Below are 72,089 nucleotides of genomic sequence, written 5' to 3' on the forward strand. Positions count from 1 at the left end.
CCATCAACTGCAAGATGCTATCCTATCAATATGGGCCAACATTTCTAAAGAATGCTATCAGCACCTTGTTGAATCAATGCCATGTAGAATTAAGGCAGTTCTGAAGGCAACAGGGGGTCCAACACCGTATTAGTATGGTGTTCCTAATAATTCTTTATGTGAGTGTATATTGATCTCAGATTGCCTTTGACTGCTCTCTGTTTCATGATTTGGTACCGTGTTTCCTGTCTAGTTCTGACTTTGGCTTGGTTATTCTGACTAACCTCTGTCTTCTGATTTGGTACTGTATCGTCCACCCTGTTCTGACCACGTTTCTGTGTTTCGTCTCATGTGTTTTACAATCCAGAGGATAGTACGTTAAATCGCTGAGTGAAAAAAGCATGAAATCTGTGTCAGGGAATCTGTACACATTTCAACTTTTTTTTGTTTTGCAAAAATAGCAATACAAGTGTACAACATATGTTTTAAAATTTTACTATCCAGAGGGTAGAGTTTTAAATTTCTGAGTGAAAACACATGAAATCCCAGTCTAAAAATCAAAGCTTCTCCAAACAGTTCCAGTTTTTTTTTTTCTTCTCCAGACAGTTCAAGTGTTGTTGGTTGTGGGGGGAATATTTTCATATTAGGTTGATAACTTGTGTTTTACACTAGAGAAAGCTTTTTTTCAGAATCTACATATTTAAAAGCACATAAGACATCCGAGCCAAATTTGTTAGTGGTGCCGATACTGCATTATTACCAAATGGAATTGTCCGTATAAACCTACAAAAAATTGCCAGTCTGCTTAATTATCATCAAGATTACTTTATTAAACAATGCATAAAGATACTTAAAAAGGTTTAAAAACAACAGTGAACGTAAGATGGCGACATCACTGGAGAGGACCACATGGGCAATATCATATATCAGTAAGTTATCAAGATACCAGAAAAAAAGTGCAAGTGCAAATACTGGCTATAGTAACATAAAAAAAAACAAAAAAAAAAAACTGTGAGGTTACCCATAGTGTATCTATCTATTTTTTCATGTATTTTCATAACTCACTGATATATGATATTTAGGGATGAGCGAACTCGAACTGTATAGTTCGGGTTCGTACCGAATTTTGGGGTGTCCGTGACACGGACCCGAACCCGGACATTTTCGTAAAAGTCCGGGTTCGGGTTCGGTGTTCGTCGCTTTCTTCGCGCTTTTGTGACGCTTTCTTGGCGCTTTTTGAAAGGCTGCAAAGCAGCCAATCAACAAGCGTCATACTACTTGCCCCAAGAGGCCATCACAGCCATGCCTACTATTGGCATGGCTGTGATTGGCCAGAGCACCATGTGACCCAGCCTCTATTTAAGCTGGAGTCACATAGCGCCGCCCGTCACTCTGCTCTGATTAGCGTAGGGAGAGGTTGCGGCTGCGACAGTAGGGCGAGATTAGGCAGATTAACTCCTCCAAAGGACTTGATTAACTGATCGATCTGCAGATGTGGATCATTGAGCTGCTGATCCTCAATTGCTCACTGTTTTTAGGCTGCACAGACCGTTTGTCAGTCTCATTTTTCTGGGGTGATCGGCGGCCATTTTGTGTCTTGTGGTGCGCCAGCACAAGCTGCGACCAAGTGCATTTAACCCTCAATGGTGTGGTTGTTTTTTGGCTAAAGCCTACATCAGGGTGAAGCTGTCACACCAAGTGCATTTAACCAGCAATAGTCTGTTCATTTTTTGGCCATATACAAAATCAGGGGCAAGCTGCGCCTGTCACCAAGTGCATTTAACCCTCAATGGTGTGGTTGTTTTTTGGCTAAAGCCTACATCAGGGTGAAGCTGTCACACCAAGTGCATTTAACCAGCAATAGTCTGTTCATTTTTTGGCCATATACAAAATCAGGGGCAAGCTGCGCCTGTCACCAAGTGCATTTAACCCTCAATGGTGTGGTTGTTTTTTGGCTAAAGCCTACATCAGGGTGAAGCTGTCACACCAAGTGCATTTAACCAGCAATAGTCTGTTCATTTTTTGGCCATATACAAAATCAGGGGCAAGCTGCGCCTGTCACCAAGTGCATTTAACCCTCAATGGTGTGGTTGTTTTTTGGCTAAAGCCTACATCAGGGTGAAGCTGTCACACCAAGTGCATTTAACCAGCAATAGTCTGTTCATTTTTTGGCCATATCCCAGTCTAATTCTGTCACTAAATCCATACCGGTCACCCAGCGCCTAAATACTAGGCCTCAAATTTATATCCAGCTAAATCTGTCCCTAGTGCTGTAGCTGGGCGAGTTATTTAGTGTCCGTTCAAGCACATTTCTTGTTCTGGGTTGAAATACAATTCCCAATTTAGCAATTTCATAATTTAGTGGTTCCTGCTATATCAGAGCTATTTGAAATCTATCCCAAAAAGGGTATATAATATTGAAGGTGCACATTGGGTCATTCAGAATAACTTCACACACACCCGCTACTGTGTATTTCCAAGTCTAATTCTGTCACTAAACCCATACCTGTCACCCAGCGCCTAAATACTAGGCCTCAAATTTAAATCCCTCTAAATCTCTCGTTACCCACCGCTGTACTGTTGTTGCTGGGCAAGATATTTAGTGTCCGTCAAAGCACATTTTTTGTTCTGGGTTGAAGTACAATTCCCAATTTAGCAATTTCATAATTTAGTGGTTTCTGCTATATCAGAGCTATTTGAAATCTATCCCTAAAAGGGTATATAATATTGAAGGTGCACATAGGGTCATTCAGAATAACTTCACACACACGCTTCTGTGCATTTCCAAGTCTAATTCTGTCACTAAATCCATACCGGTGACCCAGCGCCTAAATACTAGGCCTCAAATTTAAATCCCTCTAAATCTCTCGTTACCCACCACTGTACTGTTGTTGCTGGGCAAGATATTTAGTGTCCGTCAAAGCACATTTTTTGTTCTGGGTTGAAGTACAATTCCCAATTTAGCAATTTCATAATTTAGTGGTTTCTGCTATATCAGAGCTATTTGAAATCTATCCCTAAAAGGGTATATAATATTGAAGGTGCACATAGGGTCATTCAGAATAACTTCACACACACGCTTCTGTGCATTTCCAAGTCTAATTCTGTCACTAAATCCATACCGGTGACCCAGCGCCTAAATACTAGGCCTCAAATTTAAATCCCTCTAAATCTCTCGTTACCCACCGCTGTACTGTTGTTGCTGGGCAAGATATTTAGTGTCCGTCAAAGCACATTTTTTGTTCTGGGTTGAAGTACAATTCCCAATTTAGCAATTTCATAATTTAGTGGTTTCTGCTATATCAGAGCTATTTGAAATCTATCCCTAAAAGGGTATATAATATTGAAGGTGCACATAGGGTCATTCAGAATAACTTCACACACACGCTTCTGTGCATTTCCAAGTCTAATTCTGTCACTAAATCCATACCGGTGACCCAGCGCCTAAATACTAGGCCTCAAATTTAAATCCCTCTAAATCTCTCGTTACCCACCGCTGTACTGTTGTTGCTGGGCAAGATATTTAGTGTCCGTCAAAGCACATTTTTTGTTCTGGGTTGAAGTACAATTCCCAATTTAGCAATTTCATAATTTAGTGGTTCCTGCTATATCAGAGCTATTTGAAATCTATCCCAAAAAGGGTATATAATATTGAAGGTGCACATTGGGTCATTCAGAATAACTTCACACACACCCGCTACTGTGTATTTCCAAGTCTAATTCTGTCACTAAACCCATACCTGTCACCCAGCGCCTAAATACTAGGCCTCAAATTTAAATCCCTCTAAATCTCTCGTTACCCACCGCTGTACTGTTGTTGCTGGGCAAGATATTTAGTGTCCGTCAAAGCACATTTTTTGTTCTGGGTTGAAGTACAATTCCCAATTTAGCAATTTCATAATTTAGTGGTTTCTGCTATATCAGAGCTATTTGAAATCTATCCCTAAAAGGGTATATAATATTGAAGGTGCACATAGGGTCATTCAGAATAACTTCAGAAACACGCTTCTGTGCATTTCCAAGTCTAATTCTGTCACTAAATCCATACCGGTGACCCAGCGCCTAAATACTAGGCCTCAAATTTAAATCCCTCTAAATCTCTCGTTACCCACCGCTGTACTGTTGTTGCTGGGCAAGATATTTAGTGTCCGTCAAAGCACATTTTTTGTTCTGGGTTGAAGTACAATTCCCAATTTAGCAATTTCATAATTTAGTGGTTCCTGCTATATCAGAGCTATTTGAAATCTATCCCAAAAAGGGTATATAATATTGAAGGTGCACATTGGGTCATTCAGAATAACTTCACACACACCCGCTACTGTGTATTTCCAAGTCTAATTCTGTCACTAAACCCATACCTGTCACCCAGCGCCTAAATACTAGGCCTCAAATTTAAATCCCTCTAAATCTCTCGTTACCCACCGCTGTACTGTTGTTGCTGGGCAAGATATTTAGTGTCCGTCAAAGCACATTTTTTGTTCTGGGTTGAAGTACAATTCCCAATTTAGCAATTTCATAATTTAGTGGTTTCTGCTATATCAGAGCTATTTGAAATCTATCCCTAAAAGGGTATATAATATTGAAGGTGCACATAGGGTCATTCAGAATAACTTCACACACACGCTTCTGTGCATTTCCAAGTCTAATTCTGTCACTAAATCCATACCGGTGACCCAGCGCCTAAATACTAGGCCTCAAATTTAAATCCCTCTAAATCTCTCGTTACCCACCACTGTACTGTTGTTGCTGGGCAAGATATTTAGTGTCCGTCAAAGCACATTTTTTGTTCTGGGTTGAAGTACAATTCCCAATTTAGCAATTTCATAATTTAGTGGTTTCTGCTATATCAGAGCTATTTGAAATCTATCCCTAAAAGGGTATATAATATTGAAGGTGCACATAGGGTCATTCAGAATAACTTCACACACACGCTTCTGTGCATTTCCAAGTCTAATTCTGTCACTAAATCCATACCGGTGACCCAGCGCCTAAATACTAGGCCTCAAATTTAAATCCCTCTAAATCTCTCGTTACCCACCGCTGTACTGTTGTTGCTGGGCAAGATATTTAGTGTCCGTCAAAGCACATTTTTTGTTCTGGGTTGAAGTACAATTCCCAATTTAGCAATTTCATAATTTAGTGGTTCCTGCTATATCAGAGCTATTTGAAATCTATCCCAAAAAGGGTATATAATATTGAAGGTGCACATTGGGTCATTCAGAATAACTTCACACACACCCGCTACTGTGTATTTCCAAGTCTAATTCTGTCACTAAACCCATACCTGTCACCCAGCGCCTAAATACTAGGCCTCAAATTTAAATCCCTCTAAATCTCTCGTTACCCACCGCTGTACTGTTGTTGCTGGGCAAGATATTTAGTGTCCGTCAAAGCACATTTTTTGTTCTGGGTTGAAGTACAATTCCCAATTTAGCAATTTCATAATTTAGTGGTTCCTGCTATATCAGAGCTATTTGAAATCTATCCCAAAAAGGGTATATAATATTGAAGGTGCACATTGGGTCATTCAGAATAACTTCACACACACCCGCTACTGTGTATTTCCAAGTCTAATTCTGTCACTAAACCCATACCTGTCACCCAGCGCCTAAATACTAGGCCTCAAATTTAAATCCCTCTAAATCTCTCGTTACCGCTGTACTGTTGTAGCTGGGAAAGTTATTTAGTGCCCGTCAAAGCACATTTTTTGTTCTGGGTTGAAGTACAATTCCCAATTTAGCAATTTCATAATTTAGTGGTTCCTGCTATATCAGAGCTATTTGAAATCTATCCCAAAAAGGGTATATAATATTCAAGGTGCACATTGGGTCATTCAGAATAACTTCACACACACGCTTCTGTGCATTTCCAAGTCTAATTCTGTCACTAAATCCATACCGGTCACCCAGCGCCTAAATACTAGGCCTCAAATTTATATCCCGCTGAATTTGAATACAATACATTGGGCCAAATAATATATTTGTTGTTGTGGTGAACCATAACAATGAGAAAAACATCTAGTAAGGGACGCGGACGTGGACATGGTCGTGGTGGTGTTAGTGGACCCTCTGGTGCTGGGAGAGGACGTGGCCGTTCTGCCACATCCACACGTCCTAGTGTACCAACTACCTCAGGTCCCAGTAGCCGCCAGAATTTACAGCGATATATGGTGGGGCCCAATGCCGTTCTAAGGATGGTAAGGCCTGAGCAGGTACAGGCATTAGTCAATTGGGTGGCCGACAGTGGATCCAGCACGTTCACATTATCTCCCACCCAGTCTTCTGCAGAAAGCGCACAGATGGCGCCTGAAAACCAACCCCATCAGTCTGTCACATCACCCCCATGCATACCAGGGAAACTGTCTCAGCCTCAAGTTATGCAGCAGTCTCTTATGCTGTTTGAAGACTCCGCTGGCAGGGTTTCCCAAGGGCATCCACCTAGCCCTTCCCCAGCGGTGAAAGACATAGAATGCACTGACGCACAACCACTTATGTTTCCTGATGATGAGGACATGGGAATACCACCTCAGCATGTCTCTGATGATGACGAAACACAGGTGCCAACTGCTGCGTCTTTCTGCAGTGTGCAGACTGAACAGGAGGTCAGGGATCAAGACTGGGTGGAAGACGATGCAGGGGACGATGAGGTCCTAGACCCCACATGGAATGAAGGTCGTGCCACTGACTTTCACAGTTCGGAGGAAGAGGCAGTGGTGAGACCGAGCCAACAGCGTAGCAAAAGAGGGAGCAGTGGGCAAAAGCAGAACACCCGCCGCCAAGAGACTCCGCCTGCTACTGACCGCCGCCATCTGGGACCGAGCACCCCAAAGGCAGCTTCAAGGAGTTCCCTGGCATGGCACTTCTTCAAACAATGTGCTGACGACAAGACCCGAGTGGTTTGCACGCTGTGCCATCAGAGCCTGAAGCGAGGCATTAACGTTCTGAACCTGAGCACAACCTGCATGACCAGGCACCTGCATGCAAAGCATGAACTGCAGTGGAGTAAACACCTTAAAACCAAGGAAGTCACTCAGGCTCCCCCTGCTACCTCTTCTGCTGCTGCCGCCTCGGCCTATTCTGCTGCTGCCGCCTCGGCCTCTTCCTCCGCCTCTGGAGGAACGTTGGCACCTGCCGCCCAGCAAACAGGGGATGTACCACCAACACCACCACCACCACCTCCGTCACCAAGCGTCTCAACCATGTCACACGCCAGCGTTCAGCTCTCCATCTCACAAACATTTGATAGAAAGCGTAAATTCCCACCTAGCCACCCTCGATCCCTGGCCCTGAATGCCAGCATTTCTAAACTACTGGCCTATGAAATGCTGTCATTTAGGCTGGTGGACACAGACAGCTTCAAACAGCTCATGTCGCTTGCTGTCCCACAGTATGTTGTTCCCAGCCGGCACTACTTCTCCAAGAGAGCCGTGCCTTCCCTGCACAACCAAGTATCCGATAAAATCAAGTGTGCACTGCGCAACGCCATCTGTAGCAAGGTCCACCTAACCACAGATACGTGGACCAGTAAGCACGGCCAGGGACGCTATATCTCCCTAACTGCACACTGGGTAAATGTAGTGGCAGCTGGGCCCCAGGCGGAGAGCTGTTTGGCGCACGTCCTGCCGCCGCCAAGGATCGCAGGGCAACATTCTTTGCCTCCTGTTGCCACCTCCTCCTTCTCGGCTTCCTCCTCCTCTTCTTCCACCTGCTCATCCAGTCAGCCACACACCTTCACCACCAACTTCAGCACAGCCCGGGGTAAACGTCAGCAGGCCATTCTGAAACTCATATGTTTGGGGGACAGGCCCCACACCGCACAGGAGTTGTGGCGGGGTATTGAACAACAGACCGACGAGTGGTTGCTGCCGGTGAGCCTCAAGCCCGGCCTGGTGGTGTGTGATAATGGGCGAAATCTCGTTGCAGCTCTGGGACTAGCCAATTTGACGCACATCCCTTGCTTGGCGCATGTGCTGAATTTGGTGGTGCAGAAGTTCATTCACAACTACCCCGACATGTCAGAGCTGCTGCATAAAGTGCGGGCCGTCTGTTCGCGCTTCCGGCGTTCACATCCTGCCGCTGCTCGCCTGTCTGCGCTACAGCGTAACTTCGGCCTTCCCGCTCACCGCCTCATATGCGACGTGCCCACCAGGTGGAACTCCACCTTGCACATGCTGGACAGACTGTGCGAGCAGCAGCAGGCCATAGTGGAGTTTCAGCTGCAGCACGCACGGGTCAGTCGCACTACAGAACAGCACCACTTCACCACCAATGACTGGGCCTCCATGCGAGACCTGTGTGCCCTGTTGCGCTGTTTCGAGTACTCCACCAACATGGCCAGTGGCGATGACACCGTTATCAGCGTTACAATACCACTTCTATGTCTCCTTGAGAAAACACTTAGGGCGATGATGGAACAGGAGGTGGCCCAGGAGGAGGAGGAGGAGGATGAGGAAGAGGGGTCATTTTTAGCACTTTCAGGCCAGTCTCTTCGAAGTGACTCAGAGGGAGGTTTTTTGCAACAGCAGAGGCCAGGTACAAATGTGGCCAGCCAGGGCCCACTACTGGAGGACGAGGAGGACGAGGATGAGGAGGAGGTGGAGGAGGATGAGGATGAAGCATGGTCACAGCGGGGTGGCACCCAACGCAGCTCGGGTCCATCACTGGTGCGTGGCTGGGGGGAAAGGCAGGACGATGACGATACGCCTCCCACAGAGGACAGCTTGTCCTTACCCCTGGGCAGCCTGGCACACATGAGCGACTACATGCTGCAGTGCCTGCGCAACGACAGCAGAGTTGCCCACATTTTAACCTGTGCGGACTACTGGGTTGCCACCCTGCTGGATCCACGCTACAAAGACAATGTGCCCACCTTACTTCCTGCACTGGAGCGTGATAGGAAGATGCGCGAGTACAAGCGCACGTTGGTAGACGCGCTACTGAGAGCATTCCCAAATGTCACAGGGGAACAAGTGGAAGCCCAAGGCCAAGGCAGAGGAGGAGCAAGAGGTCGCCAAGGCAGCTTTGTCACGGCCAGCTCCTCTGAGGGCAGGGTTAGCATGGCAGAGATGTGGAAAACTTTTGTCAACACGCCACAGCTAACTGCACCACCACCTGATACGCAACGTGTTAGCAGGAGGCAACATTTCACTAACATGGTGGAACAGTACGTGTGCACACCCCTCCACGTACTGACTGATGGTTCGGCCCCATTCAACTTCTGGGTCTCTAAATTGTCCACGTGGCCAGAGCTAGCCTTTTATGCCTTGGAGGTGCTGGCCTGCCCGGCAGCCAGCGTTTTGTCTGAACGTGTATTCAGCACGGCAGGGGGCGTCATTACAGACAAACGCAGCCGCCTGTCTACAGCCAATGTGGACAAGCTGACGTTCATAAAAATGAACCAGGCATGGATCCCACAGGACCTGTCCGTCCCTTGTCCAGATTAGACATTAACTACCTCCCCATAACCATATATTATTGGACTCCAGGGCACTTCCTCATTCAATCCTATTTTTATTTTCATTTTACCATTATATTGCGATGCTACCCAAAGTTGAATGAACCTCTCCTCTGCCTGTGTGCTAGGCCTAAATATATGCCAATGGACTGTTGCAGTGGTGGCTGACGTGAAGCCTCATTCTCTGCTATGACATGCAGACTAATTCTCTGCTGACATGAAGACAGATTCTCTGTTACGGGACCTCCCTCCTCTGCCTGGGTGCTGGGCCTAAATATATGCCAATGGACTGTTGCAGTGGTGGCTGACGTGAAGCCTCATTCTCTGCTATGACATGCAGACTGATTCTCTGCTGACATGAAGCCAGATTCTCTGTTACGGGACCTCTCTCCTCTGCCTGTGTGCTAGGCCTAAATATATGCCAATGGACTGTTGCAGTGGTGGCTGACGTGAAGCCTCATTCTCTGCTATGACATGCAGACTAATTCTCTGCTGACATGAAGACAGATTCTCTGTTACGGGACCTCTCTCCTCTGCCTGGGTGCCGGGGCCTAAATATCTGAGAATGGACTGTTCCAGTGGTGGGTGACGGGAAGCCAGATTCTCTGCTATGGAACCTCTCTCCAATTGATTTTGGTTAATTTTTATTTATTTAATTTTTATTTTAATTAATTTCCCTATCCACATTTGTTTGCAGGGGATTTACCTACATGTTGCTGCCTTTTGCAGCCCTCTAGCCCTTTCCTGGGCTGTTTTACAGCCGTTTTAGTGCCGAAAAGTTCGGGTCCCCATTGACTTCAATGGGGTTCGGGTTCGGGACGAAGTTCGGATCGGGTTCGGATCCCGAACCCGAACATTTCCGGGATGTTCGGCCGAACTTCTCGAACCCGAACATCCAGGTGTTCGCTCAACTCTAATGATATTGCTAAAGATAAGCACATTTTTAAAAAATTCTATTCGGCTGGTTCGCCGAATTTTTTGAAAAAAAATTGGTTCTATCCAAATTTATTTGTGTCGAATAACATTAAAAAACAGCTATTTCCTGGCTGCATAGAGCCTTTATAGTGGTGTAGAATACTGTGCCTTGCAGTAACACACATAGGGAGTCTGCTGTGTTAGTAAAATAATACTGTGAGTCAGTATGACATGCAGATGACAGGCGTCACTGTTAGAATCACTGCACACTTCACTTATTTGGATAGTCACGGGGCCAAAAACTGACCAAATAACTCGTCAGCTGATTCCACATAGATGTCTACAGAACCAGGGCCGTCTTTAATATTGATTGGACCCTGGGCAAAAAAATTACTTGGGCCCCCTGGATCCCGCCTTCCCACACCCTTGCATGCAATTACGGACTCCGCCACAACACGCACAAAAAAAAAAAAAAAATCAACACACCTGATAGAGTACAGTGAATGACTGTAAATACTTCCAGTTCTGAAGACTCCGGCGGCTCAGGATCAGTGCTCTGGGCAGATGGGCTCAGGCTGGAAGTGGGCACCATTCTGCAGGAAGGAGACCGGGGCTCTGCTCACCCTAGTGTTACAGTGCACCCCAGCACCCCACAGTATGCCATATAGCACCCTATAGTATATAGCACCCCACAGTATGCAGTAAAGCACCCTATAGTATACAGCAACCCACAGTATGCAGTATAGCACCCTATAGTATACAGCACCCCACAGTATGCAGTATAGCACCCCACACTATACAGTATACAGCACCCCACAGTGTATAGTAGAGCAGTATAGCACCACACAGTATACAGCACCTCACAATATACAGTAGAGCAGTATAGCACCCCACAATATACAGCACCTCACAGTATTCAATACCTCAAACTATACACTATACAGCACCCCACACTATACCGCACCCCACAATATACAGCACCCAACAGTATACAGTACAGCAGTATAGCACTCCACAATATACAGCACCCCACGATATACAGCACCTCACAGTATACAGCACCCTAAACTATACAGAATACCACACCTCACAGTATACAGCACCCCACAGTATACAGTAGAGCAGTATAGAACCCCACAGTATACAGCACCCCACAGTATACAGTAGAGCAGTATAGCACCCCAAAGTATACAGCATCCCACAGTATACAGTATAAAGTACCCCACAATATACAGCACCCCACAGTATACAACACCCCACAGTATAGCACCCCACAGTATACAGCACCCCTCAGTATACAGCACCCTATAGTATACAGTAGAGCAGTATAGCACCCCACAGTATACAGTACCCCACAGTATACAGTAGCTTACAGTATATTAGCATAACAGCCCATGTCACCTTTTCCTGATGAAATCTTCACACAAAAAAGCACCACAGTTAAGGCAAACTTCTCCGGCAGCAACACTCCTGGTAGAAAGAAAGGACCTTTGATGACCTCATAGCCATGTGACCAGTAATATTGCTAGGTTACTGGTCACATGGTGATGATGTCATCTAAGGTCCTTTCTCCTAAGAGAATTACGGCTCTTACAGTTCGCTGCCTGGAGTGCTGGCAGGCAGGCATGGCAGCACCCCCCTGTGTAGCTGACAGCCTGACACCCGGGGAAGTGGCTAGCAGGGCTCAAGAGGCAGCTGCCTTGGACCCCCCAGGAGCAATTGGGCCCAGGGCAGCTGCCCCTTATGCCCCTTGTTAAAGACGGCCCTGTACAGAACCTGTTCTATTAAATGCTTATACAAGTAGAGCTCCCCCCCAACAGAGTGGAGAGGGTGTCAGCAGTCAGTTTGTGTTGACATCACTAATTATTTTGCCCTTCCTCTGATCCATCAGAACAATAACCCCCCAAAAAATGGATCTTTTCTGTTGACCATCCACCTTCACTCGGTCAGCATTTGGTCAGTAATGCATCAGTATTGCTAATGCCCAAAAAAACAGGAGTGGATCCAAAACAGAGATGACACATGAATGGAATATTTGCATGTCTTCTGTGTTTTGTACACACTCCTGCTTTTGGCTACCAAACCACAAGCAAATTCTGATAGGACCATGCAGGCCTTACAGCTGCCACATAGGCAGGATCCGTTGTGCATCTAATTTTTCCTACCTTCTGACAGATCAGAAGAAGGGTCAAATAAATAATGATGTCAGCCAGGCTGAAAGGCAAAATAGTGGCCCAGTCAAGTTTAGAGGGTGGGAACAGCATGAGAAGTCCACAGAGTGGCCCTATGAGGAGTGACCTGGTGAAAGAATGGAGGGGTGGGTGGCAATAACAGTACCTGCTGACGATGGTGGTATCCACGCCTGATTCATCTTGACACAGGTCAGTCTCTCCACATTTTGGGTAACTTTTTAGATCTTCATGGGGTAACTATGGCTCTCGCGCACTAAAAACCTGTTTTGATGCCACACTACTGGCCGGGCAGGACAGCTTTTCCAGGGCAAACTTTTCCAGTTCCGGACACAAATCCAGTTTGGCTGAGTGCCAAGTAGTCCAGCGGATCTTCAATGTGGGGTGGCAGGGTGCTGTCCAAGTATGCCACCACCTGCTGGTTCAGGTCCTACTCCAGGTCTAGCTGCTTCTGCTGCTGGTGGTGAGAAGTTTGTTCACTATGCAGGTGAAGAAAGCTAACCATCAGCGACTCGAGACTCAAGTTGCTGCTGATGGAGCTGGTACTGCTCTTGCCACCCCACACCTTCCCAGCAGCCATGGCAGTGGAACGCGAGTGCAGAAGGCCCCCCCGGTCAGACCTGAGAGAGAAAGGACGATGGCGCAGATAGGCAGCGGCCAACTGACTACAAAAGGATGTCTCTATAGTAGTTCAGTTTGTACTGCCTCTCAGCGGGTGTAGAAAAAAAGGCCCCCGTTTTGGATGGGTAGCGAAGGTCCAACAAGGTGGAGAGCCAGAAGTCATCCCTCTGCTGAATGGTGACTCGGAGGGACTCCCTGCCTCCATCGCCACTGTATACTGCCACGGTGTGTCTGGGTACTCCTCTTTCTCAATGACCTGTAGCTCCTCTGGCTGCTCATGCTCCTCCTGTCACCTGTGTAGGAAAACCACCCATTTGGATACAAATTGCTTGTGCTCCAATGTCCTCCTCCTCCTCCTCCAGTTCAGCCCCCGCAGGGCTCATGTGGTCGTGAGATCTAGGCGCCAAGTCTCCAGTTCCTTGACGAGTCAGGTTTACCAGCATCTCTTCCAGGACATGAAGCAGTGGAATGACGTTGTTCATACCGTAGTCCTGGCAACTGACAAATCGTGGCCTCCTTAAAGGGCCTCAGCAAATGGCAGGTGTCACGCATGGTTGACTTTGAATTTACACAGGGGAGTACTCTTGTATGCTTGGATCATCAAGAAATTGTTTATGGCATTTCTCTGTTTGTACAGTCGGTCCAACATATGCTAGGGTGGAATTCCAACCGGTGGAAATGTTGCATATCAGCCTATGTTGGGGGATGCTGTGCTGCTGCTGCTGCAGCTCAAGGAGGGTGTGCTTTGCGGTGTATGAGTGGCTGAAGTGCATGCAAAGTTTCTTGGCCATTTTTAGGATGTCTTGCAGATGGGTGGAAGACTTTAGGAACCGCTTGACAACAAGACTGAAAACGTGTGCCATGCAGGGCGCATGGCACAACCCTCTTTGACACATCGCCAACACAATGTTCTTCTTGTTGTCGGTCACCATGGTTCCCATTTTGAGTTGTCGTGGAGAAAGCCATGATTTGATTTCTTGATGAAGGACACAAAGAAGTTCCTCCCCTGTATGACTCCATTTGCCCAGGCAAAAGAGGTGCAGAACAGCGTGACACCACAGTGCCCTGCACATGTGGTAATCTTGGAGAGGCACTGTGAATTGTCCCTGCATTGGAGGCTGAGGACACGGTGGAGGATGAGGAGGCAGAGGTGGACATTGTTGCAGGACCAACGGCATGAGAACCAGTGGTCCGTAAAGAACATGTATTGTCCCTGACTGTAGTTACAGTTCCACGCGTTGTACTCTTTGGCAGACCCCGACAGGCTCAAGGACTGGCCCACCTTCTGTTCTACATGTGTGTGCAGGGCTGGTACTGCCTTTTTGGCAAAGAAATGACGGCTTGGGACTCTCCACTTCAGATCGGCACAAGACATCAGTTCTCTAAAAGATGCAGAGTCCAATACTTGGAAAGGAAGGGACGGCAGCACCAGAAACTTGGACAGGAGCATGTTCAGCTTCTGCGCCTTTGAATGAGTGCACGCATAATGTTGTCTCGTGGCAATAACTTTGGCGATCGATTTTTGACAGAATTACTGACGAGGAGTAGAAGGGCGAGGAGCAGGAACATCAGGACCAGCAGATGATGGGAAGGATAGACAGCTTCCTTCATCTGAGGTGGTGGAGCCTTGACTACCTGAAATTGGCTGCATGACACCACATTGGACCCACGGTTCTCCCAGGCCACTTTATGGTGAAGCTGCATATGTTGACGCAGGGCCATGGAGCCAAGATTGACACCCTTGCCACACTTCACCTTCTGATCACAGATTCTGCATATGGCCATGTTCACCTCCTCCAGCGGCTTAACAAAAAACTGCCACACTGACGAGTAGGTGATTTTACACCCTATATCTTGGCTTTCCAGTAGATGCTGACTCTTCTAGTAGTTGGTCCTCACTATATAGTGGAGCTGAGCCACAGCATACAATACTTCTCTGGCTGAGGGAACAGAAAAGGACAGAGGCAGGTTGAGGACAGGTGAGGGCACAGGGCTTGCTCCCGGGCCATGCCAACTAAAGGTTGTGTCTGATGAACCCAGTGAAGTCGAAGATGGAGTCAACCATTCAAGAACCGCTGGGTTGCTGGTCAAGATATGACCGCTAGCTGACACTGGAAGCTCAGGCCTCTCGAAGTGACCCCTGCTGCCATGGCCCCTCACTCTGCTGCAACCTCTGCCTGTGCCAGAAACATTCAGGCCTCTGCCGCTCCCCTGTGCAGAGCCTGGCACTTCTCTGCCTGACATACTGTTAGATCAAATAAATAAAAAGGAAATTAAAACATCCCAAAAAAAGGCTGTAATTTTCTCAATTCACCACACAACGGCTAATAGGCCCCCCTCCCATTAATACAAACAAAAAAAGGGCTTTAGAACATATAACTGCACTGCTGAACGGCAAATATATTTTTGTTTTGCCACTAATACACAACAAAAGGGGCTTTGGAACAAATAACTGCGGGGGCGAGTTTGCGCCGGACACTGATGGAAGTGTGAAGCACAGCTCCGCTTCAAGCTAAACCCTCACAGCGTACTTAAGCTTCAAAAGAAGGATCCAGAATGGTTAAGATCGGTGGCCCTAAAGTTGCTGACCCATCTGGTCTATCTAAAAACAATATTAAAGCGGGAGAGATGGAGAAATTCATCAAGAAAGCGGCGACCGCTTACATTGCCAGAGATTCCAAGATGGCACCCTGAATGCCCAAAGCTACCGGACATAAATCTTGCTCTTCTGAAGCTTCAGGTAAAGGTAGGGATGATTCCCCTGAACCTGAGGGCCTCTAAATATCAAGATCCTTTCTAAAAGAGACCCTGGCAGAAGCACTATACCCCCTGAGCCAAGATCTAACCTCGATTAAAGAGGACGTTTGCCATGTGGGGAGAAGAGTGGAGGCCCTAAAAGAAGCACAAGCTGCTGTCATTCGACATCAGAGCGCGGTCTATACAAGTCTAATCAAGTGTCAAGCCCACCTAAACGCTATATATTTAGCGATTGAAGATCAAGAGAATCGGGGAAGACGCAACAACTTGCGATTTAGAAATCTTTAGGGAATCTCTGAAGAAATCGCTGCAGACGATATTCCTGACACAGTTGTCCAAATATGCCTGTCTCTCCTTGGCCCTGACTCAGCATATGAAGTGCTCCTGGAAAGGGCCCACAGAGCTCTCAGAGCCAAACCTCAACAAGGTGAACCACCTAGAGATGTAATATGCAAGTTCCTGCAGTATCCTGTAAAAGAAGCCATCTTAAATCATGCTAGTGTCACCCCAACTATCTCATGGAAAGACCGCCATATATCTGTTTTTCAAGACCTCGCACAGTCAACATTGAAAAAAAAAGAGCTTTAAAGCCCCTCACTGATTGGCTTCGTGCCCACAAGATAATTTAAGATGGAACTTTCCATTTGTCCTTTCCTTTTTAATATGAGGGCTGACGTGTTAATATCTCTTCTTTCTGTGATCTGGACAAGGCCTATCATGACAAGCTCAAGATTTCATCACTTCAGATTGAAAATTGGGACCCTGTTCTGGACTTAGCCATTCTTCCTGATCTTCCCCTGGTTACAACATGGGAGACCCCCAAGATCCTGAAGTCGCAGAGATCCAAAAGAGCCAACTCCTCTTCCACACCAAGAAGAATCTCTCTGGAAGACAAAGACTAGAGGAATTTTCCAGCTGGTCTTCAATCCCTACAAGTAACTTTGTGTTCTCACATAAGTATCGCTCTTGTTCTCAACTGTCCCTTATATTGAGATTTCAGGATGTCACTACATGTACAGTATATCAGCCATACGGGCCAGCTGGTTGCCTCCCCCACCCCCCCTGACTCCTGCCAGGGGGGTGGTCATCCAGGTTTGCTCCGTTATCCTTCACCCTTTATCTCCATGAGGGTGCTACAAGATGTTCAAATTCCCCCTTGTGATTTATCAGAGCTCTCATGCTCTGACGTTCTCAGTTTGTCATCCTTATGAGAGGCTATTATGTTAGTTATTTTTTTATTGTTTTTGTTCTTTTCCTTTTTTTCATTACCAGGACCGACCATGTTAACATGCCCAGTACCTGCTTGGGATGGGACCCCCTGCTGGATCCCGCTGCTCCGCCCTGGAGGTTTAAGTACATCAATGCCTTACACCTGCACGGAACTATACATAACCGTGAAACTGAGGGTGTATTTCTCCGTTTTCTAAGGGAGAGATGGCTAATATCATAGTAACATCCTTTAACCGCTCGCTGGCAGGCTGGAGATCTGATTTTTTTAACCCCTAACAGGTATATTAGACGCTGTTTTGATAACAGCGTCTAATATACCTGCTACCTGGTCCTCTGGTGGTCCCTTTTGTTAGGATCGACCACTAGAGGACTCAGGTAGCTCAGTACAGTCGCACCAAACACCACACTACACTACACCCCCCCCCGTCACTTATTAACCCCTTATAAACCCCTGATCACCCATGATCACCCCATATAAACTCCCTGATCACCCCCCTGTCATTGATCACCCCCCTGTCATTGATCACCCCCCTGTCAGGCTCCGTTCAGACGTCCGTATGATTTTTACGGATCCACGGATACATGGATCGGATCCGCAAAACACATGCGGACTCTGAATGGAGCCTTACAGGGGGGTGATCAATGACAGGCGGGTGATCACCCATATACACTCCCTGATCACCCCCTGTCATTGATCACCCCCCTGTAAGGCTCCATTCAGACGTCCGCATGTGTTTTGCGGATCCGATCCATGTATCCATGGATCCGTAAAAATCATACGGACGTCTGAATGGAGCCTTACAGGGGGGGTGATCAATGACAGGGGGGCGATCACCCTGATCACCCCCTGTCATTGATCACCCCCCTGTAAGGCTCCATTCAGACATCCGCATGTGTTTTTGCCTACAATGGCATGAACCATTGTAGGCCTGAACTAAATATTTATTTGCCTAAAATGGCTGTATTTCAAATGGCTGTATTATAAATCCATGAATCAAACCCCTGTATGTAGAGGGGGTATCTCACAGGGCCTGAACCAGTGTAGGCCTGAGGTAAATATATCTTTGCACAAAATGGCTGTATTTCAAATAGCTGTATTTCAAATCCCTAAATCAAACCCCTGTATGCAGAGGGAGTATCTCACAGGGCTTGAACCAGTGTAGGCCTAAATTCAATATTTCTTTGCACAAAATGGCTGTATTTCAAATGCCTGAATCAAACCCCTGTATGTAGAGTGGGTATCTCACACGGTCTGAACCAGTGTAGGCCTGAAGTAAAAATTTCTTTGCACAAAAAAGCTGTATTTCAAATGGCTGTATTTTAAATTTCTGAATCAAACACCTGTATCTAAAGGGAGTATCTCACAGGGCCTGAATCAGTGTAGGCCTGAACTAAATATTTCTTTGCACAAAATGGCTGTATTTCAAATGGCTGTATTTTAAATGCCTGATTCCAACCCCTGTATGTAGAGGGGGTATCTCACACGGTCTAATTTAGTGTACGCCTGAAGTAAATATTTCGTTGCACAAAATGGCTGTATTTCAAATGGCTGTATTTCAAATGGCTGCATTTCAAATCCTTGTATGTAGAGTGGGTATCTCACAAGGTCTGAACCAGTCTAGGCCTGAACTAAATATTTCTTGGCCCAAAATGGCTGTAATTCAAATCCCTTAATCAAACCCCTGTATGTAGAGAGTGTATCTCACAGGGCCTGAACCAGTGTAGGCTTATATTCAATATTGGTGCACCAAATGGCGGTATTTAAAATCTCTGAATGGAACAGAAATGTATTAAGGGTGTATCTCACAATGACATCTGCATCAAAGGCTGCTAACTAAATTTTTTGTGCCCAAACGAGTGTTTGTTTAACAACTGAATTTGACAGCAGTAAATGATCCTGTAATTTCACACGTGCTGATGCTGCAAGGCCGGAAAATGGTGGTTTATGTCAAAAGTGTTTTTTTCAAACCCCAGAAAAATGATGGGTGTATTTCTTGCTTAAATTACACATTGACTAATCCAGATGTTGTAGATTTCCCAAAAAGTGTTTTTTTGGTAACAGAATATGAAAGCTGTATATATTAACCACGTCAGCTCCCCTAGCTTAAACCCCCTTAACCCCCTTTACTCGGTCATAAAACTTACCACCCAAATTAATTTTACCTCCTTTTCTTCTCACTAAAAGAGCTTTCATTTGGTGGTATTTCATTGTTGCAGAAATTTTTACATTTTTTGTTATTAATCAAAACTGACCAAAATTTTTGCAAAGAAATTACATTTTTCACTTTCACATGTAAAATCTTTCAAATAAAACTACATTTCTATATAAATGTTTCTCTAAATTTATTGTTCTACAAGTCTGATAAAAAAAAATGCAATAAGTGTATATTTATTGGTTTGCGCAAAAGTTATAGCTTTTACAAACTATGGTACAAAAATGTGAATTTCAGGATTTTGAAGCAGCTCTGACTTTCTGAGCACCTGTCATGTTTCCTGAGGTTCTACAATGCCCAGACAGTAGAAACACCCCACAAATGACCCCATTTCAGAAAGTAGACAGCCTAAGGTATTCACTGATGGGCATAGTGAGTTCATGGAAGTTTAAAAATTTTTGTCACATGTTAGCGGAAAATGATTTATTATTATTATTATTATTATTTTTCTTACAAAGTCTCATATTCCACTAACTTGTGACAAAAAATGAAATTTTACATGAACTAACCATACCCCTCATGGAATACCTTGGGGTGTCTTCTTTCAAAAATGGGGTCACATGTGGGGTATATATACTGCCCTGGCATTTTAGGGGCCCTAAAGCGAAAGAAGTAGTTTGGAATCCAAATGCGTAAAAATGCTCTGTGAAATCCTGAAAGTACTCATCGACAGAGATATTATTCTCACCCAGCATGGGTATATGTAAAAATACACCCCAAAACACATTGCCCTATGTCTCCTGAGTACAGCGATACCACATGTGTGACACTTTTTTGCAGCCTAGGTGCACAAAGGGGCCCAAATTCCAATAAGTATCTTGAGGATTTCACAGGGCATTTTTTACGCATTTGGATTCCAAACTACTTCTCACGCTTTAGGGCCCCTAAAATGCCAGGGCAGTATAAATACCCCAAATGTGACCCCATTTTGGAAAGAAGACACCCCAAGGTATTCCGTGAGGGGCATGGCGAGTTCATAGAATATTTTTTTTGGCACAAGTTAGCGGAAAATGATTTTTTTTGTTTTTTCTCACAAAGTCTCCCTTTCCGCTAACTTGGGACAAAAAGTTCAATCTTTCATGGACTCAATATGCCCCTCAGCGAATACCTTGGGGTGTCTTCTTTCCAAAATGGGGTCATTTGTGGGGTGTTTGTACTGCCCTGGCATTTGAGGGTCTCCGCAATCATTACATGTATGGCCAGCATTAGGAGTTTCTGCTATTCTCCTTATATTGAGCATATGGGTAATGAGATTATTTTTTTTTTGTTCAGCCTCTGGGCTGAAAGAAAAAATGAACGGCACAAATTTCTTCATTCGCATCGATCAATGTGGATGAAAAAATCTCTGCCAAAAAATTTGCAAAAAAAAAGGAGGGGAAAGGCGTCTGCCAGGACATAGGAGCTCCACCCAACATCCAAACCCACTCAGCTCGTATGCCCTGGCAAACCTGATTTCTCCATTCACATCTATCGATGTGGATGAATAAATAATTGCCGGAATTTACATCGACTTTTGTGTAATCTGACAGCAGCGCAATGCTTCTGTCAGAATGCACATCAGTGCTGCAGCTGGTTGATCGGTTGGTCCACCTAGAAGGTAGAAAAAAAAAAAAAAAAACAGGCCGCAACGCAATAGATTTATTAACATTAACTTTATATAACATTTGAAACAGAACATTAACTTTTATAAACTTTATAGAACTTTTGGAACATTAACTTTTTTGCTTACCTGTGATTTTTATTTATTTATTTTTTGTTTTTTTTACCTTTTATAGGACAAACATCTCCTTCCCCATGGGACAATGTGCAAAGCGCAAATTGCCCAGAGATGTGGCGAAGTACATTATGCACTTTGTCCCAGGTGAAAGGAGAGGTTTGCAGCAGCTGTGAGTGAAAGGGCCCTAAGATCCCTGTGTGCCTGTCCTGTGTCACGCAATCCCTATACTAATAGTGTACCTCTGTGTGGTACTTCCAGAAACACTCCCCTAAGCATAGGGCAGGGTGGTCAGGGCAGTCAGGACAGAAATAGCGGGTATCATGCCTTATTCCACTCTACTACAGACACATTTTTTTCGGGGTGGCGCTAGGTTTGAGGTACCAGCAACGGCATTGGGGAAATGCCGCTCGTGTAGACGGCTCACTACACTGGTGGTTGGGGCCACGGAACCTCCTGGAAACAGGAGGTTCTCGATGATCTCTTCCTGAAATTTGAGGAAGGATCCTGCTCTCCCAGCCTTACTGTAGAGAACAAAACTATTATAGACAGCCAATTGAATTAGGTATACAGACACCTTCTTATACCAGCATCTGGTCCTGCGGGAGAGTAAATAAGGAGCCAACATCTGGTCATTGAAGTCCACACCTCCCATGAGTGAATTATAGTTGTGAACACAGAGGGGCTTTTCAATTACTCCAGTTGCTCGTTCAATTTCGATTGTTGCTTCTGTGTGAATGGAGGAGAGCATGTAAACATCACGCTTATCTCTCCATTTCACCGCAAGCAGTTCTTCGCTACACAAGGCAGCCCTCTCCCCCCTTGCCAGACGGGTGGTAACGAGACGTTGGGAGAAGCCCCGGCGACTAGGTCGCGCGGTGCCACAGCAGCCAATCTGTTCTAGAAACAAATGCCTGAAGAGGGGCACACTTGTGTCGAAATTGTCCACATAAAGATGGTACCCCTTGCCAAATAAGGGTGACACCAAGTCCCAGACTGTCTTCCCACTGCTCCCTAGGTAGTCAGGGCAACCGACCGGCTCCAGGGTCTGATCTTTACTCTCATAGTGTCACGAGGGTGTCAAGAGCCACGTCTGACTCCGTTATACCCGGGGTCAGGAAGTCGTAGCCGGTGGCTGCGCGCTCTATGTCTAAAGATCACGTTGTTTCTTAATGATAGTTTTCTGTGTTTGCCTTGCAATCCTTTTTGTCTCACTCAGGGATCCGTAGCTTCTCCTCCTCAGCTGTTTCTTGTCTGTCACTCCCAACCTCCTTATATTCTCCTCTCACACTTCTCTAGTTGCCAGATATAGAGCTTCCTGCCTGGACTTCTATATTGACCCACTGGAGTTGTGAATCCTGGTTGTTGTTCCAGAGTGTTATCCTCCGGATCCCTGTTGGGCTTTTTGTTGTCTTCTGTTGTCGCCCACCTGGGATTATATGTTTAGTCTGTATTGTCTGTCTTCCCCTTGGTGTTTTCCTTTAGAGCTAGTGGTGCGGACTAGTGTTCCCACCGCCCTATTCACTATCTAGGGCTCATCTTAGGGAAAGCCAGGGTTTTAGGCACGTGATCGGCGTACGGGTGAGGAACCCGTCTAGGGACGTCAGGGCAGTCAGATGCCAGCCTCAAAGTGAGATAGGGGTCACCACCTTTCCCTCTCCCTTGGACAGGGCCTTCCTCTTTCCCTCCCTCTGTGTCACGTATGTGATAGGCATGCCGGTCGTGATACATAGACACAAAATTTGTGCGTATAGCCTGTGGCCCTTTCACAGAGCTTATACTAATTTTGAACATAATTTGACCCCATGCCGGGCGCGCTTGCTTGGGATGTATTGTTTGAAGCCAAGGCGCCCGGTAAAATGTATAAGGGACTCGTCTATGCAGATGTTTTGCTCAGGGGTATACAAATCTGCAAATTTGGTGTTAAAGTGGTCTATGAGGGGCCGAATTTTGTGGAGCCGGTCAAAATCTGGGTGGCCTCTTGGACGAGAGGTGCTATTGTCACTAAAGTGCAGGAAACGTAGGATGGTCTCAAATCGTGTCCTGGACATGGCAGCAGAGAACATGGGCATGTGATGAATTGGGTTCATGGACCAATATGACCGCAATTCATGCTTTTTTGTCAAGCCCATGTTGAGGAGAAGGCCCAGAAAAGTTTTAAATTCAGAAACTTGGACAGGTTTCCACCGGAAAGACTGGGCATAAAAGCTTCCCGGGTTGGTGGCTATAAATTGAGTGGCATACCGGTTTGTTTCTGCCACGACTAAGTCCAAGAGCTCCGCAGTCAAGAGCAGCTCAAAAAACCCCAGTGCCGAACCGATCTGAGCTGTCTCAACCCAAACTTCAGGGTTTGCCAGCACCTCAGGGACTCTAGGGCTCTATGGGCCTGCCTGTGCGGTGGCTGCGACGGGGGAACTAATGCACGTGCCACCGTACCAGCATCAACTTCCCTTCTGGTGCTCGCCACTTCACCATGTTCTACGGCAGTGCTGGTACCAGGTCCAGGATAGGCTGTGCTGCTGGTGTATGCCTCACCATGTAATCCGACAGAGCCAGCCCCACTCTGCTGCCCTTGAAGCGGATCCTGTGCAACCTGTGGTCTAGCAACATGGGGCCAGGTACGCCTGGTGGTATCAGGGACCTCAACCTCATCGTCCGAACTTTGGGTCAGACTGTCACTGCTTTCTACGGGTTTGTATTCTGACCCGCTGGATTAGTCAGATGAGGGTTCCAATTCCTCATCCGACTGGGTCATAAGTCTGTAGGCCTCTTCAGAAGAATACCCCTTACTTGCCATTTGGTCAACTAAATTTAGGGGGTATTCCCTGAGACTACCCAAGAAAAAAAGCAAGCCTGTCTTACAAATGGGAGGCTAGCGAAGTACAGGAAGCCACTGCGATTGATAAAAAGTATCAAAACCGATTTTTTTTTATCGCCTCAGCACTTGTGTAGTGATTGCGCAGTGATAAAAAAAAATATGTTTTGTCACTGCGGCGGGGTGGGCGTGGGAGAACGCACATGTGGGCGACCAATCAGGCTTGAAAAAAAAATGTGTTTTTTAAACCCAATAAAATTATGGGTGTATTTCTAGCTTAAAGGGCTTCAGTTACCCCACTAAAGTAATTTATTTTGGGGGGGGGGGCAGTTAAATTCCTTATACTGCGATATATGAAAATATAATGCTCTTACTTACTTTCCTTCAGCAGTTTCTTCTAAAAACAAACTTTTATAATATGTAAATGAGGTCTCTACCAGCAAGTAGGGCGTCTACTTGCTGGTAGCCGCCGCAAAAAACAGCCCCCTCGTCCTGTTGATTGACAGGGCCAGCCTCGATCTCCTCCTCCGGCCGGCCCTGTGAGCATTTCAAAAATCGCGCGCCTGTGTTCATTCGGCGCAGGCGCTCTGAGATGAGGAGGCTCGCCTCCTCAGAACTCCCTCAGTGCGCCTGCGCCGATGACATCACCGAAAGAGAAGACATCATCGGTGCAGGCGCACTGAGGGAGTGCCGAATGAACACAGGCTCGCAATTTTTGAAATGCTGACAGGGCCGGCCAGAGGAGGAGATCGCGGCTAGCCCTGTCAATCAACAGGATGAGGGGGCGCTTTTTTCCGATGGCTACCAGCAAGTAGACGCCCTACTTGCTGGTAGAAACCTTATTTAAATATTATAAAAGTTAGTTTTTAGAAGAAACTGCTGAAGGAAAGAAAGAGCATTATATTTTCATATATCGCAGTATAAGGAATTTAACTAGCCCCCCTCAAAAAAATACTTTAGTGGGGTGACAGAAGCCCTTTAAATTGCGCACTGACTAATCCAGATGTTGTAGATTGCCCAAAAAGTTTTTTTTTTTGGTAACAGAATATGAAAGCTGTATATAGTAAACTTGAATTTAACACTTGCAGATCTGGAAAATACAGTTTAAAAAAAAATATTGTTTTTCAAACCCCAGAAAATGATGGGTGTAATTCTACCTTAAATTGCACCCTGACTTATCCAGATGTTGTAGTTTGCCTAAAAAAATGTGATTTGCAATGTCCCTAAAGCTCAGATGCAGTGCTGGTGCACTGAGCTTCCATAAAATGGCCGCCGCCGCCCACCTAACAGAATTCTAAAAGTTGTTTTTCTTTTGGTCAATGAGCTCAGGGCAGGGTAAAACTATTGTGCCCTGCACCCACACAACTATTTCTCTGTAGATTGCTGAGTTATATTCTCTCCTATTCTTTCCCTGAAATTCCAAGTCCAGCAACATCCTCTCCCTACACTTGTAACAGCAGAGTGACGTGCAGTGCTATGTGACTCAAGCTTATATAAAGCCTGGTTCACATGCTACTCTGGCCAATAACAGCCATGCCATTAGTAGGCATGGCTGTGATGGCCTCTTAGGGCAAGTAGTATGACGCTTGTTGATTGGCTGCTGCACAGCCTTTCAAAAAGTGCCAAGAAGGCGTTGAACACCAAATCCAAACTTTTACGGAAATGTTCGGGTCCGGGGTCCAAAAATCCTAAAGTTCAGTACGAACCCGAACCCTAGTTGTGTGTTTCTTCCAAACAACTCAACTTTGGTTTCATCTGTCCACAGAATATTTTGCCAGTACTGCTGTGGAACATCTAGGTGCTCTTGTGCAAACTGTAAACGTACAGCAATGTTTTTTGTGGACAGCAGTGGCTTCCTCTGTGGTATCCTCCCATGAAATCCATTCTTGTTTAGTGTTTTACGTATCGTAGATTCGCTAACAGGGATGTTAGCATATGCCAGAGACTTTTGTAAGTCTTTAGCTGACACTCTAGGATTCTTATTCACCTAATTGAGCAGTCTGCACTGTGCTCTTGCAGTCATCTTTACAGGACGGCCACTCCTAGGGAGAGTAGGAGCAGTGCTAAACTATCTCCATTTATAGACAATTTGTCTTACCGTGGACTGATGAACAGCAAGGCTTTTGGTGATAAATTTATAACCCTTTCCAGCTTTATGCAAGGCAACAATTCTTAATCGTAGGTCTTCTGAGAGCTCATTTGTGCAAGGCATTATTCACATCAGGCAATTCTTCTTGTGAAAAGCAAACCCAGAACTGTTGTGTGTTTTTTATTGGACAGGGCAGCTGTAACCAACACCTCCAAACTCATCTCATTGTATGACCAATTTGTGCAGAAATCCATATCATTCCAAAGGGTTCACATACTTTTTCTTGCAGCTGTATGTATGCTACATACATACAGACATAGTGCTGTGATGTCAAAAGTTCACAACAATACTTACTGCACCAATCACTAATAAGTAGTCAGACCTGTAAAAATGTGAAGCTGCATATATTGCGCCAAAATATTCGCATCATTAGTGCCGATTTCGCAATTGCGAATATATTGGAGCACTCTATCTGCATATAAAGCTATTGTAATGTTCTGCCGTGTCAACCATTTTCTCTTGTCTCAGGAAACTTCTAGCAGCTTGAAAAATTTAGCTATATTGACCCACACCTGTATATCGTGTGCGAATTATGCTAATGTTACATTGTCGCTTTTTCGCAATCAAGAGAATAATCTCGAATTTGCGAATAGATGACGAATATTCTACCAAATATTTGCGAAATATTGCGAATTCAAATATTGCCCTTGCTGCTCATCACTATTAGCCAGTATATTACTGGATGTACTAACAGCCCCAGCACCACAGATATCAGCTCCTTTCTCTTCTTTTATATGTACAGAGCTAAAAAAAAAAACATTTAGTAACTCTGCCTTTTCTTTATCTTTAGTGACTAATCTCCCTTTACCATTATTTAGGGAACCTACCTGGTTAGACCTTGTTTTTTTATATTTAAAATTTTGGGGGGGATTTGTTTCGCTCTCTTTTGCCACCTGCTATAAGCCATGAAAGGGGGGGGGGGGGGTAATGTTTGCCATTTATACTTGTTACCTAAAGGAATAAAAAAAATTGTGCAATTACTCAATGCCTGGCAGAGTTTGCTTTTTATAGTCCTCTCACCTCTAATCTCTTGAAGTCAATGAGCATATTCAGTTTTCATGTAATGTAGCTAGGGGGATGATCTGGAAATCCCCTCTTCGGCCTAGCAGTTCACAAGATTTAGTGTAGTACAGTGTTTTATCAGCAGAAACTGAGACTTAAAGGAGTTGGATATGCCACCAATATGGATATTACAGTGGATTTGGGGGTTTAAGTGAATATTTAACCAATGTCATATATCTCCAGGATGGGCCCCTTAAAGTAACGGAGAGTGCATTGTGTATGAATGCCCATGCACCACCACTTCTTCTTTCACCTCTATTGGACTGCCAGAAATAGCCGAGTCAGAGTTCGAGATACAGAAGTAAATGGGGGGAGGCCATGCTTGTGTGGTGTGTTCCCCTTCACTTTTGGGGGCCTATACTGGAGATAGGTATGAGTCCAAGAGGTGGGACTCGTACCTATGTTATATTGATGGCTTATCCTAGTGATACTCCACCAAATGTTTAACATGAGACAACCCCTTTAACTTCCAGTCCCATCCACCAGATCCTTGACATTAAAGATAATGTCAAGATATTTAAAATCCCCCATAAGGAAATACTACTCACCATCCGGAACCATAGCCCGCAAACTCAGAACTTGCTACCAGTCTTCCTTAACCACTCCTGTTTGTGGCAAGTTAAGGTTACCCTTAAGCTCTACACCAGAGCCTGCCGCAAGGCTGAATGAACTGCTAGGGACCCAGGTTACATCTGTGGAGTAAGGTAGTGGAAAAGTGGTGCACAATCGGTAGAAGGAGACCTACCAGATTGACCCAGTTTGAAAAGAGTATTAGACAAGCATGATTAAAATCAGGAGAGCTGGATACAGCCGAAACAGCAGACAAAGAGTTAATCCATAAACTGTTCACAGTCAAAATACTAGGAGAATCAGAACCAAAAAACTCCCTATCTCTAGGATTGGACACTGAGCCAAGAACCCGATTGGCTCTGCATCCACCTCACTGATAGGTTGACCAGCCAAGTCGCTGGTCAATTGACTCGTTGGCATGGCAACCCTTCAAGCACAGACCTACATAGTATCTTGACTGGGTAAACTCCTGACAACCCAAATATTATCTGCTGCATGTTTTATTTGCTTCTGCATTTTGTCCTCACACTGTTCAGTTATATTATGTATCAAAATTTTACAGAAAATCCTCTCCCCTATTGTTAATATGTTGTCTCCCTGCTAAACACAATGTTCCACCAGATTTATTATCTAACCCAGTTTCTGTTATGTCCACTTCATCATGTTCTGTGCAGTTATTAACCCCTTAAGGACCCATGACATACATGTATGTCATTTCTTTGCGGGACTTAAAGACCCATGACGTACATGTACTTCATGGGGATTGGGCGCCCGCCCGATCAGCGGTAGGGGTCCGGCAGTCACTGATAGCCGGACCCTTTCATGTGCCACGGTTAGCGCTGACCGCGGCACGTGCGATGTCGGGCGGAGATCGGGGCTGCCATCGGGTCCCCATGCTGCTGTGACGGGGACCGGATGGCATGTAAGGCAGCGCAATGCCTTCCTTAGGCATCGGGGCTGCCTTCCGGTGGAGAGCCTGTGAGCTCCAGCCCCCTGGATCTCACAGGCAAGAAGCTGTATTAGTAATACACACTGTATTACACATACAGCCAATGCATTCCAATACAGAAGTATTGGAATTCCTTTTTAAAGGGGATCAGACCCCCAAAAGTTTTCCCCCCAAAAAATTTAGTTTCAAGTAAAATAATGTTTTCCCTCTCAAATAAAGTAATGTGTAAAAAATAGGGGGGAAAAAAGAAAAGTAGACATATTAAGTATTGCCATGTCCGTATCAGCCGACTCTATAAACATATCACATGACCTAACCCCTCAGATGAACACCGTAAAAAATAAAAAAATAAAAAGTGCTAAATGAACAATTTTTTTGTCACCTTGCATCACTAAAAGTACAACACCAAGCGATCCAAAAGGCGCATGCCCGCCAAAATAGTACCAATCTAATGGTCATCTCATCCCGCAAAAAATGAGCCTCTAGCTAAGACAATCACCCCAAAAAACTATGGCTTCTTTGGGTTTTAAAAATGTTGTCATTGTGTAAAACTTAAGTAAATAAAAAAAATATATACATATTAGGTATTGCCGTGTCCGTAAGAATCTGCTCTATAAAAATATGACATAACCCCTCAGGTGAACACCGTAAAAAAAGAAAAACGGTGTAAAAAAAGCAATTTTTTGTCATCTTACATCACAAAAAGTATAATAGCAAGCGATCAAAAAGTTATATGCACCCTATAATAGTACCAATCAAACCGTCATCTCATCCCCCAAACACAAAACAGTCGCCCAAAAAATAAATGCTATGGCTTTCAGAATGAGGAGAGACTAAATAATTTTTTCCCCAAAATGCTTTGTTATGAAAAACTAAAACAAACAACCAAAAAAGTAGTCATATTTGGTATTAGCGCATCCGTAACAACCTGCTCTATTAAAATACCACATGATCTAACCTGTCAGATGAATGTTGTAAATAACAAAAAATAAATATGGTGCCAAAACAGCTATTTCTTGTTACCTTGCCTTATAAAAAGTGTAATATAGAGCAACCAAAAATCATATGTACCCTAAAATAGTACCAACCAAACTGCCACCTTATCCCGTAGTTTCCAAAATGGGGTACATTTTTTGTAGTTTCTACTCTAGGGGTGCATCAGGGGGGCTTTAAATGGGACATGGTGTAAAAAAAACTGTCCAGCAAAATCTGCATTCAAAAAACATATGCCGTTCTTTAAAAACATATGGCAGTTTACGACATGGGGTGTTTCTGTAAACTACAGAATCAGGGCCATAAATATTGAGCTTTGTTTGGCTGTTAACCCTTGCTTTGTAACTGGAAAAAATGGAAAAACTACCCAAAAAGTGAAATTCTGAAATGTCATCTCTATTTTTCATTCATTCTTGTGGAACACCTAAAGGGTTAACAAAGTTTGTAAAATCAGTTTTGAATACCTTGAGGGGTGTAGTTTGTAAAATTGAGTCATTTTTGGGTGGTTTCTATTATGTAAGCCTCACAAAATGACTTCAGACCTGAACTGGTCCTGAAAAAGTGGGTTTAAGAAATTTTCAGAAAAATTTCAAGATTTGCTTCTAAACTTTTAAGCCTTCTAACTTCCCCCAAAAAATAAAATGGCATTCACAAAATGATTCAAACATGAAGTATACATATGGGGAATGCAAATAACTATTTTTGCAGGTATTACTATCTATTATAAAAGTAGAGATATTTTAATTTGGAAATTTGCTAATTTTTCTAAGTTTTGGGTAAGTTTTGAATTTTTTTTATAAATATTTGGGCTCAATTTTACCACTGTCATGAAGTACAATATGTGATAAGAAAATAATCTCAGAATGGCCTGGATAAGTAAAAGCGTTTTAAAGTTATCACTAGGGATGAGCGAACTCGAACTGTATAGTTCGGGTTCGTACCGAATTTTGGGGTGTCCGTGACACGGACCCGAACCCGGACATTTTCGTAAAAGTCCGGGTTCGGGTTCGGTGTTCGTCGCTTTCTTCGCGCTTTTGTGACGCTTTCTTGGCGCTTTTTGAAAGGCTGCAAAGCAGCCAATCAACAAGCGTCATACTACTTGCCCCAAGAGGCCATCACAGCCATGCCTACTATTGGCATGGCTGTGATTGGCCAGAGCACCATGTGACCCAGCCTCTATTTAAGCTGGAGTCACATAGCGCCGCCCGTCACTCTGCTCTGATTAGCGTAGGGAGAGGTTGCGGCTGCGACAGTAGGGCGAGATTAGGCAGATTAACTCCTCCAAAGGACTTGATTAACTGATCGATCTGCAGCTGTGGATCATTGAGCTGCTGATCCTCAATTGCTCACTGTTTTTAGGCTGCACAGACCGTTTGTCAGTCACATTTTTCTGGGGTGATCGGCGGCCATTTTGTGTCTTGTGGTGCGCCAGCACAAGCTGCGACCAAGTGCATTTAACCCTCAATGGTGTGGTTGTTTTTTGGCTAAAGCCTACATCAGGGTGAAGCTGTCACACCAAGTGCATTTAACCAGCAATAGTCTGTTCATTTTTTGGCCATATACAAAATCAGGGGCAAGCTGCGCCTGTCACCAAGTGCATTTAACCCTCAATGGTGTGGTTGTTTTTTGGCTAAAGCCTACATCAGGGTGAAGCTGTCACACCAAGTGCATTTAACCAGCAATAGTCTGTTCATTTTTTGGCCATATACTAAATCAGGGGCAAGCTGCGCCTGTCACCAAGTGCATTTAACCCTCAATGGTGTGGTTGTTTTTTGGCTAAAGCCTACATCAGGGTGAAGCTGTCACACCAAGTGCATTTAACCAGCAATAGTCTGTTTATTTTTTGGCCATATCCCAGTCTAATTCTGTCACTAAATCCATACCGGTCACCCAGCGCCTAAATACTAGGCCTCAAATTTATATCCAGCTAAATCTGTCCCTAGTGCTGTAGCTGGGCGAGTTATTTAGTGTCCGTTCAAGCACATTTCTTGTTCTGGGTTGAAATACAATTCCCAATTTAGCAATTTCATAATTTAGTGGTTTCTGCTATATCAGAGCTATTTGAAATCTATCCCTAAAAGGGTATATAATATTCAAGGTGCACATTGGGTCATTCAGAATAACTTCACACACACCCGCTACTGTGTATTTCCAAGTCTAATTCTGTCACTAAACCCATACCTGTCACGCAGCGCCTAAATACTAGGCCTCAAATTTATATCCAGCTAAATCTGTCCCTAGTGCTGTAGCTGGGCGAGTTATTTAGTGTCCGTTCAAGCACATTTCTTGTTCTGGGTTGAAATACAATTCCCAATTTAGCAATTTCATAATTTAGTGGTTTCTGCTATATCAGAGCTATTTGAAATCTATCCCTAAAAGGGTATATAATATTCAAGGTGCACATTGGGTCATTCAGAATAACTTCACACACACCCGCTACTGTGTATTTCCAAGTCTAATTCTGGCACTAAACCCATACCTGTCACCCAGCGCCTAAATACTAGGCCTCAAATTTATATCCCGCTAAATCTGTCCTTAGTGCTGTAGCTGGGCGAGTTATTTAGTGTCCGTTCAAGCACATTTCTTGTTCTGGGTTGAAATACAATTCCCAATTTAGCAATTTCATAATTTAGTGGTTTCTGCTATATCAGAGCTATTTGAAATCTATCCCTAAAAGGGTATATAATATTCAAGGTGCACATTGGGTCATTCAGAATAACTTCACACACACCCGCTACTGTGTATTTCCAAGTCTAATTCTGGCACTAAACCCATACCTGTCACCCAGCGCCTAAATACTAGGCCTCAAATTTATATCCCGCTAAATCTGTCCTTAGTGCTGTAGCTGGGCGAGTTATTTAGTGTCCGTTCAAGCACATTTCTTGTTCTGGGTTGAAATACAATTCCCAATTTAGCAATTTCATAATTTAGTGGTTTCTGCTATATCAGAGCTATTTGAAATCTATCCCTAAAAGGGTATATAATATTCAAGGTGCACATTGGGTCATTCAGAATAACTTCACACACACCCGCTACTGTGTATTTCCAAGTCTAATTCTGGCACTAAACCCATACCTGTCACCCAGCGCCTAAATACTAGGCCTCAAATTTATATCCCGCTAAATCTGTCCTTAGTGCTGTAGCTGGGCGAGTTATTTAGTGTCCGTTCAAGCACATTTCTTGTTCTGGGTTGAAATACAATTCCCAATTTAGCAATTTCATAATTTAGTGGTTTCTGCTATATCAGAGCTATTTGAAATCTATCCCTAAAAGGGTATATAATATTCAAGGTGCACATTGGGTCATTCAGAATAACTTCACACACACCCGCTACTGTGTATTTCCAAGTCTAATTCTGGCACTAAACCCATACCTGTCACCCAGCGCCTAAATACTAGGCCTCAAATTTATATCCCGCTAAATCTGTCCTTAGTGCTGTAGCTGGGCGAGTTATTTAGTGTCCGTTCAAGCACATTTCTTGTTCTGGGTTGAAATACAATTCCCAATTTAGCAATTTCATAATTTAGTGGTTTCTGCTATATCAGAGCTATTTGAAATCTATCCCTAAAAGGGTATATAATATTCAAGGTGCACATAGGGTCATTCAGAATAACTTCACACACCCGCTACTGTGCATTTCCAAATCTAATTCTGTCACTAAACCCATACCTGTCACCCAGCGCCTAAATACTAGGCCTCAAATTTATATCCCGCTAAATCTCTCGTTACCGCTGTCCTGTTGTGGCTGGGAAAGTTATTTAGTGTCCGTCAAAGCACATTTTTTGTTCTGGGTTGAAATACAATTCCCAATTTAGCAATTTCATAATTTAGTCGTTTATGCTATATCAGAGCTATTTGAAATCTATCCCTAAAAGGGTAGATCATATTGAAGGTGCACATAGGGTCATTCAGAATAACTTCACACACACGCTTCTGTGCATTTCCAAGTCTAATTCTGTCACTAAATCCATACCGGTCACCCAGCGCCTAAATACTAGGCCTCAAATTTATATCCCGCTGAATTTGAATACAATACATTGGGCCAAATAATATATTTGTTGTTGTGGTGAACCATAACAATGAGAAAAACATCTAGTAAGGGACGTGGACGTGGACATGGTCGTGGTGGTGTTAGTGGACCCTCTGGTGCTGGGAGAGGACGTGGCCGTTCTGCCACATCCACACGTCCTAGTGTACCAACTACCTCAGGTCCCAGTAGCCGCCAGAATTTACAGCGATATATGGTGGGGCCCAATGCCGTTCTAAGGATGGTAAGGCCTGAGCAGGTACAGGCATTAGTCAATTGGGTGGCCGACAGTGGATCCAGCACGTTCACATTATCTCCCACCCAGTCTTCTGCAGAAAGCGCACAGATGGCGCCTGAAAACCAACCCCATCAGTCTGTCACATCACCCCCATGCATACCAGGGAAACTGTCTCAGCCTCAAGTTATGCAGCAGTCTCTTATGCTGTTTGAAGACTCCGCTGGCAGGGTTTCCCAAGGGCATCCACCTAGCCCTTCCCCAGCGGTGAAAGACATAGAATGCACTGACGCACAACCACTTATGTTTCCTGATGATGAGGACATGGGAATACCACCTCAGCATGTCTCTGATGATGACGAAACACAGGTGCCAACTGCTGCGTCTTTCTGCAGTGTGCAGACTGAACAGGAGGTCAGGGATCAAGACTGGGTGGAAGACGATGCAGGGGACGATGAGGTCCTAGACCCCACATGGAATGAAGGTCGTGCCACTGACTTTCACAGTTCGGAGGAAGAGGCAGTGGTGAGACCGAGCCAACAGCGTAGCAAAAGAGGGAGCAGTGGGCAAAAGCAGAACACCCGCCGCCAAGAGACTCCGCCTGCTACTGACCGCCGCCATCTGGGACCGAGCACCCCAAAGGCAGCTTCAAGGAGTTCCCTGGCATGGCACTTCTTCAAACAATGTGCTGACGACAAGACCCGAGTGGTTTGCACGCTGTGCCATCAGAGCCTGAAGCGAGGCATTAACGTTCTGAACCTGAGCACAACCTGCATGACCAGGCACCTGCATGCAAAGCATGAACTGCAGTGGAGTAAACACCTTAAAACCAAGGAAGTCACTCAGGCTCCCCCTGCTACCTCTTCTGCTGCTGCCGCCTCGGCCTATTCTGCTGCTGCCGCCTCGGCCTCTTCCTCCGCCTCTGGAGGAACGTTGGCACCTGCCGCCCAGCAAACAGGGGATGTACCACCAACACCACCACCACCACCTCCGTCACCAAGCGTCTCAACCATGTCACACGCCAGCGTTCAGCTCTCCATCTCACAAACATTTGATAGAAAGCGTAAATTCCCACCTAGCCACCCTCGATCCCTGGCCCTGAATGCCAGCATTTCTAAACTACTGGCCTATGAAATGCTGTCATTTAGGCTGGTGGACACAGACAGCTTCAAACAGCTCATGTCGCTTGCTGTCCCACAGTATGTTGTTCCCAGCCGGCACTACTTCTCCAAGAGAGCCGTGCCTTCCCTGCACAACCAAGTATCCGATAAAATCAAGTGTGCACTGCGCAACGCCATCTGTGGCAAGGTCCACCTAACCACAGATACGTGGACCAGTAAGCACGGCCAGGGACGCTATATCTCCCTAACTGCACACTGGGTAAATGTAGTGGCAGCTGGGCCCCAGGCGGAGAGCTGTTTGGCGCACGTCCTTCCGCCGCCAAGGATCGCAGGGCAACATTCTTTGCCTCCTGTTGCCACCTCCTCCTTCTCGGCTTCCTCCTCCTCTTCTTCCACCTGCTCATCCAGTCAGCCACACACCTTCACCACCAACTTCAGCACAGCCCGGGGTAAACGTCAGCAGGCCATTCTGAAACTCATATGTTTGGGGGACAGGCCCCACACCGCACAGGAGTTGTGGCGGGGTATAGAACAACAGACCGACGAGTGGTTGCTGCCGGTGAGCCTCAAGCCCGGCCTGGTGGTGTGTGATAATGGGCGAAATCTCGTTGCAGCTCTGGGACTAGCCAATTTGACGCACATCCCTTGCTTGGCGCATGTGCTGAATTTGGTGGTGCAGAAGTTCATTCACAACTACCCCGACATGTCAGAGCTGCTGCATAAAGTGCGGGCCGTCTGTTCGCGCTTCCGGCGTTCACATCCTGCTGCTGCTCGCCTGTCTGCGCTACAGCGTAACTTCGGCCTTCCCGCTCACCGCCTCATATGCGACGTGCCCACCAGGTGGAACTCCACCTTGCACATGCTGGACAGACTGTGCGAGCAGCAGCAGGCCATAGTGGAGTTTCAGCTGCAGCACGCACGGGTCAGTCGCACTACAGAACAGCACCACTTCACCACCAATGACTGGGCCTCCATGCGAGACCTGTGTGCCCTGTTGCGCTGTTTCGAGTACTCCACCAACATGGCCAGTGGCGATGACACCGTTATCAGCGTTACAATACCACTTCTATGTCTCCTTGAGAAAACACTTAGGGCGATGATGGAAGAGGAGGTGGCCCAGGAGGAGGAGGAGGAGGAGGAGGAAGAGGGGTCATTTTTAGCACTTTCAGGCCAGTCTCTTCGAAGTGACTCAGAGGGAGGTTTTTGGCAACAGCAGAGGCCAGGTACAAATGTGGCCAGCCAGGGCCCACTACTGGAGGACGAGGAGGACGAGGATGAGGAGGAGGTGGAGGAGGATGAGGATGAAGCATGGTCACAGCGGGGTGGCACCCAACGCAGCTCGGGTCCATCACTGGTGCGTGGCTGGGGGGAAAGGCAGGACGATGACGATACGCCTCCCACAGAGGACAGCTTGTCCTTATCCCTGGGCAGCCTGGCACACATGAGCGACTACATGCTGCAGTGCCTGCGCAACGACAGCAGAGTTGCCCACATTTTAACCTGTGCGGACTACTGGGTTGCCACCCTGCTGGATCCACGCTACAAAGACAATGTGCCCACCTTACTTCCTGCACTGGAGCGTGATAGGAAGATGCGCGAGTACAAGCGCACGTTGGTAGACGCGCTACTGAGAGCATTCCCAAATGTCACAGGGGAACAAGTGGAAGCCCAAGGCCAAGGCAGAGGAGGAGCAAGAGGTCGCCAAGGCAGCTGTGTCACGGCCAGCTCCTCTGAGGGCAGGGTTAGCATGGCAGAGATGTGGAAAACTTTTGTCAACACGCCACAGCTAACTGCACCACCACCTGATACGCAACGTGTTAGCAGGAGGCAACATTTCACTAACATGGTGGAACAGTACGTGTGCACACCCCTCCACGTACTGACTGATGGTTCGGCCCCATTCAACTTCTGGGTCTCTAAATTGTCCACGTGGCCAGAGCTAGCCTTTTATGCCTTGGAGGTGCTGGCCTGCCCGGCAGCCAGCGTTTTGTCTGAACGTGTATTCAGCACGGCAGGGGGCGTCATTACAGACAAACGCAGCCGCCTGTCTACAGCCAATGTGGACAAGCTGACGTTCATAAAAATGAACCAGGCATGGATCCCACAGGACCTGTCCGTCCCTTGTCCAGATTAGACATTAACTACCTCCCCATAACCATATATTATTGGACTCCAGGGCACTTCCTCATTCAATCCTATTTTTATTTTCATTTTACCATTATATTGCGATGCTACCCAAAGTTGAATGAACCTCTCCTCTGCCTGTGTGCTAGGCCTAAATATATGCCAATGGACTGTTGCAGTGGTGGCTGACATGAAGCCTGATTCTCTGCTATGACATGCAGACTAATTCTCTGCTGACATGAAGCCAGATTGTCTGTTACGGGACCTCCCTCCTCTGCCTGGGTGCTGGGCCTAAATTTATGACAATGGACTGTTGCAGTGGTGGCTGACGTGAAGCCTGATTCTCTGCTATGACATGCAGACTGATTCTCTGCTGACATGAAGCCAGATCCTCTGTTACGGGACCTCTCTCCTCTGCCTGTGTGTGCTGGGCCTAAATATATGCCAATGGACTGTTGCAGTGGTGGCTGACGTGAAGCCTCATTCTCTGCTATGACATGCAGACTAATTCTCTGCTGACATGAAGACAGATTCTCTGTTACGGGACCTCCCTCCTCTGCCTGGGTGCTGGGCCTAAATATATGCCAATGGACTGTTGCAGTGGTGGGTGACGTGAAGCCTCATTCTCTGCTATGACATGCAGACTAATTCTCTGCTGACATGAAGCCAGATTGTCTGTTACGGGACCTCTCTCCTCTGCCTGTGTGTGTGCTGGGCCTAAATATATGCCAATGGACTGTTGCAGTGGTGGCTGACGTGAAGCCTCATTCTCTGCTATGACATGCAGACTAATTCTCTGCTGACATGAAGACAGATTCTCTGTTACGGGACCTCTCTCCTCTGCCTGTGTGTGTGCTGGGCCTAAATATATGCCAATGGACTGTTGCAGTGGTGGCTGACGTGAAGCCTCATTCTCTGCTATGACATGCAGACTAATTCTCTGCTGACATGAAGACAGATTCTCTGTTACGGGACCTCCCTCCTCTGCCTGGGTGCTGGGCCTAAATATATGCCAATGGACTGTTGCAGTGGTGGGTGACGTGAAGCCTGATTCTCTGCTATGACATGCAGACTAATTCTCTGCTGACATGAAGACAGATTCTCTGTTACGGGACCTCTCTCCTCTGCCTGTGTGTGTGCTGGGCCTAAATATATGCCAATGGACTGTTGCAGTGGTGGCTGACGTGAAGCCTCATTCTCTGCTATGACATGCAGACTAATTCTCTGCTGACATGAAGACAGATTCTCTGTTACGGGACCTCCCTCCTCTGCCTGGGTGCTGGGCCTAAATATATGCCAATGGACTGTTGCAGTGGTGGCTGACGTGAAGCCTCATTCTCTGCTATGACATGCAGACTGATTCTCTGCTGACATGAAGCCAGATCGTTTGTTACGGGACCTCTCTGCTCTGCCTGTGTGCTAGGCCTAAATATATGCCAATGGACTGTTGCAGTGGTGGGTGACGTGAAGCCTCATTCTCTGCTATGACATGCAGACTGATTCTCTGCTGTCATGAAGCCAGATTGTCTGTTACGGGACCTCTCTGCTCTGCCTGTGTGCTAGGCCTAAATATATGCCAATGGACTGTTGCAGTGGTGGGTGACGTGAAGCCTCATTCTCTGCTATGACATGCAGACTGATTCTCTGCTGTCATGAAGCCAGATTGTCTGTTACGGGACCTCTCTGCTCTGCCTGTGTGCTGGGCCTAAATATATGCCAATGGACTGTTGCAGTGGTGGGTGACGTGAAGCCTCATTCTCTGCTATGACATGCAGACTGATTCTCTGCTGACATGAAGCCAGATTGTCTGTTACGGGACCTCTCTCCTCTGCCTGTGTGCTAGGCCTAAATATATGCCAATGGACTGTTGCAGTGGTGGCTGACGTGAAGCCTCATTCTCTGCTATGACATGCAGACTAATTCTCTGCTGACATGAAGCCAGATTGTCTGTTACGGGACCTCTCTCCTCTGCCTGGGTGCTGGGCCTAAATTTATGACAATGGACTGTTGCAGTGGTGGCTGACGTGAAGCCTGATTCTCTGCTATGACATGCAGACTGATTCTCTGCTGACATGAAGCCAGATCCTCTGTTACGGGACCTCTCTCCTCTGCCTGTGTGTGTGCTGGGCCTAAATATATGCCAATGGACTGTTGCAGTGGTGGCTGACGTGAAGCCTCATTCTCTGCTATGACATGCAGACTGATTCTCTGCTGACATGAAGCCAGATTCTCTGTTACGGGACCTCTCTCCTCTGCCTGTGTGTGTGCTGGGCCTAAATATATGCCAATGGACTGTTGCAGTGGTGGCTGACGTGAAGCCTCATTCTCTGCTATGACATGCAGACTAATTCTCTGCTGACATGAAGACAGATTCTCTGTTACGGGACCTCCCTCCTCTGCCTGGGTGCTGGGCCTAAATATATGCCAATGGACTGTTGCAGTGGTGGCTGACGTGAAGCCTCATTCTCTGCTATGACATGCAGACTAATTCTCTGCTGACATGAAGACAGATTCTCTGTTACGGGACCTCTCTCCTCTGCCTGGGTGCCGGGGCCTAAATATCTGAGAATGGACTGTTCCAGTGGTGGGTGACGGGAAGCCAGATTCTCTGCTATGGAACCTCTCTCCAATTGATTTTGGTTAATTTTTATTTATTTAATTTTTAATTTAATTCATTTCCCTATCCACATTTGTTTGCAGGGGATTTACCTACATGTTGCTGCCTTTTGCAGCCCTCTAGCTCTTTCCTGGGCTGTTTTACAGCCTTTTTAGTGCCGAAAAGTTCGGGTCCCCATTGACTTCAATGGGGTTCGGGTTCGGGACGAAGTTCGGATCGGGTTCGGATCCCGAACCCGAACATTTCCGGGATGTTCGGCCGAACTTCTCGAACCCGAACATCCAGGTGTTCGCTCAACTCTAGTTATCACCACATAAAGTGACACATGTCAGATTTGCAAAACATTGCCTGGTCCTTAAGGTAAAAAATGTCAGGGTCCTGAAGAGGTTAAAATGTCTAATTCATCCATTTTATTTGCAACACTTCTTGTATCCATCAGCAAACCTTTGATGATACCAACAGGTCTGTTTATTTTTAGGCACACATTTATTCCTAGTCACTACCCTACTTTCCTTGTTAACCCCAGCCACCAAATAATTCCCATTGTGTCCTTCTCAAGTAGAGATGAGCAAAGTTATGAACACTTTGATTTAGCTAATTTAGCTGACTACTTACTTTGACACAAAGGGCATTTCTTTGTAAGTAGCGCAATAATGGGGAACGGCTCAGATGGCATGTTCATCGCTGATCATGGAATCTAATGTAAGAAAATAATAATACTTTCCTCATCTGTTTGATGATCTTCAATCAAGATGGCCGCCCTCAAATGGATGAGTTGAGTATGTTGTTTTTTTGGGGGGTGGATGTTTACGCCATTTCAGGGAAAATTGACCACAAAGCACAAGGAAATTCGGATTTGCAGGACTTGTGATCCATCATTTGCATATGGATTAAAGTGCGTTTTTCCTGCTGGTGAAAGTCAGAAGAAAATGACAAAGGTACCATTTGAATTAAGGATTGGTGTGCTAGAGAGCCATTTAAGTGGTGTATAACATCATATTTTGATGACAGACTCCCTTTAAATCTGGGTTAGCATAATACAGTAACTTTCCATTTTCAGTTGTTGAATATATATTCAGATTAATGTGTGTGTGTATATATATATATATATATATATATATATATATATATGTTATACTTTTACCATTTATTTTAAACACTATTTAGAGATCACAATTATGTTTTTATGTCCTTATAGTCTTAACAGTGGGCTTTATCTTGACAGCATGAACAGAAACCACATGAAAAGGCAATGTTATTTAGAAAATAAGATGTAAAGGATGACATTTGAACCAAGGCTTCAAATGAGGTAGAATTTGATCAACAGTTCATACCTGCCAACATATTCTTCTTCTGTGATGACAGAGTGAACTATAGGGAACTGCATATTAGTCTTGTCTTCTGATACATTGTCAATAAAGACTAAATCTAGTACATGTCAAAGCTTGTCAAAGTATAGACCATAAGTTGATTAACACAAGAGTAGAAGCTACTACTACTGTGATACTGTCACAAATCGTGTTTTAGTTTTTTGTAATATTACTTCCTAAAATAAAAAAGGGAGGTTGAAAAAAATACAATTCACAAAGCAGAACTATTTTTAAATTGCTTAGTTTCTCCATGGAAAATATACAATATATTTAGACCGCTATCTGTATTTTTAATGGAGACATGCTCTGATCCGCAATTTCAGCATTCCCTTTTACAAGATATTACATTGTATATGTTTTATACAACATATGTTTAAAAGGTGTTGTACAACCAAGGACCACCTCTCGAAAGCTGAATACACCTAACCTATCTTGTGGAAAGATGATGTTCTTTGTGGGATACTTTTAGTACATTAGCAAAGCAGTAAACTAGTTAAAATCCTTGCTACTAAAACCATAGCAAACTCAGGTAGCGTTCATGTATAGTATTCTGCCACAGATATACGTTAGAGAAGTCTCTGACTGGTTGTGAGTGGTAATCTCTAGCAACTGTAAATAAACTCACTAATATCCCTAGGTCGTGGTACCATTTGTATGTGAAAATCCAGTGAGGAGAATACAATGGAGGTGCTTTGGTAATTTATTGAGTTTACCTTGAGCAAAGACATAGATGAAATTAGAGGATACTGCAGGACATTAGAGATCAAAACCAAATGCTCTCACCAGCTCTGAGTCTGCAGCAGAAAAGGAAGAAACAGGAACAGAGCACAGGGTGTGATGTCACAGAAAGGGAGAAGTAGAACAGAAAGCAAAGGCAATGGAATTTACATGATACCTTAGGACACCAATGGCAGCATTACATAACATGGTAATGATATAATAAACACAAACAGCCATTTATCTAAATTAAATAAATAAATGCTGGGACAGCACATGTAGTGCTATCCTCTTTACAGTTAACCTGACACTTTAAACATGGTGTTTGATCTGCAGAAGGATCTGAGCTGATCATTATTATTATTTATTTGAACACACCATTAATTCCATACCACTGTACATAAAGAGTCAGTTACACATACATAAAATACATACATATAAAAATACAAATGTAATAAACAAGAAACTATCAACAGACTGGTACAGAGAGGGAGAAGACCCTGCATGCAAGAGCTTACAATCTACAATGGAAGGGGGAAGAACACAGTAGGTGAGGTAAAGGCTGCTCATTTGGCTGTGTGGTGGCACCATGCTTATTGTAGGTGGTAGGCTTTCCAGAAGAGGTGGGTTTTCAGGTAACTTTTGAAGGTTTGGATGTTGGGGGCGAGTCTGATGTACTGGGGTAGTGAGTTCCAGCGCATGGGAGAGACACGTGAACAGATGAGAGGAGAACAAAGAAGTAGGTCTTATGAGGATTGGAGATTACACGTAAGAATGTATATGAAAAGCAGGTCAGAGATGTAAGGAGGTGACAAATTGTGAACCTTATATTTATTTGTTAGTATCTTAAACTGAATTCTCTGGGTAATGTGGAGCCAGTTAAGGGATTGGCAGAAGGGGAGGCATAGGAAAAATGAGGAGAAAATCACAGTACATTGTATTTGTTTCATTTAAGTCTCTGATCTTTCTATGATTAGGAGTCCAAAGGGCAGTCCTATTCAGTGAATTTAAATGAATGTGCACTGGCAAAGAATCACAAAGTAGGACTGTGCACTGGTGCAGAGATTTAAATATATAAACTACAAGTAATACTTTATGATTTTGCATAAAACTATAATACCAACTACAGTATATATCAGATAAACTGATGATGGCACTAGGTAGAGGTTAGGCAGAGTAGTGCAAACACACCTTTTGTGGAGTATTGTCAATATGAACATTTGTTTCTGTTAGATTTTTATCTTTAAAGGGTCTTTCCAGTCCATTTATAGTTCATTACAGAGAGCAGAGACCAATTCACAGTGTAGATCATTGAAGTGCATTTGCAAGAGCATAATCTGTCAGAATAAAAATTCATATTCACACTACTCTTGCTGATGAAAACTCCACAAAAGATATGTTTGTACCTCTGAGCCCTGTACTACTGTCTTCATTTTAGCATGGTCAAGCCTGCTTACAGAGTCTCTTTAAGATCACTACTGAAATTCTATTAAGAAAATAAACAGGGGGGGGGATGTATATATATATATATATATAATCCAGAAAAGTAGGCGGCACTCCGAGAAAGATGACAAGTGAACTTTATTCACCCAGGTGGTGCAACGTTTCGGTTCTGCACTAGAACCTTTTTCAAGGCTTGAAAAAGGTTCTAGTGCAGAACCGAAACGTTGCACCACCTGGGTGAATAAAGTTCACTTGTCATCTTTCTCGGAGTGCCGCCTACTTTTCTGGATTATACATTGGGGTAAGAAGCCTATTCCCCTGGAGACGTGCACCCTTCTTTTCTTTGATTGTGTTCCAGTGCCGCCATTTTTCTTGTGTATATATATATATATATATATATGCAGTTAAGGCTGCCGTGCAGCCTGTATTTGTGGGAGGGGCATAGGCCCCGCCCTCTGGCTACTTATGCGGAGGAGTGCAGAGGGACGGGACGTGCAGCCAGGTACCTGTTACTTACGGTCACGTCTGGTTCCTGCACGTCCCGCTCCCGTAAGCCTTGATCCGGGTAAGTAGTTGGATCAGCTTCCCTCGTCCAGGTCAGGTAAGCTGCGTACATCCGATGCCAGCAGGCGGCACGGAGGCAGGCGCACGTCCTCACCGCTCACATCCTCGCCGATACGGGACGCCGCAGACACGCGCGGGGGGGGGGGGGGGTTGGGGCCGGCACTCCACTTCTCACCTCACCTTCGGGTAGGCCGGACGGCGCTGGCAGATCACAGTCGAGCGGGTGGTCCTGGGGCGGCCGCGTGTGCCGGTTGCTAGGCGCGCTCTGCGGCTCCGCCCCTGGTCACGCTCGCTCCATGTTAATTGACTCGGCCGGGGGCCTGGGTGCAGGACTGAGGCGCATGCACACCAGCACGTGTACTTGCTGCGTGTCGTTAGGGCACTCACGGGCACATCACTCCTCCACAAGCATTAGTCACACACAGGGGCACATACCATGGCAATAGCTGGTCTGGGCTCAGGCACACAGTCACCCAGTATCCAGGTCACATAGAGCTGCATAGGTTCCCAGGCAGGGTGGGCAGTGGAGACATAGTCACGGGACACACATTCAGTCCATTCAGGGAACCCAGACAGGCATCCATCATGGCCTGCTCAGTCTGTTCATGCATGGGCGTCCACGGTTCATTCTACCAGCGGCCTGTCTGTGTGTGGTTTTGTGCATTCCTTCATACTGTCGGAGATCCCTACTCTCTCTGCGCTCAAACGGTGTTATGGGGGCTCTTAAAGAAAAAAATAAATAAATAAATAAAAATTGAATACATTTACATTGTCATCATGCATCATCTTGCAGTGTCTGCTTCTGATCGGTTATCTGACGCTCCTCGCCATTCAAGCGATTCCTTGCTTACAGTAGGTGGTACGTCCTGATTTTTCACGGGTATGGTATCTGTCACGGGGGTTTGGCCGCAGGCACGTTGCACGTCCCATGTCATGTCCGCCGCACCAGTGGCTTGGGGTCCCCCTTGGCACGCCCAGGTGGCCACGCTCATTTCTCTCCCTCGTTGCTCGTCACCAGAAGCATTCTGGTGCCATCCTGCCGGCACCCCGGTGTCACATGATTCTGCCTGGAACGTCCAGGTCGTCACTTGTCTATTTGTGGTACGTCTACTTGAAGCGTTCAGGCATCAATGCGTCCGCCACGCTGGTGGCATGTAGTCCTGCCTGGAACTCCAGGTTGTCGCTTTGTTAATTGTGGTTCGTCTGCTTGAAGCGTTCAGGTATCAATGCGTCCGCCACGCCGGTGGCATGTAGTCCTGCCTGTAACTCCAGGTCGTTCTCTTGGTTATTATGGTTCGCCTGCTTGAAGCGTTCTGGCATATGTTACGTCCACCACTCCATGGCACAGTGTCCTGCCTGGACCTCCAGGGTGCCTGGCATCTCACGTGGTACGCCCGCTTGAAACGTTCAAGCATGGTTAGGTTGGTCACTCCTGTGACAGGCGGCCCTACCTGGAACGTCCAGGTTCCCATACTTGTCTTCTGTTGTACGTCGGCTTGAAACGTTCAGGCAATGTTCGTCTGCCACGCCGGTGGCACGTGGTCCTACCTGGAACGTCCAGGTTGTCTTTCGTCTCTTGTTGCACGTCGGCTTGAAACGTTCAGCCTAATGTTGCGTCCGCCACTCCGGTGGCACGTGGTTGTACCTGCACATCCGTGTTGTCAACTCGTCTTGTTGCACGTCTGTCTGAAACGTTCAGGCAATGTCGCGTCAGCCGCCCCGGCGGCATGGTCTCCTGTCATACACATCCAAGGGGTCTGTTTCGCCAGTCTTGGCACACGTCCACCCATAACAGCATGCCTGACCTAGCTGCACGCCGAGGGAGGGCATGTCATCCTGGGTTGTTGGCCGTTCTGTTCCCACCGTTGTTACCTATGGCCTGACGTGGTTTCCGGGCTGGCTGGGCATGGATCCCTGAGGAGCTGGACAATTCCTAAACTGGTGGCCGAATTGAATAGGAGGGGCATCAGCCACCCGGCTTCGGCCAGGAAAGCCGAACTTTATAGGCTGCTGATGTCTAGCCCAGTCCCAGCCAGCGAGCAGCTGGCTGGACCTTCCATTCAGTCATCACTGGCTCAGCTGAATGCCACTATGGGGAGCCTGGCTGCCTCGGTAGCGGACATCCAGCACAGGGTCATGGAGTTGGAGTCCAGGGCCTCCACCTCTTCACAGTCTGTGGCACCCGCGATGGCAGTATCAGGGCCGTTGGCGGGTTCCCCAGGTATGTCTTCTACGCCACCGGCCATTGTCCCAGCTCATTTTGTGGCAGAGAACATTAGGAGGGACATACTTGCAGGCAAAGAGGTCAACCTGGCATCTATCCTTATAGCGTCCCACGATGCGAGCGAGCATAGAACCATTGATTGCGGGGAGGTTTCAGTGGTGATGAGGTCTAAGGATGCCCGGTTGAATCGCAAGCTGTCCATACCAGAGTTTGTCCTTGCATTCAGTTTATTCAGAGACGTTATCTGCTCAGCTCAGCCCAATAGAAGGGAGGAGCTGGATGCATATTTATACCAGGTCACTGATTTGGGTCACAAGTATGGGGGCTCGGCGTTCTATGATTATCACCGGTCCTTCGCGGCTAAGGCTGCAGCCTCCCTAGCACAGTTCCAATTTATGACCAATTGGGCTGTGCTGGATATGGAGCTGTTCTGCAGGCATTTTACTGGTCTCCGAGCCCCCACTTGTGGCGCATGCCAGTCCATTTTCCATGCCACAGAATGGTGCCCAAACGAGGCGTCCGCCCATCCGGACAGAGCCCTTCCAGGAACGTCAGGTGTTCCCAGGGGCCCGGCCCTCATGGACAAGTTTGGCAGGCCTATTGTGTATCTGGGCAAGAGCCAGATATGCAATAACTTCAACTTCGGCCACTGCATGTTCAGCGGGTGCAGGGCCCTGCACGTGTGCACGGTCTGCTTTCGGGCACATCACAGGTCCTCCTGTCCCAAAAAATCGGCCAAGCAGACATGACTGACCGACGTCAACGTGGATCTCCTGGAGGCGCTCCTCGAAGGGCATGACGATCGGCCATTCGGGCAACATTTGATCTCTGGCCTGTCTCTAGGGTTCCACACGGGATTGGTGGCCCTGCCACATTCGAATTGGGAGTGTGAGAACCTCCTCTCTGCCAGACAGGATCCTGAGGCGGTGCAAGCGGCATTAGCCTTGGAGTTGGATAAAGGCTTCATCATCGGCCCATTCGACTCGATCCCCTTTGAAGTTTGGAGGGTCAACCCGATTGGAGTGGTGGCTAAAAAAGGCTCAAATAAAAAGAGGCTGATCTACGATCTCTCGGCTCCTCATTCCTCGCACATTCCTAGTATCAACTCTCTCATACCATCGGAAGAGTTCAGCATGACATATTCCTCTATCGATGAGGCCATTCTGTTCATCCTCAAAGCAGGCAGGGGGGCCTGGTTGTCAAAAACTGATATTGCCGATGCCTTTAAGTTGCTCCCGATCCTCCCGCAACTGTGGCAATATTATGGCATCAAATGGGCAGGCAAATATTACTTCGCCAATCGTCTAACCTTTGGCTCAAAAAGCAGCCCTTGGCTGTTTGACCGGCTGGCCCAGGCCCTGCACTGGATCCTGGTGGAACATGGCCAGGCTCCTATGTGTATCCACTACCTGGATGATTTCCTGCTGGTGGAACACCCCTCCTGTCAGCCCTCTGGTTTATCCTCCCTGCTGGAGTTGTTTTCGGCGCTGCAGGTTCCGGTCGCCGCGGGGAAGATGGTCGGTCCTTCCTCGATCACCTTCCTGGGGGTCATTCTGGATTCGGTAAAGTTGGAAGCAAGGCTCCCAGAGGAGAAATTACAACAGATCCGGTTGGCCATCCAAGAGGCGGAAAAATCCTGCTTCCTGACTAAGACAGATCTCCAATCATTGCTGGGCCGGCTGAACTTCGCCATGAGGGTCATGCCCCAGGGGCGCACCTTTGTGTCTCGGCTCTTGCTGCTCTTACCATCAGCCCCGGAACAGGACAGTGTCATCCGGTTGGACCAACAAGCCATGGCAGACCTGTCCATGTGGAGCTCGTTCATGTCCTCATGGAACGGCGTCAGGTTATTTATTCCCCCCCCGGGACCCGTCCTCTCCCACGGTTTATTCTGACGCGGCTGCATCCAAGGGCTTTGCGGCCATTTTTGGCAATCACTGGCTAGCCGGTGCCTGGCCATCCTAGATTATTCTGGACGAGCATGCCCTTTGGTCTTCTCCCTTGTTGGAGATGTACCCAGTGGTGGCAGCAGCTCATGTATGGGGTCACATTTGGTCAAACTCGAGGGTACTATTCATTACCGATAGTCAGGACTTGGTCGACATCGTCCGCAATGGCAGAGCCAAATCCCCAAAGATCATGTCTCTTATGCGTAGGCTGGTGTGGTTGTCCATGGTACACAACTTTTGCTTCGAGTGTTCTCACATTCAGGGCTCCAAGAATACGGCTGCTGATGCGCTATCCAGGTTTAACATCGATGTCTTCTTTCAGAACATGCCACTCGCAGACGTAACAGGGGCGGACGTTCCGGCGTACAGCGACCTGGTGTGGGACTGACATCATTGATCAGCAAAGCGAAGGACCTGTTGCACCAGAGCTTGTCTGAGAATACAATCAGGAACTACCGTACGGGCTGGAATCTGTTTAGGAAATTTGCCGAGAGTCACCCACAGGGCGATGTGGATGACGTGTCATTTATCATGGCCTTCATCGCACATTGCCATGCCAACCTCGGACTCGCTCACAATACCATCCGCTTGTATCTAGCGGGAGTGCAACATCAGTTCACATTGGACAATCCGGCCCGGATTTCATTCTTTACATCACAAGCCATCAAGGCCACGCTCCGGGGCATTGAGAAAGCTGGTGCAAGCAGGCCGGTGGTCCGTCAACCCATGTCCGGATCCTTATTTAGGCAATTGTCCCTGGCTCTGGATGGTGATCCTTTTGGGCCATTAATTAGCACAATCATCAAGGCCGCCCTTTATCTAGGGTTTTACGGCTTCCTTCGTCCAGGGGAATTCACCACCTCCGTCCACAGCGGCCGTCATCTCCAGAGGCAGCACTTGTCCTGGCACCACGATCTGTTTGTGCTGAGCATTCCATCTACCAAGACCTCCCAGACAGGGCCTCCAACCCTGGTGTCTTTCTACCCCTCACACAACGCCTGGTGCCCGGTCAAGGTGCTGCATCAGTTATCTGTGGCCCTGCAGGCGGCGGCAGCTGACAGCCCCCTACTTCCCTTCAATGGAGGGCCGTTGTCCAAGTCTCAATTCATGTCACATGTGCGTTCTTTAGTGGCCGGGTTAGGTCATGACCCGAAGGGCATCTCGGGGCATTCTTTTCGTATTGGGGTGGCCTCGGCGGCATCCAGGCACCAGATACCCCCTCATGTCATCAGGTGCATGGGGCGCTGGAGGTCATCATGTTTCACTAGGTACGTTCCGAATCCCCAATCCAAAATCTGTGATGCTTTCTGTTCTCTTGCCTTGTAATGATATAATAAAGTATCTATGGTACGATTGTGTCTCCTTTTTGGCCCCTTTTAGGCCTATCCTCGTTACAGGCTTCCGGCATTCACCAGCCAGAGGTTGGCGCTAGCTCCTTCATCCAGGGACCGTCGCCCTGACCACAAGTAGTTAAGGCTGCCGTGCAGCCTGTATTTGTGGGAGGGGCATAGGCGCCGCCCCCTGGCTACTTACGCGGAGGAGTGCAGAGGGACGGGACGTGCAGCCAGGTACCCCTCCCTCCCTTCCCCTTTTATTAGCTCTTCCCTTAGGATAGGCCCCCTTTTAGGCCTATCCTTGTTACAGGCTTCCGGCATTCACCAGCCAGAGGTTGGCGCTAGCTCCTTCATCCAGGGACCGTCGCCCTGACCACAAATATATATATATATATATATATATATATATATGACTTCTCACTACTGAAATATTATAATATATATATAATATGACTTCTCACGCCAAGCCTAAAATTGTGGGGGTGGCACAGACAGGGAAGGGCATTTCATTCATCATTTTCTAGGCCTGATTTAGGCATAGAAAATGGTCTAAATGTAAGCCAGCTAAGTAGCTATCTGTTATTTAGAAATGGCGCTGGATACTCTGAATTTATGAAGAGGGTGGCACCTCTTCACAACTCCGGCGGATCCACTGCCAGTTCAGGGATTTATTTAGACCGTCATCTAAAACGCCAGACTTCATAAATGTGCCCTGAGAGCTAATTTTGCATTCTTCATTCTCAAAGCCATTCTCCCCAGAAGTTGTCCTTCTATGGTGGCCAGTGCCAGCTGCCATGCTCTGCCCTCCTCCTCCATTTTTCCCTAATAAAGATATGGAGGAGAGGGCTGAGGAGGTCAGAAGCAGGCCATAGCACCAAGCCAGCCTACTTTTAGTATCTCTCTTGGTCATACAGGAGAGTAATGTAGATATTGTCTTTCCTCTTCTCCTTCATTCAAACCAGACCACCATGACAACTTCTTTCAACCACTCATCTCTGCAGAATGTGTTACTTACATTTTAGATTCCATGCTTTTCAATCATCCTACCCAACTTCTCAATACAAACTCCCCACCGTGGTGTCCCAACAGTGTCAACCTGGTGCTACTTCAACACTCTAGCTGCTGTGCTCTTAAGTGCCGGCAAATACTATACTGCAGAAAAACTAGTGCCTCCTAAAATGCCCCAGAAATAATAATGCCCCTATATCTCTGCAAGCAATCATGATACCCCCATTGTTCCCATGTAATAAAAATATCCCAATAATTCCCCCAGTATTATTAATGTCCCCTAAAGTGCCTCCATCAATAGTGCCCCATTTCGTGACCCCAATAATAATGATGTCGCTTATAGTACCCCCAGTAAAAATGCCTCTTATTGTGCATCCACAATAATATATCCTCCTACAATGCTTCCAGCAATAATAATATCCCTTTTTATACATAGTTCCTCCACCAACATCAATGCACCATATTGTCACCCAATTTATAATAATGCATCCCTACTGAGACACCATTTATAACAGTGTTCCCAGTAATGCCCAATAATGCCCCATTATTAAACATGTCCCTATAGTGCCCCCAGTATTCTCCTTAGATTTCCCCCAGTACTAGAGATGTGCAATACTGCCCTCAGTAAAGCTCCCTATGATCTCCAAGTGGCCAGGAAAAAACCTAATACACATCTAGGTACCACTGACTAATTCCATCTGCGAAGCAGGCCAAAAGGTATCTTCTGATCTGTGGACTGAGATTCCTGTGTCCTGGTGTCATTGTTAATGATGATGTAATCTCACTTCCTGAGACTTGGCACATGAAGTAGACCTGGGTGGACCAGGGGGCATCAGCCATGAGGAATCTTCTAAAATTCATGGCCAATTCTCCCCTGATTTTTGCAATCCATGTTTACCTAAACAGTGTGAAAATGTTGTAAACAGTAAGTTCTATATTTCCCAAAATGGTGCCCACCAGGATGCTTATAACCACTATGATTAGGATCCGCCTCTCCTCTGTGGTTGCAAACATGCAGAACCTCTAGCTATGCCTCTGGTTTAAGGATTTGAAAAGGATTCACAACCACACATGGAAGGTGCATGTCCGTATTCTTTAGACCACATAGTGTATCTATTTAAAAATCAATTTTTGTAACCTTTTTTGCCCTGAAATAACCACAATCATTGATTTCTTAATAATTGCATTATTCATCATTAAAAATGCTTTTTAAAATCTGTACCAATTCTTTCACAGTGCAGGAGCATTGCTTATGCAGACCTTCTATTGAGTGATTTTCCTGTTTTGTAAGGTAGACTGCACCTGTAACATGCAGGACTGAGTAAAAAATGACAAGCAGACAAGCACAAGGCACATTATCTTGACAAACTCAACCTATGAAAATTAGCTGGTGTCTGAATTATTGAAATAACAAGGAATATTTCACTCAGTTCTGCAGAAATGGGCCTAATTGTCTACTTTAGCCAACCCTTTTAGCCTTCACCATCAGTCAATTTAATGTACTATTGTGGACTGCAAATTTCTGAACTCCCATTAAAGAAAAAGTAACATCAGTAGAAGCCACTCATTTATTTTAATAACCTGCCAGACAGACATGAAAATGTTAAAATTGGAAGGCTACTGTATGACAAGAACCTGAATTGTCAGCAGTGCATTACCGTACAGTTAAACTACATTCCTTCTGTTATTGTGCCGTTTGTAAATGAAAAGCTAATAGTAAAAATTCACATTACCTAAAACTAGTACCCAAGCATGGTTGTCTCTTAAATTATCACAAAGTAATGTCATTTTATAGAGTACTTAAACTTAATTTTGTATGTTACACTTATGACTTTACTCTCAAATTTATGTACAGTTAATATGTATTATTCTTTATAGTATTTTAAAGGCATAATGGGTCATTTATAAACTATGGTACACTTGTTTTCTTGTTTAAAAATGTCACAGATTACATTTTTGTGACTTTTTGCCGCTTTTTGTGATTATTTTTTTCTCTATGTCAGCTCTGCGAAAGTTCAATTTTCTAGATGAAAACTTCAGATTATACAGGGGTTATGGCACATTTACTATATGCAACTTTTTAAAATGTCATAAAAGTGTTACATCTCATGCCAGGCAAACCTCTAGTCTACTTTTACACCTAAAGGTGCAAATCACATTACACTCACACCACATATATTATTAGGTGCACCAGTTCCAAATCCCATCAAATCCCACTGGAATTTTAGTATAGCACCCAGAAACCCATTGAATTTTAATAAGGTTATCTACTGCTGCCCGCCACTGTCCCACTGTGGGCGGATCTTCTTTTATCCATTTCCTGAGTATAAGGAGTCTAGCTTGAAATAGTACTTTACCCAAAATAGTACTTTACCCAAAACCAGTCGTACTTTCTTCTTTAATTTCAGATGTTCAGTTGCTCCCAATATACAGACTACTGGATCTTCACTCACCTGAACATCCAGGAATACCGATACAATCTCTGCTATCTCCTTCCAATATCTGAAAAGTCTGGGACATATCCAAAAGCAATGAATTAAATCTGCATCCCTTTCCCTATATTTTGGGCAACTATCCAACATTCTGACCCCCATTTTCTTTAACATCTTAGGAGATCGATGTAATCTATGTACTATAAAGAACTGTGATATTTTGTGTGAACCCCTATCCGACACTGTTGGATAACTTCTAAGGGCATCTTTCCATTTCTCGTTGGAAAAGAAAGGTTGGAGTTCTTTTTCCCATTTTTTTTTAGCTAGTATTGTAATCCGTTCTTTCTTTCCTTCCATCAATATCCCATATCTTTTTTTTGTTGTACCACTTTTTTCTCCTCCATCAGTAAATTTATATATTCGATCTGATTGTTCCTTTCTGTATTTGTCTGATTTTACCCCTGTCCTCAAAGCATTCCTAAACTGAAAGTATTTATAAATATCCTTTTGGGGGACCCCGAACTCCCTAGCAAGGGTATTAAAATCCTTCAATTTATCATCTTCAAATACTTGAGCTAAATATTTTATCCCCTTTTTTTCCCAGTCAATATAACTCCTGATCGTTTGAAGTTCCTTCAAGTTTAAATTTTTCCAGATAGGTGGATATTGAAGAAAACCTTTTATCCCAACTAATTTTTTAATCTGCCCCCATATATGATCCATTGCATTCATAATTCTATTTCCTGTGTTATTTTTATCAAGTATACCCAATTCCATTATCTCTAAGTGATTAAGTTCCCCTCTCCAACCCATTTTATTTAGTTCCTGTCTTCCCACTAAACTGTTCAAGCTATCTCTACATAAACCAGTTAGGAACTGCCAAACCACTCTCTCTCACTGGGAGCTGTAGCACTTCTTTTTTTATCCTAGGGATAGAGCCTTTCCATATGAATTCCCCCATTAGGCGATCGAATAATCTAAATATCTTCTGCGGGAGTCTTATTGGGGCATTTTGTAACACATAAAGTACCTTTGGTAGAAAAATAATTTTTATTAGATTTACCCGACCTTGAATAGAGAGTGGTAGTCTTTTCCAAATATGTATTTTAGTTCTAAGTTCTTTTATTACAGGGAGTACATTTAAGTTTTCATAGTCTTCTATATTACCGGAGATTTGTATGCCTAAATATTTAAAACTCTCGTGTTTCTCAAGTACTTGAACCCTTAAATCCCTCCCTGACTGCCCATCACCCAATACCATCATATTTAATCCAGAAAAAAAGCCAAACTTATCTATTTTAGCTAATACTCTACTAAACTGATCCCCTGTGTTGTGCATAAATAACAAAATATCATCGGCATACATTAATAATTTTTCGTCTCCTTCCTCCTTTATCTCCCTATCGTTTCTTATTATATTTGCGAGAGGCTCAATTGCTATAGCAAATAATAGTGGAGAGAGAGGGCATTCCTGCCTGGTGCCCCAGTGAAGGGCAAGAGGCAGGGACAAGCTCCTGTCCACCATCACTCTAGCCCTTGGGTTGGAATATATAAGCTGAATCCATTTTATAAACCCCCTCGCCTATACCAACCCTTTTTAAGACTGCCCATAGATACTCCCATTCAATACAGTCGAATGCCTTTTGAGCATCCAATGAAAGTATTGCTTTGTCACCGGGTTCTGTTCTGTTGGCCTCAATATTAAGGTACAACCTTCTTATATTTGAATATATTGTTCTACCAGGTATAAAACCGGTCTGATCTTCATGGATTATACCTTTAATCACTTTGGAGAGCCTCCCTGCCAAAACCTTTGCCAGGATTTTAACATCCGTGTTCAACAAAGATATTGGTCTGTAAGATCCAGGGTCTAGTTGTTCTTTACCCTTTTTTGGGATCAATGTAATAATTGCCTCTTTCATAGAGTCTGGTAGATTCCCTATCCTTTGTGCCTCCTTCAGTGTTGTTATTAATTCAGGTATTAAAACCCGGGCAAAGGCCTTATATTCAAAGGGAAGGCCATCACAGCCTGGTGTTTTTGCGGGTTTTACTTTACCCAAAACTTCATTCATTTCGGCAATTGATATTTCTCTATCCAAATATTCCTTTTGGGCCTGGGATATCTTTCTCCAAGCAACCTGATCTAAATATGAATCCAACTCTACTCTGGAATATCGTACCCTAGTTTCATAGGGTACCCATCATAGAGGTTCACCATAACGATCATCACAGATGCACGCCTGGCAGCTATGCACAGGCACGCTGTATTTGAATAAAAGGAAGAATGCGCATTGACCCACGATCCTCCCCTTCCTTTCATTCAAATACAGCGCGCCTGTGCATAGCTGCCAGGTGTGCATCTGTGATGGTTGGTATGGTGAACCTCCATGCCCACAATTCTGGATACCTTGAGATACCGTTCCAGTAACTATGTGAGTACCGGCTCTCACCCATCACTATGTGGGCAGTATGAGCACCTAGACTCTAATGTTTTTTTTTCATTCTGTTTCTGTCTATGTGTCTTTATAGGTATACCATCCCATATGTCTCACTCTGTCACCTGTCTACCTTGGTTTGGAGGGGCTTCTCAGAGTAATACCCCCATATACTTGCCATATTGTAATACCTCTATACAGTTGCAATAGGTAGACTGACAGGAGCCATAATAATAAGCCTGTGTCCCCTGACGATTTATGGGGCTTTAGGCTTATGAAAGCGGACCAAAGATATGTTAGACCAATAAAACACGTTGGAACACGCTCACATATCACTGGACGCGCAATTCCTTTTGCGCTTACCTACCCTTCATTTTATTCATTTATATTTTGTGGTACACGCAATTTATTACAACTTCATACTTCCACTTGCCTTGATACTTAGGGCTCTGCCCCTGGTCACCCTGCTTTAGGGTCACATAGGGACTCCGTATCAGGGCAAGGTTCTGGACGGGGCCACCCCTTGCGGGGCACGGACCCCGCGTTAGGTCACTAGGGCCGGATAGGTCAAGCAGGGTGGTACTAGGGTGAGTTTCTCTGCTGAGGCTACTCTAATACCAGGTCTGACTGATATTTCGGATATCCTCCTTCCTATGGACATCTGATGAATGACCGACCTGCTACACGTGACCACCTCCTGTACTAACAAGTGAGGTTAACAAGTGAGGCCTCTCTAAGAATTGGTAAGACCTTTCCATTACTTATCCGTTTGGTCCCAATACACCATAGGCCTTTGTGACACTTTCCGCAGGCCTAGGGAGGACGACACCTGATTTGGTGCGCAAGGTAACACTTGCAGCACACCAACCCAGGATTTACGTGTGTCTTTGAGTGTTTTTTTTGTTTGTAAGGGGTCTTTTATTCCCTACCCAGGGAGAATAGACACATTAAAAGTTAAGTTTTATTTGTTACTGCTCCCCTTATCCACTTGTGCTTCACACCTTTGAGCGGTATCCAGGTGAACTGCATCCGCAGTCATCTATCCTGGAAAGACACCATATATATTTTCTCTCAGATATAATAGAGACAATAATGGAACCTAAGTAGAAACATAGGCGTAAGGCACTATTATTTGCTATAAAGTGTAAAAAGTACGGCATATAGAAACAATAAGACAGTAAAAAAGGAACACAGACTCACTGTAAAGGATCTCCTGACACCCCGACTGCGTACCTCCGTTGATGGATGCTCCCAGTGCCTCCCGAGGACGCCAAGCACTCCGCTCGACACCGATACCACCACAGGAACCAGGAACAGGAACAGCTCTCACAAGAGCTAGAAGTAATAGCCAGGGGAGTATACACGTACAGCAATCCCCACACACATGAGACGAGGCTCTATGTTGAATGTAAAACAGCAACTCTTTATTGAACACACACAGCATTGACTTAAATACACATGACATACTGATGACATCACATAGCAGCCAATCCTGTACAGTTTAAACACAAAACTAACACTATTCAACAAACACACTGGCATTGTCTGAGACGCAATTAACAAACACACTGGCATTGTCTGAGACGGAATTAACAAACACACTGGCATTGTCTTTGACGCAATCAACAAAATACAATTACCAAAACACATTGGGCTCTGCCTGTAATACAATTGCCAAGCATAATGGGCTAACTTAATCACTCACAGACAGAAACCACACATTTTTCCCAAAACACAGAAAACACCTCAAAACCCCACATATCCCCATAATGTATACATCCATGAATAGCTCTGATCTGGGTGAACAGCATATCCAAAAATCACCCAGATCCGAGCAGGGGTTCCCTAATTCTATGGAAGTCACATTTGGCCGGCCGCAAGCGTGGCTTTCTTGCCCATAACAGTTCCACAGATTTAAGCTGTGCGGCCGGTCTGTCTTCTCCTTCAAAGTTAGTATGGGCCATAATCCTGAGGCAAGAGGCTGGCAAACAGGCCCCTCCACAACCCAGTGGCGAGGTTGGTTTCGCCACACTCACAGACTTACAAGGGAGACTGGACAGATACATGGAGTTAGGATGGGTAACAGTATATTCCCTATTTAACTTCAAAATAAACCCTTATAAATCCCAAATCCTCCACATTGGTCTCTCCCCTACGCATATCACAGGTCTCCAATTAGACTCCCCATTCAACTGGTTGACCCAGCAATTCAGTTATTTAAGTTATTTAAATTATCCTGTCATTGCTCAGATGGACTCACTGGATTACCCATACCTATCTTGGTTTGGTGGAAAGAACATGGTGATGTCATTTGTGATACCAAGGCTCACCTATTTGTTCCAGGTGTTCCCGATTACAATTCCCAGGTCATACTTCTGTTCCCTGAATAGCTGCATGCATCAGTTTATCTGGCAGGGCAAGAAATTTTCAATGTTTTTTTCTATCTTGACCAAACCCAAACACTTTGGTTGAATTGGTCTGCCAGACCCTGAACTATCAAAAATCCCTTTTACTGTAGATATGCACTTGTGTAGAGCTGTGGACTGGATCATATCCTCTTCTTTCTCTAGAAAATGTATACTTCCCCTCCTCTCTTAGGGCCCTGTTGTTGGCAGATCGGCCACTCCCGGCCCTAGCCTCCATCCCCAATCCCTTGTTGCGCACGACTCTAAAGGCCTGGGAGTGGTTCTCTTCCTCCCATTGAGCCCTTACTGTACCCTCTCCCTTTCTCCAGATGTTATTTCTCTGGCTTCGATTGAACTTAGGGACACCTGCCCTGCATCAGTCAGGTCATCGACCATGTTTTATAACCCACTTATTAGATACAGATGGATGTGCCATCTCAGACTCCTCACTTCAAGCAAAGCTTAACATTCCTTCTTCTAGTAAGAAAGAAATCACCCACACTGGGCCAAATCTCTGCACAACCAGAGTCCTCTAACTTGGTTTGAAAAGCTATTGATGGGCTCCCATTACCCCTCTAAATTGATATCCACAATATATAAACTGCTGGGGCTTCCCTCCTCAGATGTTAAGCCAGCTGTGATACGTCTGTAGGAGATGGACCTGGGGAGACAATTCTCCTTGTCAGAGATACGCAAACTTTTTAGCATCCCTCACAAGCTCTCAAGGTGTGTCCAAGTGCAAGAAAATGGTTATAAGGTCCTGTAAAGTGATGAGCGGCAGGAGCAATATTCGAATTTGCAATATTTCGTGAATATTCATCATAAATTTGCGAATTCACCATTATTTTCTTGATTGCGAAAATCGGCAATGTAATATGCTCGTATTGCACGCACAATACAGGAGTGGGTCACTTTTTAAAAAAATTTTAAACTGCTAGAAGTTTCCTGAGACTGGAGAAAATGGTTGGCACGGCAGAAAATTACAATAGCTTTATATGCAGATAGAGTGCTCCAATATATTCTCGATTGCGCAAATCGGCAATTAATGATGCACATATTTTTGCCCAATAGGTGCAACTTCACATTTTAGCAGGTTTGACTACATATTACTGATTGATGCACTAAGTATTGTTGTGAACTTGTACATCACAGCACTATGTCTGTAGCATGTATGTATGGACAGCAGAACTTATCACACTACCTAACACCCTGCACTGGAAACAATCAGCTACACTATATCACTATCTAGCCTACACTGACTATTTCCCACTACCTATCTGTAATATATATATATATATATATATATATATATATTTATATACGCTAACTAACTATCTAATGTAATTACACAGCAAAGCACAGAGCACAGCAATAACACTGCTGTCTCAGAACTGCAAAAAACAGCAGAATGGCTGCTGGGGAGGTTCTTATATAGTAAGGGGTAGGCAACTTTCCTGATGGTTGCTAGGGATGTTGCTAAGCTCAGCCAAAGACATTCCAGCCTTCTCATTGGCCCACAAGCAAGAAGCAGGGAGGGATCATGGGTTCAGATTAAAAAAAAAAAATCTAGAATATTTGCGAATAAGAATATTTAGAACTATATTCTAAATCTTCGCAAATTCTCGAAGTGGCGATATTTGTGTTTAAAATTTGCGATTCTCCCTCTCAAAAAACTGTACTCTGTCATATACTTACAGCTTCCCTCCAGAGTATTGCACAACACTGGAAATCCACACTCACCCCTCCCATTTCACAGATAATCAGGAAGGTAAATATTAGCTGCAGATTCGAAGAAATGATAGCAAACAGTAATAATACATCTGCCAAATACTATAAAACTTGGGCGCCATGGAGGTCTACAGTCTACGCCACTCTACTAGATCCATAAGATCAACCGAACTAAAACTCCAACTTTTATCAATATACAGACGTGGACAAAATTGTTGGTACCCTTTGGTCAATGAAAGAAAAAGTCACAATGGTCACAGAAATAACTTTAATCTGACAAAAGTAATAATAAATTAAAATTCTATAAATGTTAACCAATGAAAGTCAGACATTGTTTTTCAACCATGCTTCAACAGAATTATGTAAAAAAATAAACTCATGAAACAGGCATGGACAAAAATGATGGTACCCCTAGAAAACACAGAACATAATGTGACCAAAGGGACATGTTAATTCAAGGTGTGTCCACTAATTAGCATCACAGGTGTCTACAACCTTGTAATCAGCCATTGGGCCTATATATATGGCTCCAGGTAATCACTGTGTTGTTTGGTGATATGGTGTGTACCACACTCGACATGGACCAGAGGAAGCAAAGGAAAGAGCTGTCTCAAGAGATCAGAAAGAAAATTATAGACAAGCATGTTAAAGGTAAAGGCTATAAGACCATCTCCAAGCAACTAGATGTTCCTGTGAGTACAGTTGCACATATTATTCATAAGTTTAAGATCCATGGGACTGTAGCCAACCTCCCTGGACGTGGCCGCAGGAGGAAAATTGATGACAAATCTAAGAGACGGATAATCCGAATGGTAACAAAAGAGCCTAGAAAGACTTCTAAAGAGATTCAAGGTGAACTTCATGCTCAAGGAACATCAGTGTCAGATCGCACCATCCGTCGTTGTTTGAGCCAAAGTGGACTACATGGGAGACGACCAAGGAGGACACCATTGTTGAAAACGAATCATAAAAAAGCAAGACTGGAATATGCCAAACTACATGTTGACAAGCCACAAAGCTTCTGGGAGAATGTCCTGTGGACAGATGAGACAAAAATCGAAGTTTTTGCCAAGGCACATCAGCTGTATGTTCACAGACGAAAAAATGAAGCATATCAAGAAAAGAACACTGTCCCTACTGTGAAACATGGAGGAGGCTCTGTTATGTTCTGGGGCTGCTTTGCTGCGTCTGGCACAGGGTGTCTTGAATCTGTGCAGGGTACAATGAAATCTCAAGACTATCAAGGAATTCTAGAGAGAAATGTACTAGCCAGTGTCAGAAAGCTTGGTCTCAGTCGCAGGTCATGGGTCTTGCAACAGGACAATGACCCAAAACACACCGCTAAAAACACCCAAGAATGGCTAAGAGGAAAAAATTGGACTATTCTAAAGTGGCCTTCTATGAGCCCTGACCTCAATCCTATTGAGCATCTTTGGAAGGAGCTGAAACATGCAGTCTGGAAAAGGCACCCTTCAAACCGGACACAACTGGAGCAGTTTGCTCATGAGGAGTGGGCCAAAATACCTGCTGAGAGGTGCAGATGTCTCATTGACAGTTACAGGAAGCGTTTGATTGCAGTGATTGCCTCAAAAGGTTGCGCAACAAAATATTAAGTTAGGGGTACCATCATTTTTGTCCATGCCTGTTTCATGAGTTTATTTTTTTACATAATTCTGTTGAAGCATGGTTGAAAAACAATGTCTGACTTTCATTGGTTAACATTTATAGAATTTTAATTTATTATTACTTTTGTCAGATTAAAGTTATTTCTGTGACCATTGTGACTTTTTCTTTCATTGACCAAAGGGTACCAACAATTTTGTCCACGTCTGTAGGTGGAACTATATAACCCTGTTCTTTTATTTATTTTTTATTGTTTCGCTGTCATACTGTATTTTCCTCTTGGAAATTTTACCATCCCTCATTCATAGCAATTCATATAGACCAGAATAAGGTATATTTGAGGAAACTGTTAATAATCTTGATAATGCGTCTTTACTATAATAATATTATCCACTTGGCTGTTTGTCTCATGCTGTAAAGACAAACATATAGTTTCTTCCATCCGCAATGTTTAGCAGGTGGAATTGCATTTTATTGTCCTCTATTATCTTTTATTGATACTAAACCAATAAAAACTATTGAAACAGGAAAAATATATGCATAAAAAATAAATAAAAAATAAATAAAAATTTGTGATTCGAATTTTCACGCCCAACACTAGTCCTTTCTTGGTGGTGCAGGACCCCAGACAAAAATTCCCTATTTAGCTCAAATATCTCTGACTTCTGCTGCCGTTTTAACTCTGTCAGAGGAACCTTTTTTCATGTTTGGTGGACATGCCCTATTATAGCTGAATGGTGGAGAAAGATTTTTCAACTCAGCAATACCATCTGCTAGACCAAATTCCCCTGCTCTCTTGAAATCACTCTTCTGGCATTTGGCATCTGGGGAATGGACACTCACAGAGCAGCCCTCTTTTCCTTTTTAATTTCTGAGACTCGTCTACTGATCCCTAATCACTTGCTATATCCGAGACACCCAGTGTTAACCAATGGATAAACAAAGTTGACCAGTTTTATCGTTTGGAAGAGATCTCACACTGGGAGCTTTAAACTAGACATACATTTCTCTTTACTTGGGCTCTCTGGAAGTCATTTAGGTGTTTAACTTGAAAAAAAGTTATCAGCCGATTACATATCTATACGTTCCTGTGTCCTGTGTTTCTCATGGTTTTATTGATATGCTGTTTTTGTTATTTATTTTCCCATAAATAAGCATAAGCGTGACTATTCTATGCCAGATTTTTATTCTGATTATTATTCATATGTAGGGTTGATCGAACCCAAACTGCAAAGTTCGGGTTCATACCAAACTTTGCAAGTTCGGGTCCCTGGACCCGAACCTGGACTTTTTCACTGAAGTTTGGGTTTGCTGTTCAGGTGATTTTATTATTTTCCATTTTAACATGGTTATGATGGAAAATAATAGCATTCTTAAGACAGAATGCTAAATAAAATGGCAATTGAGGGTTTAAAAATAATAAAAAAAACTTACCTCATCCACTTGATCATGCAGCCGGTATCCTCTTCTTTCTTCAGGACCTGCAAAAGGACCTCGTGGTGAGTACAGATGTCGCGAACATAAAATTTTCCGTTCGCGAACGCAAATTTCCACAATTGTTTGCGAACGAGCGAACCGCCATTGACTTCAATAGGCAGGCGAATTTTAAAACCCACAGGGACTCTTTCTGGCCACAATAGTGATGGAAAGGTTGTTTCAAGACTAACACCTGGACTGTGGCATGCAGCAAAACTTCCATGGAAAATGACGTAGTTGACGCAGAGTCGGGTTTTAATCCATAAAGGGCATAAATCACCTAACATTCTTAAATTGTTTGGAATAACGTGCTTTTAAACATCAGGTATGATGTTGTATCGATCAGGTAGTGTAATGGTTACCCCCGCTTCACAGTGACAGACCAAACTCCCTGTTTAACGCACCGCAAACAACCGCAAACAGCCCATTTGCACAACCGCAAACTACCCATTTGCACAAGGTTGGATACCAAGCTAGCCATGTCCTGTTCCTTGTCCTCACTGATGTCACTGAAGGTCTCTTCCTACACCCGGCCACGTACAACACCAAGGGTCCCCGAAAGGTAACAACAGGCCCCCTGGGACGCCTGCTGTGTTTGGTCTTTCACCTCCTCAAAGCCACCTTCCTCCTCTGACTCCTCTTCTTCAGACTCCTCTCTCTGCATTGCCTCTCTCTGCGTTATTATAAGGTGTGTTAAGTAGTACTATTCCTATCAGTTTTATCCCTGTTACGTCCCCTATCAGGGGATGTGTATGGAATAGATTTTAGGAACCGTGAGATGGAAAAATATGCTTGGTTGGTCCTTCTACTTCCAATTTGGGGCACTGCACGTGCAATATACTGTGCCACCAGATATGAGTGGTGTGTTAAGTAGTACTATTCCTATCAGTTTAATCCCTGTTACGTCCAGTATTATTATTATAAGATGTGTTAAGTAGTACTATTCCTATCAGTTTAATCCCTGTTACGTCCCCTATCAGGGGATGTGTATGGAATAGATTTTAGGAACCGTGAGATGGAAAAATATGCTTGGTTGGTCCTTCTACTTCCAATTTGGGGCACTGCGCGTGCAATATACTGTGCCACCAGATATGAGTGGTGTGTTAAGTAGTACTATTCCTATCAGTTTAATCCCTGTTACGTCCAGTATTATTATTATTATTATTATTATTATTATTATTATTTTTATTATTATAAGATGTGTTAAGTAGTACTATTCCTATCAGTTTAATCCCTGTTATGTCCCCTATCAAGGGACGTGTATATGGAATCGATTTTAGGAGCCGGGAGATGGAAAAAGATGCTTGGTCGGTCCTCCTACTTCCAATTTGGGGCACTGCGCGTGCGCCGTGTAGTGTACTGTGTAATTCCAATATGTGTGATGTGTTAAGTAGTACTATTCCTATCAGTTTAATCCCTGTTACGTTCACTAGTATTATTATTATTTTAAGGTATGTTAAGTAGTACTATTCCTATCAGTTTAATCCCTGTTACGTCCCCTATCAGGGGACGTGTATGGAATAGATTTTAGAAAACCGCAAAGAGTTGTCAATAGTTGACACACTCATGACATAAATTTTATTCCTCTATGTGTCAATCTTGGTGTAGTGATGACTGTTCGTGCGCACGTTTGGGGGATTGCAGGCAATGTTTTTTTTTCAAAGCCTATGGTCGTGCTGAGGTAGTTCAGTGACAGTTAAGTGACCCAGAAAACAATGATTCTGCACTGTGGGCCCATTGTTGGCCTAGTAGGCTTTAATGATCACCTTAGATGATCACAAAGAAAATTAATGTTTTTTCTATGCAAAATTATCCAGCCGATCGCTTTTGGTCTGTTCACAATGAAGCAACGACCTTATCATCTGGGGTGTGCCAACATTGCCCTTGCCAACACACTCAGAGAGGTGGTCGCTTCATTGTGATACGCAAGCCCCTTCGCCACAACAAGGTAATGATCACGAAGGGGAATTGACACATGTATGTGCCTTTTTTTTGTTTGTTTTTTGCAGCCACAGTGCAGCACCAGAGGCCCGAAAAATTAGGCATGTACACACGCCTGAAAAATTAGCTATTGTTGCAGCTGCTGCTGTAGCAGCGGCCAGAAAAATTTACGTTTCCCAGGCAGAAACTGCCCTAAAACATTGCGGCTTGAACCCTAGTTGGTGGCAGATAAGTCACACAAGTCATCCGGCATTCAGAGATAAAATACAGCAGCGGGTGGACCATTTTTAGCCCAAGGCAGCACATCTCAGTCATCAGGCCTTTTTTTAGCCAAATGTATCGCCCACTGTCACTCCCTTCGGGATCCATCCCTCATTCATCTTAATAAAGGTGAGGTAATCTAGACTTTTTTGACATAGGCGACTTCTCTTCTCATTGACAATACCTCTTGCTGCACTGAAGGTCCTTTCTGACAGGACACTTGAAGCGGGGCAGGCCAGAAGTTCTATCGCAAATTGGGATAGCTCAGGCCACAGGTCAAGCCTGCACACCCAGTAGTCAAGGGGTTCATCGCTCCTCAGAGTGTCGATATCTGCAGTTAAGGCAAGGTAGTCTGCTACCTGTTGGTCGAGTCGTTCTCTGAGGGTGGACCCCGAAGGGCTGTGGCGATGCGTAGGACTTAAAAAGCTCTGCATGTCCTCAATCAACAATGCGTCTGTAAAGCGTCCTGTCCTTGCCGGCGTGGTCGTGGTAGGAGGAGCATTACTTTCACCTCTTCCCCTGTTAGATTCCCGTTGTGCTGTGACATTACCCTTATACGCTGTGTAAAGCATACTTTTAATTTATTTTGGAACTGCTGCATCCTTTCCGACTTCCGGCAATTCTGTAACAATTCAGTCACTTTCTGCTTATACCGGGGGTCTAGTAGGGTGGCCACCCAGTACAGGTCGTTCTCCTTCAGCCTTTTTATGCGAGGGTCCCTCAACAGGCACAACAGCATGAAAGACCCCATTTGCACAAGGTTAGATGCCGAGCTACTCATGTCCCATTCCTCATCCTCACTGATCTCACTGAAGGTCTGTTCTTCCCCCCAGCCACATACAACACCATGGGTACCAGATAGGTGACAACGAGCACCCTGGGAAGCCTGCTGTGGTTGGTCTTCCTCCTCCTCAAAGCCACATTCCTCCTCTGACTCCCCTTCCTCAGACTCCTCTTCCAGCGTTGCCGCAGGTCCAGCAAGCGATGCTGATCAGGCTTTTTCTGGTGATGATGATGGTGACCACAAATCTTCCTCTTCCTCTCCACGCTCCTCTACGGCCTGATCCAGCACTCTTCGCAGGGCATGCTCCAGGAAGAAAACAAATGGGATGATGTCGCTGATGGTGCCTTCGGTGCGACTCAAAAGGACGCATCAGTCTACAGGCATTGCGCGTGAGTGTCCAGTAACGTGGCAAAAAAATTCCCAGCTCCGCGGAGGCTGTCCTAGCACTCCGGTCATACAAATACTCGTTGACGGCTTTTTCTTGTTGGAGCAGGCTGTCAAACATTAGGAGTGTTGAATTCCAACCTGTCAGGCTGTCGTAAATCAAGCACCTCACTCGCGTGTTGTTTCGGCGCTGAATGTCTGAAAAGTGCGCCATGGCTGTGTAGGAACGCCTAAAAAGGCCACACACCTTCCTGGCCTGCTTGAGGACGTTCTGTAAGCCTGGGTACTTAGGCACAAAGCGTTGTACGATCAAATTACACACATGTGCCATGCACGGCACATGTGTCAACTTGCCCAAATTCAATGCTGCCAACAAATTGCTTCCGTTGTCACACACCACTTTGCCGATATCCGGTTGGTGCGGAGTCCACTGATCCACCTGTGCATTCAGGGTGGACAGGAGTGCTGGTCCGGTGTGACTCTCTGCTTTCAGACAAGTTAACCCCAAGACGGCGTGACACTGTCGTATCCGGGATGTGGAATAGCCCCTGGGGAGCTGGGGATGTGCCGTTGATGTGGAGCAAGACGCAGCAGCAGAAGAGGACTTGGCCAAGAGCCAAGGAGGTTAGCGAAGAGGATGGAGTAGGAGGAGTAGAGGAGTTGGAGGCAGGCCTGCCTGCAAGTCGTGGTGGGTCACCAACTCCTCTGCAGAGCCACGCATTCCATGCTTGGCAGCCATGAGCAGGTTTACCCAATGCGCAGTGTAGGTGATATACCTGCCCTGACCGTGCTTTGCAGACCAGGTATCAGTAGTCAGATGGACCCTTGCCCCAACACTGTGTGCGAGACATGTCATGACTTCCTTTTGCACAATCGAGTACAGGTTGGGGATTGCCTTTTGTGCAAAGAAATTTCAGCCGGGTACCTTCCACTATAGCGTCCCAATAGCTACTAATTTTTTGAAGGCCTCAGACTCCACCAGCTGGTAAAAGCTGGCGGGCTAAGAGTTCCGACAAGCCAGCTGTCAGACGCCTGGCAAGGGGGTGACTCTGTGACATTGGCTTTTTACGCTCAAACATGAGCAGGAACTGCTCAAGGCGAGAGGCGGAGTGGCGGGTGGTTGAGATGGGCCAAGGAGGACAGCAGTGGTTGACGTGGCTGAAGATGCTGGACCAGGAGGAGGTTGGTGGCTTTGAGTTTGTGTGCTGCTTGTACTCATGTGTTGCTCCCATAGGTGTTTGTGATGTGAGATCATGTGCCTTCGCAAAGCAGTTGTACCTAGGTGGGTGTTGGACTTCCCACGACTCAGTTTCTTTTGGCACAGGTTGCAAATAACATTGCTGTTATCAGAGGCAGACACACACAAAAAAATGCCACACTGCTGAGCTTTGCAATGACGGCATTCTGGTGGTGGCAACAGCATGCGTTGATTGGCGTGCTATCTGGCTGACCCCAGGTGCCGATACATGCTGTCTGACTGTGCCACTAGCTCCTTGTGACGATCTCCCCCTGCTTCCAACTCGTCTCCTCCTCCTCTCTGTCTTTCCATCTGAACTTTCCCCCTGTTCTTCTTCTCTTCGAGCGGGTACCCACGTGACATCCACGGACACATCGTCATCATGAACCGCTTCACTTGTATCTGACAACTCAGCAAAGGAAGCAGCAGCGGGTACAACATCATCATCATCACACCGTACGTCCATCTGTGTAATCCTGCCTGACTGAGACATATCCCTGTTATCTACATCCTCTTGCAATAATGGTTGCGCATCACTCATTTCTTCCAACTGATGTGTAAATAACTCCTCTGACAGATCAAGTAAAGCGGCTGTGGTGCTAATGTTGGTGGTGGCGGCAGACGGGCGAGTGGTAACTTGAGAGGTGACCGAAGCTGAGCTGGAGGAGGATGGTGCGTCAAGGTTCCGGATGGAAGCTGTAGAAGATTAGGTGTCCTGTGTTACCCAGTCAACTATGTCCTCAGAACTTTTCGAGTTCATGGTACGTGGCCTCTGAACACTGGGCATTATTCAAGGGCCAAAGGGAATTACAGCACCACAACCACGACGGCCCCTGCGGGGTGGCCTGCCCGGCACCCATAGCTTTCTATTGGGCATGTGCCGGATCTCGGAAGGTCGGGGACAGCAGAAGCCGCCCAGCGAAGTGAATATTGATGAGCTGGGCGGTGCTTCAAAACGGCGGTTGGGCTGAGTCTGGCTGGGCGCAAGTGGAACTGAAACCCCGCCCCTTGGGCACAAAGAAAAGCAATTACTTCAGGTTATAAAACGTGAGTTTACTGAATTCATAATGTGGACAGGGGTTATACTTATAAGTTTTTAATGCACATTAGAAAACCTGTGCATGCATATGTACAGCTAATGATGGTTATTGGGCCTGTCAGTGTCCCTTTAAACACACAAACAAATATGTGCAACTGACTGCTAGTTATTCACAGTCAAAATTGTTGTTTTTCTTTAAATATAATCAAATGTGACAACATATATGAATGGTGCTGAAGTGACACTATGGACTTGCAGCTGGGCCTTAAACACACAAACACGTGTGTGCAACTGACTGCTAGATATTCGCGATCAAAATTGTTGTTTTTCTTTAAATATAATCGAATGTGACACCAGATATGAGTGGCGCTGAAGTGACACTATGGACTTGCAGCTGTGCCTTAAACACACAAACACGTGTGTGCAACCGACTGCTAGTTATTCACAGTCAAAATTGTTGTTTTTCTTTAAATATAATCAAATATGACACCAGATATGAATGGCGCTGAAGTGACACTATGCACTGGCACTGGGCCTTAAACACACAAACACGTGTGTGCAACTGACTGCTAGTTATTCAGTCAAAATTGTTGTTTTTCTTTTAATATAATAGAATGTGACACCAGATATGAATGGCGCTGAAGTGAAACTATGCACTGGCACTGGGCCTTAAATACACAAACACGTGTGTGCAACTGACTGCTACTTATTCACAGTCAAAATTGTTGTTTTTCTTTAAATGTAATCGAATGTGACACCAGATATGAATGGCGCTGAAGTGACACTATGCACTGGCACTGGGCCTTAAACACACAAACACGTGTGTGCAACTGACTGCTAGTTATTCACAGTCAAAATTGTTGTTTTTCTTTAAATGTAATCGAATGTGACACCAGATATGAGTGGCGCTGAAGTGAGACTATGCACTGGCACTGGGCCTTAAACACACAAACACGTGTGTGCAACTGACTGCTAGATATTCGCGATCAAAATTGTTGTTTTTCTTTAAATATAATCGAATGTGACACCAGATATGAGTGGCGCTGAAGTGACACTATGGACTTGCAGCTGGACCTTAAACACACAAACACGTGTGTGCAACCGACTGCTAGTTATTCACAGTCAAAATTGTTGTTTTTCTTTAAATGTAATCGAATGTGACACCAGAAATGAGTGGCGCTGAAGTGACACTATGCACTGGCACTGGGCCTTAAACACACAAACACGTGTGTGCAACTGACTGCTAGATATTCGCGATCAAAATTGTTGTTTTTCTTTAAATATAATCGAATGTGACACCAGATATGAGTGGCGCTGAAGTGACACTATGGACTTGCAGCTGGGCCTTAAACACACAAACACGTGTGTGCAACCGACTGCTAGATATTCGCGATCAAAATTGTTGTTTTTCTTTAAATATAATCGAATGTGACACTAGATGTGAGTGGCGCTGAAGTGACACTATGGACTTGCAGCTGGACCTTAAACACACAAACACGTGTGTGCAACTGACTGCTAGTTATTCACAGTCAAAATTGTTGTTTTTCTTTAAATGTAATCGAATGTGACACCAGATATGAGTGGCGCTGAAGTGAGACTATGCACTGGCACTGGGCCTTAAACACACAAACACGTGTGTGCAACTGACTGCTAGATATTCGCGATCAAAATTGTTGTTTTTCTTTAAATATAATCGAATGTGACACCAGATATGAGTGGCGCTGAAGTGACACTATGGACTTGCAGCTGGACCTTAAACACACAAACACGTGTGTGCAACCGACTGCTAGTTATTCACAGTCAAAATTCTTGTTTTTCTTTAAATGTAATCGAATGTGACACCAGATATGAATGGCGGTGAAGTGACACTATGGACTTGCAGCTGGACCTTAAACACACAAACACGTGTGTGCAACCGACTGCTAGTTATTCACAGTCAAAATTGTTGTTTTTCTTTAAATGTAATCGAATGTGACACCAGAAATGAGTGGCGCTGAAGTGACACTATGCACTGGCACTGGGCCTTAAACACACAAACACGTGTGTGCAACTGACTGCTAGATATTCGCGATCAAAATTGTTGTTTTTCTTTAAATATAATCGAATGTGACACCAGATATGAGTGGCGCTGAAGTGACACTATGGACTTGCAGCTGGGCCTTAAACACACAAACACGTGTGTGCAACCGACTGCTAGATATTCGCGATCAAAATTGTTGTTTTTCTTTAAATATAATCGAATGTGACACTAGATGTGAGTGGCGCTGAAGTGACACTATGGACTTGCAGCTGGACCTTAAACACACAAACACGTGTGTGCAACTGACTGCTAGTTATTCAGTCAAAATTGTTGTTTTTCTTTTAATATAATAGAATGTGACACCAGATATGAATGGCGCTGAAGTGAAACTATGCACTGGCACTGGGCCTTAAACACACAAACACGTGTGTGCAACTGACTTCTAGTTATTCACAGTCAAAATTGTTGTTTTTCTTTAAATGTAATCGAATATGACACCAGATATGAATGGCGCTGAAGTGATACTATGCACTGGCACTGGGCCTTAAACACACAAACACGTGTGTGCAACTGACTGCTAGTTATTCACAGTCAAAATTCTTGTTTTTCTTTAAATGTAATCGAATGTGACACCAGATATGAGTGGCGCTGAAGTGACACTATGGACTTGCAGCTGGACCTTAAACACACAAACACGTGTGTGCAACCGACTGCTAGTTATTCACAGTCAAAATTGTTGTTTTTCTTTAAATGTAATCGAATGTGACACCAGAAATGAGTGGCGCTGAAGTGACACTATGCACTGGCACTGGGCCTTAAACACACAAACACGTGTGTGCAACTGACTGCTAGATATTCGCGATCAAAATTGTTTTTTTTCTTTAAATATAATCGAATGTGACACCAGATATGAGTGGCGCTGAAGTGACACTATGGACTTGCAGCTGGGCCTTAAACACACAAACACGTGTGTGCAACCGACTGCTAGATATTCGCGATCAAAATTGTTGTTTTTCTTTAAATATAATCGAATGTGACACTAGATGTGAGTGGCGCTGAAGTGACACTATGGACTTGCAGCTGGACCTTAAACACACAAACACGTGTGTGCAACTGACTGCTAGTTATTCAGTCAAAATTGTTGTTTTTCTTTTAATATAATAGAATGTGACACCAGATATGAATGGCGCTGAAGTGAAACTATGCACTGGCACTGGGCCTTAAATACACAAACACGTGTGTGCAACTGACTGCTACTTATTCACAGTCAAAATTGTTGTTTTTCTTTAAATGTAATCGAATGTGACACCAGATATGAATGGCGGTGAAGTGACACTATGGACTTGCAGCTGGTCCTTAAACACACAAACACGTGTGTGCAACCGACTGCTAGATATTCGCGATCAAAATTGTTGTTTTTCTTTAAATATAATCGAATGTGACACTAGATGTGAGTGGCGCTGAAGTGACACTATGGACTTGCAGCTGGACCTTAAACACACAAACACGTGTGTGCAACTGACTGCTAGTTATTCAGTCAAAATTGTTGTTTTTCTTTTAATATAATAGAATGTGACACCAGATATGAATGGCGCTGAAGTGAAACTATGCACTGGCACTGGGCCTTAAATACACAAACACGTGTGTGCAACTGACTGCTACTTATTCACAGTCAAAATTGTTGTTTTTCTTTAAATGTAATCGAATGTGACACCAGATATGAATGGCGGTGAAGTGACACTATGGACTTGCAGCTGGGCCTTAAACACACAAACACGTGTGTGCAACTGGCTGCTAGTTATTCACATTCAAAATTGTTGTTTTTCTTTAAATATAATCCAGTGTGACACCAGATATGAATGGCGCTGAAGTGAAACTATGCACTGGCACTGGGCCTTAAACACACAAACACGTGTGTGCAACTGACTGCTAGTTATTCACAGTCAAAATTCTTGTTTTTCTTTAAATGTAATCGAATGTGA

This window comes from Bufo gargarizans, chromosome 5 (assembly GCF_014858855.1).
Source record: "Bufo gargarizans isolate SCDJY-AF-19 chromosome 5, ASM1485885v1, whole genome shotgun sequence".
Classification (NCBI taxonomy): domain Eukaryota; kingdom Metazoa; phylum Chordata; class Amphibia; order Anura; family Bufonidae; genus Bufo; species Bufo gargarizans.